This window comes from Lynx rufus, unplaced genomic scaffold (assembly GCF_022079265.1).
Source record: "Lynx rufus isolate CCGP_SWC_20201006 ecotype Redwood Valley unplaced genomic scaffold, mLynRuf1.p SCAF_28, whole genome shotgun sequence".
NCBI classification, from domain to species: Eukaryota; Metazoa; Chordata; class Mammalia; order Carnivora; family Felidae; genus Lynx; species Lynx rufus.
Window position 1 is genome coordinate 8045635 of NW_025814843.1, and position 65717 is coordinate 8111351.

The 65717-nt window shown below is 47.3% G+C and overlaps 1 protein-coding gene across 1 annotated transcript; it reads left to right on the plus strand.

Moving 5' to 3' along the window:
• The first annotated feature begins 349 nt into the window (after positions 1-349).
• On the plus strand, positions 350-21578 carry LOC124519533 (myosin-3). Its single transcript, XM_047089845.1, has 39 exons — positions 350-553; positions 1621-1764; positions 2199-2355; positions 2793-2820; positions 3399-3507; positions 4638-4730; positions 5504-5567; positions 5646-5744; positions 6550-6653; positions 6740-6878; positions 7525-7643; positions 7727-7876; positions 8621-8791; positions 8894-9200; positions 9316-9386; positions 9989-10076; positions 10161-10278; positions 10679-10802; positions 10892-11028; positions 11122-11377; positions 11569-11811; positions 11903-12079; positions 12189-12334; positions 12415-12505; positions 12933-13322; positions 13425-13551; positions 14915-15033; positions 15192-15388; positions 16016-16199; positions 16856-17021; positions 17294-17418; positions 18403-18711; positions 18832-19035; positions 19118-19243; positions 20134-20304; positions 20391-20495; positions 20664-20759; positions 20870-21007; positions 21552-21578. The coding sequence occupies exons 1-39, from the start codon at positions 350-352 to the stop codon at positions 21576-21578; spliced, it is 5823 nt and encodes a 1940-aa protein (XP_046945801.1).
• The last annotated feature ends 44139 nt before the right edge of the window (positions 21579-65717 follow it).

The window sequence follows — 65717 nt, forward strand, 5'->3', positions numbered from 1 at the left end:
CACTTAGCACCCTGCCTTTGAAGAATGGCGTTTATTTGTCAAGTTTCCCTCGGCACCACCTGGGCTTCGCAGAAGAGGAAAGTGAGGTGCAGAGAGCTGCACTCGGCCCTGGGGCCCCTTCCCATCCAAGCCTCAACTAGTCAGAGCCTGGATTTCCTGTGCTCTGTGCATTTTGTGCAGAGAACCCACCGGGCAAATATGTGCACATTTGATTTTCGCAGCCCTGGGGTCCCGTGGGTGGAGTCCCGGGGAGTGAAGGGCGGCTCAGGTAGAGCCGCAGGGACTCGGGCCTGGAACAGGGTGGGGTCCCCTCCAGGGCTCACCTGCTGGTCCGCCTTCCAGTGACACCATGAGCAGTGACACTGAGATGGAAGTGTTCGGCATCGCCGCTCCTTTCCTCCGGAAGTCGGAAAAGGAGAGGATCGAGGCTCAGAACCAGCCCTTTGATGCCAAAACCTACTGCTTTGTGGTCGACTCAAAGGAGGAATACGCCAAGGGGAGAATTAAGAGTACTCAGGATGGGAAGGTCACGGTGGAAACCGAAGACAACCGGGTAAGCCTTGCGCACGCCCCCTGCAGGCCGCTGGGCCCTCTGTCCGTCCCTGGGGTCCCAGCGTCTGTGCCCCTGCCCGCGCCCACAAGGCTTCCCTGGTGTCCTCGGAGAAAGCCTAGTAACGCTGGCCTCAGGCTGCAGGATGGGCAAAGATCCCGGTTGTGGCTGGTTAAAGCGATTCGTGTTCAGGAGCTTTTGCTGACGTTCACAGCACTCTAGGGGCAGCGCAGGGGTGTGGGGTTGGGAATCCAACTGCGAGAAGATCTCCTTTAGTAAAACACTCTCGCTTGGTAGCCTGGGTTTCCCTATTTCCTTCTAGTGGTAGCCACCTGAGGAAGCATGGAAAGTATGAAGTATGGGAAACGGGTAGGGGTCCTAGTGGACCACACAGGTGCCATGTGAAAAGGCAGCCTCCCTCTATGTGGCCTATTACATTCCGGCCCAGAACATTGTTGGGGGTGCTTGGAGAAATTCTGGACTTCACTACTTTCTGGAATCGAGACCAGAAGAATCTGGAAATGTTCCGAGAAAAGTTTCAAAGAAAATTAAAAGAAGAACAAGAAAATCTGAAAGAGAAGAGGAAATAGTGTCAGTGGGTCGGGGTGAAGAAAACAAGCAGTGAGAATTGTCCTTCGATGCCACCATGCACTGGGGCTCCGGGAGGGTGGCTCTTGGGATGTGTCAGGTGGCGAAGCTGAGAGTGGGTCTGCGAGGCAGCAGGGAAGGTGAAAGCCAGACATAACAAAGATGGTCTGGACCCGTCACAAGGAGGGCTAGTTGCATGGGGTGGTTTAAGTAGATCCCTGCTTGAGGCCAGGAGAAGGCAGGTTGCCCGCCCGCCAGCCTTGCCCAGAGATGGGACCATTGCAGAGAGCAAAAGGCACAATCCCCGAGTGACAGAAACAATCACGTGCTGTCACTGCCCCATCTTCTCCCGCTGTCAGAGGGGCCTTTTCCCCAGGGCTTGCCCCTTGGGATCCAGGCTCTTTGTGGGATCCAGACAGATACCTGCAGGGGGAGAAACACACAGCGGACCCCAGGTAGTCCTTGTGCCTCTTCCCACGCAGACCCTAGTGGTCAAACCCGAGGACGTGTATGCAATGAACCCCCCCAAGTTCGACCGGATCGAGGACATGGCCATGCTGACGCACCTGAACGAGCCAGCCGTGCTGTACAACCTCAAGGACCGGTACACCTCCTGGATGATCTATGTGAGTGCCCACACTTCCTGGGGCATCTGATGGTGCTGGGGGGTGGGGGCAGGTGGGGACATTTGTGTGGGTAACGGCATCAGAAAGCCTAGTGTTTGACTCAGCTGTCCAACAAAAGAGGGGAAATGGGAGGAGAGGATGAGGGAAGGGGTTAGAGACAGACAGCAGGTGACAGAGGAAGAGGGGACTGGGAAGAGAGGCTGGAAGCAGGGAGGGAAGGCAGGGGCAGGAAAGCCAGGCTGAGCTCCAGGTCTGGGCAGGGTCATTTGCCGGAGGGCCAGCCGCTCCCCTCTCTCAGTCATCTGCCCCATCGCTGAAGAGAAATCAATCTCTCCTTTACAAGTTTAGCATAAGGAAAGTGAGATAATAATAAAAGCAAAGGCTTTCACACACACACACACACACACACACACCCCGTTTTTACACTCCCACAGACCTACTCAGGCCTCTTCTGCGTCACCGTCAACCCCTACAAGTGGCTGCCGGTGTATAACCCTGAGGTGGTGGAGGGCTACCGAGGCAAGAAGCGCCAGGAGGCCCCGCCCCACATCTTCTCCATCTCTGATAACGCCTATCAGTTCATGTTGACAGGTGCGTCTCTGGAGGGGGGGATGGGGGGGCGCTGGAATGGAGGGCCAGCCTGTACCCTCCAGCACGAAGAGAGGAGGGTAGAGGGATTTAGGTTGAAAGGGTCCAGATCTTTTAGGGCCTTACAGGGGCCCTGCTAGAGAGTTTGGGTTGAATGCAAGCGTTGCGTAAAGCCTATGAAACCGACAGGTTTACGGGGTGAAAATAAAGATTGCCAATGTCATGTGGTCCAGCCTGGTTAGATGAGAAGCCACTGGCTGGTTTGAAGCAGAGCCTTACCCTCTGAGTCTTACTGTCAAAGAGGAGGCTCTTGGAGCCACCCCCGGGACCACACAGAATGCTACAGGCAAGAGGACCGGCGTAGTGAACCTGGACCGCCTGACAAAATGGGGAAGTTCTTTCTGCCGCCATCAACTCTATTTTATTTTCTCCTCCTGCAGACCGTGAAAACCAGTCCATTCTGATCACGTAAGTGTCATAGCTGTGGCTCTTTGTCTCCAATGCAGGAGGCAAAGGTGCTGTTTGCTCTGTGGATTAGAAAGGGGGCACCTGGATGGCTCAGTCGGTTAAGTGTCTGACTCTTGATTTCAGCTCAGGTCATGATCTCACGGTTCATGGGTTCGAGCCCTGCATCGGGCTCTGCACTGACAGTGCGGAGCCTGCTTGGGATTCTCTCTCTCCCTCTCCCTATGTCCCTTCCCTGCACATTCTGTCTCTCTCAAAATAAGTAAAGAAGCCTAAACAAATTCTTTTTAAACAGAAAGTACCTAAAGCAGAGTCTGTGATAAAAAGATGGAGATGGTGATGGGCAAGAGGGTATGTGCAAGGTCTCAGGAAACTGGGATTGCCCGCCGCTGGGGCAGCTCAGAAGTGATGAGGCTTCCCTGGGGCCTCTGCCTCTCTGAGTAGTTTCTCACATTGGTCTAGTAGGTGTGTGTCCGCTGTGGCTCAGGGGTATGTCCAGGCCTCTGTGTGACATCTTGGGGAGGCAGTTGACACCTACAGGACGTGTTTCTTTCTCTCTCTCTTTGGGTCACAACAAATAGCGGAGAATCCGGGGCAGGGAAGACTGTGAACACCAAGAGGGTCATCCAGTACTTTGCAACAATTGCGGCTACTGGAGACCTGGCCAAGAAGAAGGACTCCAAGATGAAGGTATAGGGAAGGGAGGGGTTTGCCATGCTTCTGCTTGTGACCGTGGTCTCAGCCTCACAGCGAGGGGTGTGAGGAGGCCACATTCCCCTCTCTTCAAGGCAAGGAGGGCAGGCTCAGACTTGAAGTCCTCAGAGAGCCCGTGACTGCAGACAACCCAGTGTGGGGTCGAGCTTACACGACCAGATCCTGTGATTTCCTCCGAAACAGGGATGTAAGGCTTAACTAAGGAAGGTCATTTGGGGAGCAGCTCAGAGAGCTTTTTCTTTTTTTTCTTTTTTGATCTTTTAAATGTTTATTTCTTTTTGAGAGAGAGAGAGAGAGAGAGAGAGAGAGAGAGAACAAGCGGGGGAGGACAGAGAGAGAGGGAGACACAGAATCCAAAGCAGCCTCCAGGCTCTGAGCTGTCAGCACAGAGCCCAACACGGGGCTCGAACTCACAGACCGTGAACTCACAGACCACAAGATCATGACCTGAGCCAAAGTAGGTTTAACTGACTGAGCCACCCAGGTGCCCGGAGAGCTTTTTCTTTTTATGGCAGAATCACAGGCACCAGTTTAGGAAAACTGTAGCCACACGTGCTTTTCCAAACAAACAGATGACAACAGTACAAAATGAATGCAGATGACCCAACTAACTGAAGAACCGAGGGACTGAATGAAGCATTATGGGAATTTTACATCAAGACACCCAAGTGTACCCAAGGACGGTAAAACCTTGGTTTGCGAGCAGAGTTCGTTGGAGAAACAGGCTTGTAATCCAAAGCACTCATGTTATCAAAGTGAGTTTCGAGAACCATTGGCTCAGTTGGGATCATGTGACATTGAGCATCATGTACTACTTGTATTGCAAGACACTGTTCATTTATCAAGTTAAAATTTATTAGAAGTGTTTGCTTGTCTTTCGGAACACTCACAAAACAAGTTACTCGCAATCCAAGGTTTCACTGTATTACAAAACAGCAAGAGGGTGTGAAGTGGGCCATGTTGAGGATTTGTCGGTACTTGAACTGGAAAAGTCAAGGAGGGATGGGCTCTGCCCTGGACAGCAAGGGTGGGTGGGAGTGACAGGGCCAGGGAGTGGTTCCCCCTGTCCCTTGCGGCTTCTTCCTCCCCACGATTCCTTGCATTAGGGGACGCTGGAAGACCAAATCATCAGCGCCAACCCATTGCTGGAGGCTTTTGGAAATGCCAAAACCGTGAGGAATGACAACTCATCTCGCTTTGTGAGTCTGAGTTCAGTTCAGCTGGGGTTTTCTCTGGGGCCCTCAGGACAGGCAATCTTCCTGTCCTCTCGGAGGCAACAGGCTGTGTGTGTAGGGGGGTGGGGTGGGGGGGAGACAGGCAATGATGGAATAGAACACAGCAACCAGACCATTTCAGATAATGATGCCTTCATGAAAAGCTCCACAAATGGGGCGTGTGATGGAGTGACTGGGGGCAGGATCTCCTTAAGACAGGAATGGTAGAAAAGGGATCTGGGGGGGGGTACTGGCCCATGAACCCCAAGATCTGCAGGATGAGGAGGGACAAAGGGAAAAGCAAGCACACTCTGGGGTGGGGGGAGACCTTATGTAGTCAAGGGACCCGAGAGAGTTCTCATGGTGGCAGCAAGGTGGGCAGGAGGTAGGTCCCAAGAGGTGGGGGAAGAGGAAGACAGAGGTCTGGTCATGTGGAGGCCACAAGAAGGGGGTTGGATTTTATTCAGGAAGCTACTGAGGGATTCTGTAAGCAGGGAAGTGACATGGTTTGATTTGCATCTTGAAAAAAAATCACTCTGTTACCTTATGACTGGATGGGGTGGGGGCCGTTTGGAGGAAATGTGGAGCAAAGGGCATGGAAGAAAGGGGGGCCCTCAAAATGGACAGAGAAGGGAGAAGGAGACATACTCAATTTTAGGTAGGGAAATAAAGCTCCTGTTCACACTGCCCAAGAGACTAGCGGGAACACTTGGAACCGCTTAGACATTGGTGTCTCTTCCTCGCCCCACCTCCCATAGGGCAAGTTCATCCGAATCCATTTTGGAACCACCGGGAAGCTGGCCTCCGCAGATATTGAAACGTGTAAGTAGATAACGGACAGGATGGCGGCTCGGGGTGGTGGGGCCAGTTTGGAAAACAGTGCCATGTTTGTGTTCATAGATCTGCTGGAAAAATCAAGAGTGACCTTCCAGCTGAAGGCTGAGAGAAGCTACCACATCTTCTACCAGATTCTTTCAAACAAGAAGCCTGAGCTCATAGGTGAGGCGTTGGGGCTCTGGCGTCACCGGACCAAGGAAAGTTGCACCTGTATATAGGGGACTAGGTAGCCAACGGAAGAAGTCTGTTTTAGGAATAGATGTGGCTATTTTGACAGTGATGTGTCAATTTGGAAAAAAACAAAAAACAAAAAACCAGAATCCAGTGGACAGGAACAAGATGAAACCATGACTGGATTTAGCACTGGTTCCAAAATCACCTTCTCAACAACTAGGCATTTAATTGTCCTTCTGCGCCCCCTAGTGTTCTGACGTAGGACCCAACCTCTCCCCAAATACCGAGAGGCACCAGGACAGGATATTCACCTGGCCCCTTGTTCCACACCCAACAGAGGCTTAGGTGAGCAGGCTCTTTGCTCATTGGCTGTACTTGGCCGGCCTTCTGGTCCCAAGCCTGGAAACACGCTGCAGCCTTTCAAGGGGTTTGGAAAACCACCTGTGCTTCCCCTCCATGGGGGCTCCTCTCCTGACCCCACTAAGCCAGTTTTCTGTATTAAATTTTCCCAACCTACACTGATATGCACCATTCATGTGCAAGGCAAGAGAACTCTAATGCTCTCTCGGGCTCCTAATCTACGTTGCCTGGGCAGGCTGCAAAGTCTTCCCTGGACTTTAAATGGTCAGCCACAGCCTGAGTAGTGGGAAGCTGTTGAAGAGATTTCTAACTCCAAGCTCAGTTTGGGCTCCAGCAGTGAGAACCTCAGCCCAGAATCCAGGAGCTCAAATCCACTGGGTGGATGTTTTCTTTGCACCTGGGGGACCTCTTGATTTTGAATCTGTCATTTCAGAGCTGCTCCTCATTACAACCAACCCTTACGACTACCCGTTCATCAGCCAGGGTGAAATCCTGGTGGCCAGCATTGATGACGCGGAGGAGCTGTTGGCTACCGACGTAAGTAGAACAGAGGCAATACGTGTCGGGTGCCCCTCCTCCATCACGAGGGTCCGTGGACTAACATGCTGTTCTTTGAATGCCAGAGCGCCATCGACATCCTGGGCTTCACCCCAGAAGAGAAGTCTGGCCTCTACAAGCTGACAGGCGCCGTGATGCACTATGGGAACATGAAGTTCAAGCAGAAGCAGCGGGAAGAGCAGGCAGAGCCTGACGGCACCGAAGGTACAAAATCACCACAACAGGACATAAGCCCGAGCTGGGGGGGGGGGGGGGGTGGTCCGTGGAGATCATTTGGTGCCTCGTTTGAAAGCAATTAATCCTTCTTCCACCTGCAGAGGTGGACCTCTCTGGGGCTCTGATGCCCAGTGTTACCATCCCCATTTGCTGAATCACTGGAATGGGCTTGTTTCCGAGGCAATGAGACACGACCAGGGCTTTCCGGAACCCAGTCCTACCTTTTCATAAAAGCTATCATATCCTCTGAGTGACTTGGCTCCCGTTGGCCACATACCAGCAGTTTAAAGATATGGAACATGGGTGCCTGGGTGGCTCAGTTGTTTGAGCATCCGACTTTGGCTCAGGTCATGATCTCATAGTATGTGGGTTCGAGCCCCATATCGGGCTCTGTGCTGACAGCTCAGAGCCTGGAGGCTGCTCGGATTCTGTGTGTGTGTCTTTCTCTCTCTGCCCCTCCCCCACTCATGCTCTGTCTCTCAAAAACAAATAAACGTTTTTTAAAAATACACAGATATGGAACGTAAAACAAGACAACCTTCACCAAGCTTTGAAACATCTGGATGATTTTCAGAGTGGTTCCTCTACTTTGCCAAGCCTGACGGGTGTCCCTCTGTCTTTCTTTTCCTGGCAGTGGCCGACAAAACAGCCTATCTGATGGGCCTGAACTCTTCGGACCTCCTGAAGGCTTTGTGCTTCCCCAGAGTGAAAGTTGGGAATGAGTACGTTACCAAAGGTCAAACCGTGGATCAGGTAAGTGGCTGCTTAGAGGCTGGGAGAGACACAGGCACCTGACGGCCATCACCTTCCAACCCCAGTGACCTTTCCTCTAACAGGTCCACCATGCTGTGAATGCCCTTTCCAAATCAGTTTATGAAAAGCTGTTCTTGTGGATGGTCACTCGCATCAACCAACAACTGGACACAAAGCTGCCAAGACAACACTTCATTGGTGTTTTGGACATTGCGGGCTTTGAGATCTTTGAGGTTTGTGTTCCCAGTGCTCATGTCTTCACATGGCTGTGTGTGAAGGGACTGGTCATGATGATCCTAGAGGGAACAGGTTGAGGTGAGCAACCCGTCAGAGCAGCACACCCTGTAGGGCACCGTAGGGTGGATCAGGTAGAAGAGAAGTACTTTGTGGGGTGGGGGGGCTGTATAATTTCAAGAGAGGAGGAGATGCGTGGTAAGTGGAATTTTATAAAAGACATTGTGAAGTGGATAAAAGAAAGAACTCAAATGCAATTATTGGCATAGGAAGAGCCAGCCACATAGAGAAGTTGATAAGCCAGTCACGGGATTTTCACATAAATACCCTGCTGTTCTAGGTTCTCATATAGCCATCCGTGAGAGCATATATTTTGTGTCTACAAGAGACACAAGACATGCTGGCGAATGAAAGATGAGCTTGTAGTTTGTAGAGGAAAACAGAAGGTATGTACTGTGCACCTAAGAGTAACTACAAAATAAGCAGACCGTGCTTGGTGCACAGGAGAGATCCCGACCATGGGGACTCGGGGGACAGAGAAACACCTTCTAGCTAGAAGTTAAGAGAAGTCTCCAAGGAGGAGATGTGATCTGGGCTAGACCCTGAAGAACATGCCTGTGTCGGGGGCGGGGGTGGGGGGGAATGGATGAGTTGGCAGAGCCTGAGGCAGTGAAGAGGGAGGCTGATGGGTCTTTGGTTTTCGAAGTCTAACTTTGCATGTGAACTCTGTATTTTGGCATCAGTACAACAGCCTGGAGCAGCTGTGCATCAACTTCACCAACGAGAAGCTGCAACAGTTCTTCAACCACCACATGTTCGTGCTGGAGCAGGAGGAGTACAAGAAGGAGGGCATCGAGTGGACGTTCATCGACTTTGGGATGGACCTGGCTGCCTGCATCGAGCTCATCGAGAAGGTGTCCTGATCTGTCCACTCAGTAACCTCGTCTTGTCTACTCTGCGGCTCACTGCTGCAGCTCACGTGTACCTTACACGCGTTTTGCTTTGCTTTAATCCAGCCTATGGGCATCTTCTCCATCCTGGAGGAGGAGTGCATGTTCCCCAAGGCCACAGACACCTCTTTCAAGAACAAGCTGTACGACCAGCACCTGGGCAAGTCCAGCAACTTCCAGAAGCCCAAGGTGGTCAAGGGCAGGGCTGAGGCCCACTTCTCGCTGATCCACTATGCGGGCACTGTGGACTACAGTGTCTCGGGCTGGCTGGAGAAGAACAAGGACCCGCTGAACGAGACCGTGGTCGGCTTATACCAGAAGTCCTCCAACAGGCTCCTGGCACACCTCTACGCCACCTTTGCTACGGCAGATGGTAACAGACTCCACAGAGCGCCTTGTGTCTGTGCTATCTCCTGTGCCTCAGTTCACAGGCCCAAAAGATCCCTGTAGATCTGATAAGAATGTGCGCCATATTTTATGTCTTTCAGCTGACAGTGGAAAGAAGAAAGTTGCCAAGAAGAAGGGTTCTTCTTTCCAAACTGTGTCTGCCCTCTTCAGGGTAAGAAAAATACAAGTTTATTTGCTTGCAGTTGGTTTAAGCGATTGCAAAATGAGCAATGGAGACAACCTTGGTTTATTCAAGAATAGTAATGTGGTCTCAATCTGATTGCTGTTACTCGGGGAGCTGAGTGGCAGTTTGATAAAATATGAACCTATAATAATATAATAATTATATAAATATACAAATATGTAAATGAGGTGTAACAAATGTGGGTCCAGAATTTCATTATCACTCTGTACAGCAAGGAGTTGGGCTAGATGGCCTAGGGAGTGAGTCCTCAGCACAAACCTTCCAAGTTGCCAAAAGGACACAGGCAATAGCATCCCAAGCTCCCTGTGGAGCCAGACGCATTTCTGGAATTGATTTCAGAGAGCATTTTGTACATGGTTAGTCTCCAGCTCACTGAGAAGCAAAAGGCTATTGTTATCGGTTACTTGCCTGCACCTCTAGCAATTGGGGTATTCAAAGAAAGAGTTAAAAGATTTCGTCCTTTACAATTCATGGTAAGTTCAAAATAGATGCCTCATTTTTCATTACGATATATCTCTGTCTCTGTAAAAACCTATAGCAGCCTGTCAAATGTAGTCTTTTTCTTTTAGGAAAACCTCAACAAGTTGATGTCAAATTTAAGAACGACTCATCCTCACTTTGTGCGCTGTATAATCCCCAATGAAACCAAAACTCCAGGTAAGACACCTGCTGGCGCTGTACATGGTGCCCAGTTTCCAGGAGATCCTGCATGAATCTGATGTTTCTCACCTCTCTTCTCAGGGGCCATGGAACACAGTCTTGTCCTGCACCAGTTGCGATGTAATGGTGTCCTGGAGGGCATCCGCATTTGCAGGAAGGGATTCCCAAATAGGATTCTGTATGGAGATTTTAAGCAAAGGTATGTGATAAAAATGTCATATACGCTTCTTGCTGAGGTGTGTAGATGCTGGGATTTGAGAGGGAGAAATACTGGTGTGAAAAGGCCCGTTTCAACAGAGCAGGTACAGAGTTTCAGGTAAAATGATTGACGTACCTCCTGGCCAAGCATGTATGCACTTCTTTCTTCCATGTTTTCTCAAGAGATTGTCTGATATCCAATATGGCAGAAAAAGACCTTCCCTGAGAATCAGGAGGCTTGGATTAAAGGCCATCACCCAGCAGTGTGACTGTGTGCGAGTTTCTTTCCCTCTCTGGACCTTAGCCTTCTTGCCTATTAGGAGAGAGGCCCAAACTAGTTGGTCTCCAAGGTTTACGTCTTTGCTGATGGTCTATGATTATCCCTGTATCTACAATGGCAGATACCGAGTGCTGAATGCCAGCGCAATCCCTGAGGGACAATTCATCGACAGCAAGAAGGCTTGTGAGAAGCTGCTGGCGTCCATCGATATTGACCACACTCAGTACAAATTTGGGCATACCAAGGTAATGCCTCGGTTTTGACAGATGCTGGCCCATAGTCCCTTTTGGACTTCTCCAGCACACAGACTCATATCATCCTTCTCCCCCGGAAGGTGTTCTTCAAGGCTGGCTTGCTGGGAACGCTGGAAGAAATGCGGGATGACCGCCTGGCCAAACTGATCACCCGGACACAAGCGGTGTGCAGGGGGTTTCTCATGCGTGTGGAATTCCAGAAGATGGTGCAGAGAAGGTCGAGGAGGGTCTCTGTTCAAGCATGAGCTCTTTGGGGAAGGCGGCGGTGGGGGGGGGTCTCTCCTGGAAATAATCAATGTTTTCTTTTCAGGGAGTCCATCTTCTGTATCCAGTACAACGTCCGCGCCTTCATGAACGTCAAGCACTGGCCCTGGATGAAACTCTTCTTCAAGATCAAGCCCCTCCTCAAGAGCGCAGAGACTGAGAAGGAGATGGCCACCATGAAGGAGGAGTTTCAGAAAACCAAAGACGAACTCGCCAAATCAGAGGCGAAGAGGAAGGAACTGGAGGAAAAATTGGTGACTCTAGTACAAGAGAAGAATGACCTACAGCTCCAAGTGCAAGCTGTGCGTGTCTAGAATTTTTTTTTTAACTTTTCTTGTAGATTTGATTATTTAGAAAAACTGGACTTGGGGTGGGATTTTTGATTTTTAGTTGGGGTGCTTCATAAAGGACTTCATGTATACCAAGGTGCTGGAAATGTCACAAACCTTATCTCATCAAAGGAAGTCATGATTCTTTTTTTTTTTTTTTTAAGGAAAGTGAAAACTTGCTGGATGCAGAGGAAAGGTGTGACCAGCTGATCAAAGCCAAATTCCAGCTGGAGGCCAAGATCAAGGAGGTGACTGAGAGAGCTGAGGATGAGGAGGAGATCAACGCCGAGCTGACGGCCAAGAAGAGGAAACTGGAGGACGAGTGTTCAGAGCTCAAGAAAGACATCGATGACCTTGAGCTGACCCTGGCCAAGGTTGAAAAGGAGAAGCATGCCACAGAGAACAAGGTACTCTCTCTCCGTGGGTCTTTCCAGCTTCGTGTAGTCCTTGCGAACCAGACTTTATTTCTTCTTCTAATTGCTTGTGGCCTTTTCTTAGGTTAAAAACCTTACTGAAGAACTTGCTGGGTTGGATGAAACCATTGCAAAGCTGACCAGGGAGAAGAAGGCCCTCCAAGAGGCCCACCAGCAGACCCTGGATGACCTCCAAGCCGAAGAGGACAAAGTCAACTCTCTGAGCAAAATCAAGAGCAAATTGGAGCAGCAAGTTGATGATGTAAGGAAATAGTACTAATTGGGAGTCCCAGAACTTCAGGGTTGGAAGAACCCCCCAAATCCTCTGGTGCAGAGCATTTGTTCTCAAAAGGATATGGTGTCCTTTTCAGCTGGAAAGCTCCCTAGAACAAGAAAAGAAGCTCCGTGTAGATCTGGAAAGGAACAAAAGGAAGCTGGAGGGAGACTTGAAGCTTGCCCAAGAGTCCATATTAGATCTGGAGAGCGATAAGCAGCAGCTGGATGAAAGGCTCAAGAAGTAGGTCCTAAAACCACTGCTTTCCGTCTTCCAAGTCTCTGGCTGTCCTGTCTTCACGCATTCTACATTTCCCTCCACAGGAAGGATTTCGAATACAGTCAGCTGCAGAGCAAAATGGAAGATGAGCAGACTCTGGGCCTCCAGTTTCAGAAGAAGATCAAAGAGCTACAGGTAGGAGGAATCCTGGACTTTTCTTTCACATGAAGGTCGCCCACCGTAGGCTGGGTGCCGCCTGCTGTAAGCCATTGCGAGCAGGTGGGCGGGACCATGGGAATGCCCGCCTCATCGGTTGCCTTTCTGCTAGGCTGACCCAGCAGCGATGAGCAATTTTTCCATAGTTTAAAATAAAATACATAACAAAGGTGTCTGGGGTCAACATGTAGTTGAAGGGAGAACATCCTGGGTTGGTCATTGCAGAGGTAATGACCACGCTGGGGCAGGAAAAACTTGTATTACAGGAAATGAGCACCATTTCCTCCTATAGGAGAAGCTTAAACTTTGGTTTATCTAATGAGAATGGAAACTAGCCCATGCTTGACATGCAGGGTGAGTCACTCTAGGGACCGACTGCCCATGGGCGAATGGCTGCCCTCCACAGGCTCGGATTGAGGAACTGGAAGAAGAGATTGAGGCAGAGCGGGCAACCCGTGCAAAGACAGAGAAGCAGCGCAGCGACTACGCCCGGGAACTGGAGGAGCTGAGCGAGAGGCTGGAGGAGGCGGGAGGCGTCACCTCCACCCAGATCGAGCTGAACAAGAAGCGGGAGGCTGAGTTCCAGAAGATGCGCAGGGACCTGGAGGAGGCCACCCTGCAGCACGAAGCCACGGCGGCCACCCTGAGGAAGAAGCACGCGGACAGCGTGGCCGAGCTGGGGGAGCAGATAGACAACCTACAGAGGGTCAAGCAGAAGCTGGAGAAGGAGAAGAGCGAGTTGAAGATGGAGATCGACGACCTGGCCAGCAATGTGGAGAGCGTGTCTAAATCGAAGGTGCTCTGGCAGGACGGGGCCCAGTGCTTTTGCGGAGAGCCGCCTCTGGGTCTTTGCGGTCTGAATACGGACTTGGTTCTCTCCCCCTTCTCAATCCTTTAGGCCAATCTAGATAAAATATGCCGAACTCTGGAGGATCAGTTAAGCGAGGCCAGGGGCAAGAACGAGGAAATTCAAAGGAGCATGAGCGAGCTGGCCACACAGAAGTCCCGTCTGCAGACGGAGGCTGGTGAGCGATGGGATGGGAGGGGCCGCGCCTTCTGGTCGCCTATGGTGGGGGGCGACTGGTCGACAGGAAAGGGCAGCACTGTGTGGGGAGAACCTCTAGGAAAGCATATTATCAGAGAAAAGCCATTAGAATAACAAAAAAGGGATCATTCAAAATATCATGAAGGGGGGGCACCATTGAGAGTTCAGTAAAAACAGGGGTGAAGAGAAGCAGACCGGAACGAGAAGGGATCCAGAACATCATCTGGTTCAAGCTCTTTCAACACCAATAATACCTTGCATCAAGAAGGATCTAAATGTCAGAAACAGGACTAGAAATAAGGCTCTTGGCTCTTCCATATCTTGCCACGCACGAATTCAGATATGTGGTATGCAGTCAAGTGTTTCAGACAATAGATCAAGAAACACGGCCGGTTTGGATAGGCTCCTGCTGCGTAGTAGTGGAAATACAGGGAAACGTTATCTGGGGCTTTCACCTAGGAAATGTGCCCTGCCCCCAGCCCTGCTCCTCCAGCCCATCATCCCAGTGAATCAGTCAATCCTTTGCTAGCAGCCACGACCAACACAGGGAAGAAGAGAGGCTTAGTTGCCACTTTCTATAATAACCTTGGGAATTTCTGGGAATTCACCTCTGGAGGCATAAGGCCTCTCCCCCCACCTCTCCCCTCTTCCCTCCGCAGAAGCATATAAACCTCAACCTACCACCTTTACCCAAGAGTCTAACCTCAAATTACTAGCTGTAAAGTCCTAAGAAAGCATTAGTTCTCTTTCATGGCAAACCAACAAACAGCTGGAAACACCAGCCACTGGAAGGTCTGATGGGTGTTTTTAGGTGGTAATGGTTGTTGTTTTTTTAATGTTTTATTTATCTTTGAGAGAGAGAGAGGGAGAGAGTGCAAGTTGGGGGGGGGGGGGTGGCGGGCAGAGAGAGAGGGAGACACAGAATCCCAAGCAGGACCCAGGCTCTGAGCTGTCAGCACAGAGCCCGATGTGGGGCTTGAACCCACGAACTGTGAGATCATGACCGGAGCCGAAGTTGGATGCTTAACCGACTGAGCCACACAGGTGTCCCTAGGTGGTAATGTTTAAATTTACAATCGTTCTCAATGGGTTTTATTGGCAAAAGTCACCCCAAGCTTCTAGGAGTTTATGACAATATCTTATCAGTTGTGTCTTTGGTTTCCTTTTCATGGACACCTCTCTTCTCCCCCAAGAAAGGACCACACCTGCTCATTTAGTCTCTCCCCAGATCTTAGCACAGTGCCTAACACATAGCAGGAACTTGATGAATGAATGAATGAATGAATGAATGAATGAATGAATGAAAAAGTGAATAAAATGAAAATATCTCCTTCTGGACACAGGTGAGCTGAGTCGTCAACTGGAAGAAAAGGAAAGCATAGTGTCCCAACTTTCCAGGAGCAAGCAAGCATTTACCCAGCAAATAGAGGAGCTCAAGAGGCAGTTAGAGGAAGAAAGTAAGGTAGGAAATCCAAGGGAGTGCTTCCTTGATCTCCTCTTCCATTACCACCTGTGGGAAAACACGGCAACTTGACTCAGGAGGCGATGGTAGCAGGGTCACGGTGCAAGACACCAAAATGCTAATCCACTGGGGGCCCTCCTCTTCCTTGACTCTTGCAGGCCAAGAACGCGCTGGCCCACGCCCTGCAGTCCTCCCGCCACGACTGTGACCTGCTGCGGGAACAGTACGAGGAGGAGCAGGAGGGCAAGGCCGAGCTGCAGAGGGCGCTGTCCAAGGCCAACAGTGAAGTGGCCCAGTGGAGGACCAAATACGAGACGGACGCCATCCAGCGCACAGAGGAGCTGGAGGAGGCCAAGTACGCAACTCCATTTGCCTTTAGAGGAATGAGAACTCTCAAATGATACTGACAGAGGGCACTGACTTTAGAACTATGTACTTGGGAATGGTTTTGTTACATTACCAGGTGTTCCCTCACCTCTTTTTTCTTTTGTATGTTTATTTATTTTTGAGAGAGAGAGAAACAGAATGCAAGCAGGGGAGGGGCAGAGAGAGAGAGAGAGAGAGAGGGAGACACAGAATCCGAAGCAGGCTCCAGGCTCTGAGCTGTCAGCACGGAGCCCGTCGCGGGGCTCGAACTCCCAGACCCCGAGATCATGAGCTGAGCCGAAGTCAGACGCTCAACCGACTGAGCTACCCAGGCGCCCCTTCCCCCACCTCTCTTAATATCTTTTAATGTGGCGCTGTGTGTGCCATTGGAGGGACCTGGCAGCAGCACATTTCATGAAGACAAACAACCTTGATCTTGGTTAGAGACAAGGCAGGTTACTGATCACTGCGCTTTAGCAGACAGGAAATTCTCCTGGGCTTATGAAAACAGGCGGCTGTTTGAGTCACACAGATGAGTGCTTCCAACTTGATGAATAGTGCTGTTCAGGAGGATTGAGATTTAAATAGCATCTGCTTCTCTTTCATATTCTTTAAGGAAAAAACTTGCTCAGCGCCTTCAAGACTCTGAGGAACAGGTTGAGGCAGTGAATGCTAAGTGCGCCTCCTTGGAGAAGACCAAGCAGAGGCTGCAGGGAGAAGTCGAGGACCTGATGGTCGACGTTGAAAGGGCCAACTCCATGGCCGCCGCTCTGGACAAGAAGCAGAGGAACTTTGACAAGGTGTGGGGTCAGCGCCATGCAAGCTGCACGCTTGGTGTTGGGGACTCCCTTGTAGTCCTGGGAGGAGGAGGCTGGGTCCCAGTCCTGATCGGCCCTACCGGCAGCGTGACCTTGGGCAAGTCCTGAACTTCACCGGGCTGGCTTTTCCTCCTGTGTAAAATGAAACGGGCATGGGTTGGGGGTGGAGGCCCCTCTCAAGCATTGTCGGGGGAGACAAACCAGTTGCTACAGTGTTGTTCCGTTCCATACATTTCCGTTCCCCACACTGCTGGTGTGTCTGGGGGGGGGGGCTGACACGAGGGACTCTAACTCGGGTCCCTTCGGGAGGCTCTCTGGAAGCCTCTCTTTTAGTAGGACACTAAGGTTGACTTGAACCGAAGTTTTAAGGAAATCTTTAGAAGTTCAGGGCAGAGAATTCCTTCTCGAAGGATCCATGGGCTTTTTAGAGATGGCAACCGTTGCGGATATGTTACTGATCTCGGGTATATTTGTGGGAGGAAATCTCCATCAGTCAGATAATCAGGAACAAGGATCTAAGGCAACAGATGCTATCGAGTGAAGCCGCACTTCTAGGCTTAGCTACCTGCACGCTTCTGTTTGGTTCGGGGCTTGGAGAAGAGCTGAGGAAGGGGACCCCTTCCATGCCTGTGTTCCAGGTGCTAGCCGAATGGAAAACCAAGTGCGAGGAGAGCCAGACAGAGCTGGAGGCATCTCTGAAGGAGTCCCGGTCCTTGAGCACCGAGCTCTTCAAACTGAAAAATGCCTACGAGGAAGCCTTGGATCAACTGGAAACCGTGAGACGAGAGAACAAGAATTTGGAGCGTAAGCAGCTCTAGACAGCCTGCCGTCTGCCTTGGTGCTGTCACCGGGGCGGGCATGGCTTCGGGACGCAAATCCCTGCTCGCGCGTCCTTCTGAGCATGTCCAGAAAGCGCTCGTCACCCGCTGGGGTGACTGAGGAGCTCTTGTCTGTCTGTCCGGTGTCTTGTCTCTGGGAAACAGCCACCTTAGAACCAGGACGGGCTGGTTACAGGGCCTCCCGCAGGTGCTTGTGGGGAGGCGCTCACGTGCAAACCCAAACTGATTTCTTTGCAGAGGAGATAGCAGATCTCACGGAGCAAATTGCTGAAAATGGGAAGACCATCCACGAACTGGAGAAATCAAGGAAGCAGATCGAACTGGAAAAGGCAGACATCCAGCTGGCTCTTGAGGAAGCGGAGGTGAGCAGACACCGGGCAGGCAGCCGTGGGGACAGCTCCCACCAGGGATGCCCGCTGGCCTCGCCCCGTGTCACCCTTCCCATCTCTGCCAAGCCACCGTCCTGATGCCGCCTCCTTTCCTATCTGCCGGCGTGAAACAACCCCTGTGGACTATCTTGGATTTATTGGGGAAAAATCATTACATTAAGATAGGTCTAAAAGTGAGATCTTGCAGAATCTTAGATGAATTTAAAGCATCCATAAGGCGCTTTATGCTCCTAAGGGATAGGATGATTTAAATGCTATTACTGTTTGATCAGATAATAAAAAACAAACGGCAGTGAAACAGACATGATTTCTGCACTGAAGTTAAAAAGGAAATTTTTAATTTATTTTTAAATTTATTTTTAATATAATTTATGGTCAAATTGGCTAACATACCATGTGTAAAGTGTGCTTTTGGTTTTGAGGGTAGATTCCTGTGGTTCATCACTTACATACAACACCCAGTGTTCATCCCAATGAGTGCCCTCCTCAATGCCCATCACCCACTTTCCCCTCTCCTCCACCCTCCCATCAACGCCCAGTTTGTTCTCTGTATTTAAGAGTCTCTTAGGGTTTGCCTCCCTCCCTCTCTGTCTGTAACTATTTTCCCCCTCCCTTCCCCCATGGACTTCTGTTAAGTTTCTCAAGATCCACATATGCATGAAAACATTCGATATCTGTCCTTGTCTGACTGACTTACTTCACTCAGCATAATACCCTCCAGTTCCATCCACGTTGTTGCAAACGGCAAGGTTTCATTCTTTCTCATTGCCAAGTAGTATTACATTGTATATAGAAACCACATCTTTTTCATCCATTCACCAGCTCTTTAAAAAGGGAATTTTTTAAAAGATAGTTTTGAATGCTGTTGAGTTACGGTTATGAAATGCCCCCCCAAAGGGTGAGGTAGCAGGCTCTGTTCCTTCACGGGCACTGTTCCTGTGTTTTTCTTCTCCCAAGGCCGCCCTTGAGCATGAAGAGGCCAAAATCCTCCGAATCCAGCTTGAACTGACACAGGTGAAATCAGAAATCGACAGGAAGATCGCCGAGAAAGACGAAGAGATTGAGCAGCTGAAGAGAAACTACCAGAGGACGGTGGAGACCATGCAGAGCGCCCTGGACGCCGAAGTGCGCAGCAGGAACGAGGCCATCAGGATCAAGAAGAAGATGGAGGGGGACCTGAATGAAATCGAGGTCCAGCTGAGCCACGCCAACCGCCAGGCTGCGGAGACCCTCAAGCACCTCCGGAGCGTCCAGGGGCAGCTGAAGGTTTGGGACGGCTCGTTGGCGGGAAAGCCTCTCCCGTCCGCAAGCGCTCAAAGACGTCGACTAGACTCGTGGCCCTCATGCCTCGACGCCAACTAGACCTTTCCTTTACTCTCCGCCTAGGACACCCAGCTGCACCTGGACGACGCGCTCCGGGGCCAGGAGGACCTGAAGGAGCAGCTGGCCATGGTGGAGCGCAGGGCCAACCTGCTGCAGGCTGAGGTCGAGGAGCTGCGGGCGACCCTGGAGCAGACGGAGAGGGCTCGGAAGCTGGCTGAGCAGGAGCTCCTGGACGCCAACGAGAGGGTGCAGCTGCTTCACACCCAGGTGAGGGGCGGGCGGGCCGGCGGAGGGGGAGAGACCCGGGCCTGACCCACGCCGGGTGACACGGCCCTCCTCCCCGCCCTAGAACACCAGCCTCATCCACACCAAGAAGAAGCTGGAGACGGACCTCACGCAGCTCCAGGGCGAGGTTGAAGATGCCAGCAGGGACGCCAGGAATGCGGAAGAGAAGGCCAAGAAGGCCATCACAGACGTAAGGCTCTCCCGTGCTGTCCCTGTGTGGCAGCCAAATCTGCGTTTCAGTAAAGCCCCTCCTTCTCCCAAGCCTGAGATAGTTCCCACCAGACAGCTGGGGGCCTCTCCGGGGGGAACACGTGGGATGCATTCTGCTCCCAAATTGCAATCTGCCTCCCCTGCATCCGACTCAGCACATCCCCTCCGCACATTTAAAAGGCCAATGTGATAAATAATGGGGCAGAGGAAAAAAAAAAAGAAAAAGACTGGAAAGGATTACAGTCTATTTCTAAGGCCCACAGACAGGTATGCTGTTCTCTCCTTCAACATCTCACTTGTTGCAGACATGAAAATGAAACTCTGAGATGTCACTATCTCACCAAATGTCACCTGGCCTGGCCTGAAGCCGCCTGGGCCTGAGCGGGCTTGTCCCCACCAGACACGGCTCCCACAGTGCCACCTGATGCTTGTGGGGACCACCGCAGCCCTTCTGCTCGCCCACGCCTCCATTCCCTACCCACCTTCCCTTCGGCTCACTATCCCCAAACCTGCACTGCAGGTACCGACTCCGTCTTCTGCAGGTCTCAGATTCCTTTGAAGACACACGCTGGTGATAATGAAGCAAAGAATTTCCTGGGGCGGTGAGGAAGGTCCCAGGGAGGCCAGTGTCAGAAAGGGAAGAGCCCATTTTCCATCCAGTCCCCGGAGGTTGTGTTAGTCAGGTTACTTTCTGTACTTGGTGTAGCTCTTCTCATGCTCCATTGTGGAAGAGTGGACTCAGGGACCGCCTTGTCCCTCGTCCTTTTTCTCTAGCACGACTCTGGTCCTTGGGTACCCAGGTTCCGGTAGCTCCAGGGCACCTGACCTTTGTATGCATCTTGGGGGGTTTGTGGTGTGATGCAATTGCAGGCGGCCATGATGGCCGAGGAGCTGAAGAAGGAGCAGGACACCAGCGCCCACCTGGAGCGGATGAAGAAGAACCTGGAGCAGACGGTGAAGGACCTTCAGCACCGTCTGGACGAGGCTGAGCAGCTGGCCCTGAAGGGCGGGAAGAAGCAGATCCAGAAACTGGAGACGCGGGTACCTGTGGGAGGAAGCCCTGGTTGAGCCTCTGGCCTCAACCGCTCGTTCTCCAGCCCAGACTAACTTCCCACCCGTTTCTGCAGATCCGGGAGCTGGAGTTTGAGCTCGAAGGGGAGCAGAAGAAGAACACAGAGTCCGTCAAGGGCCTGAGGAAATATGAGCGGCGGGTCAAAGAGTTAACCTACCAGGTAAGTGAAAGAAAGCATTTCTGCAAAGCGTTTTCTCTGCAAAGCGCAAACACCGCCCTGGGTTCCCGCTCCAGAATACAGGAAGCAACCCAGTGCCCCAGAGAAAGTGGCCAGACCTCGTGCAACTCTGCCCCCTCCTCTAGCCGCACGCTGTGTCCTTGCTTTTAGAGTGAAGAGGACAGGAAGAACGTGCTGAGGTTGCAGGATCTGGTGGATAAACTTCAAGTGAAAGTCAAATCCTACAAGAGGCAGGCCGAGGAGGCTGTAAGTCAGACACACACTGTGATTTTCCAACAGCAGCCTGGCCTGTCCCTCACAGGGAGCTCTGAGACAGGTGCGCGCTCACCTTCCTTGCCTGGGCTCTTTGGTTTTAGGATGAACAAGCCAATGCGCATCTCACCAAATTCCGCAAAGCTCAGCATGAGCTCGAGGAGGCGGAGGAACGTGCTGATATTGCAGAATCTCAAGTCAACAAGCTTCGCGCCAAGACCCGCGACTTCACCTCCAGCAGGGTGAGTGGTCCCCATGGACACTAGACGGAGAGCGGCAGGTGTAGGCGAGGGTTGTGGCTCCAGGGCACCTGGGAAGAACCCACAGTGATGCAGACACTTTGGAGCAGGAAGGAACCTTGGAGGAGCCTTTACTTTAGAACTGGTCAGTCTCAGGCACAGGAAAGCAAGGGGTCTGCTTGAAGTCATTTAGCTAAGATGAGTCTCACTGGAACACAAGTTTGCACTAAAATACCATCCTGAAAAGGAAGGAGCGTTTTCCTGCTGAGATCTTTCAGACGCCCTCTGCTGGCGCTGGTCTTCATTCACTGCACCTATAGGCAAATAACCACGGGTACCAGGTCCCTGAGGATGGGGCTTGTTCCCTGGGGGCCAGTTTCTCAGGCCTCCATGGATGCAGTCGTGTATTCTCCTGAGGTCCAAAAAATATCCTGTGTCCTCCTGAAAAACCCAAGCAAGCAACTCCCTGATGCTTGTGGGGAGAGGGGTCAGGAGGAAATGTGTCTCTGCTGTCTGACGCAACTCAAAATGCCCACTCTCTTTCCAGATGGTGGTCCATGAGAGTGAAGAGTGAGCAGCTCTCTTCTGGAACAGGGCAGAAAATATGCAAAATGTGTATTTTCATGGTTCCTGGCCATTACAGTTAATTCCCATGTGGCTGCTTCTTCTCATGCATTAAACTTTGCTTCCTTTTCAACTTAAGGCTGTAGCATTGTGTTTGTTTTCTCTTCCCTGTGTGGAAATGGTTCATTGCTTGGGGATTTCTATGCCTAATTTTGAAATCTCCGTAGGCAGATGGCTTGACAAACTCCTCTGGTGTGTGTATTTGGGAACAGAGGAAGATTGCTTTTTTTAAAAAATTAATTAATTAATTAATTAACTAATTAATTAATTAATCTATCTATTAAAAAAATTTTTTAATGTTTATTTTTGAGGGAGAGAGAGAAAGAGAGAGAGAGCACATGCAGGGGAGAGGCAGAGGGGGCGGGGAGACCCAGAATCGGAAGCAGGCTCCAGGCTCCGAGCTGTCAGCACAGAGCCCCACGTGGGGCTCGAACCCACAAATCGCGACATCGTGACCTGAGCAGAAGTCGGCCGCTTAACCAACTGAGCCACCCAGGTGCCCCAAGACTGCTTTTAAATATGAGATTGGATCATAAGGAAAAGATACTCCTAGATTAACCACTGCTTTGGCAGGGGGAGCAAAATGGGGGAGTTTGTTAAAAGAGTTGCCCCTCAATATGACATGAGGGAAACACAAAGGTTCAGGTCGGGGAAAATCCTGTCTCCTGCTGAATAGGGTTACAGGGCAACGGGCAGAGTCCCCTGTCTACAGCCTACCAGGAAGGCCCCCTGGAGTCTAGCAAAGCACTGTGCAAACTGTCAGGGACACACAAATGAAGGAGCTGGTGTTGGGCCTGTCCAAGAGCTCAGTCTGAATCTACCACTGAGTCCCTGGCTCCGTCTGCACTATTTCAAAGCCTCACAACGGAAAATCTTACCCTTTACCCAGGGTGAACCTGCCTTTGCCTTAAGAGAGAGGAAAATGGCAGGAAGTCACTATAACTCTCTGGCTGAGCTGCTGCTGGCAATAGCTCCTTCCAACCCGGAATCATCTGTTTCTTGTCATAATGAAACTTATCAGAAAGAGTTGCCAAGTTCCCTTCTCTGTCCAATTCTAGAAGAGGAGAGACTCCGTGGGCATCAAAGGCCCAGCGGGGAGTTCCCTTCAGCACCCAGCATGGAGTTTAGCACCTCCTCGATCCATCACTAGAAAGAAGGCCGATATCAATGTCAGACTTCACGTGTCAGTGGTTTCAGAGAATTTTGTCTCAAAGACCGTGTCTCTTTGACTTGCTTTCAATACTTTCTGGGAACACTGAGACTACAAAGTGACATGGCTCTCTGGGGCGGCGGCTGCTGGGAGGAAGTCACAGTGGGAACAAGTCCCATGGGGACCCAGGCCCGAGGCTGGACCAAAAGGCTGGCGGTGGCTCAGAGCCACTCAGAAGTGATAAGGACTGCTTACAGGTGGCCTTCCATGGGAGGTGGGTGCCCCGGGAAGCAGACAGTCTCTCGTTGTCAAACGGGTAAATACAGAAGTCGCAAAAACTGGAACGTCACAATTGTGATATGGATCATGAGCCCCTGATGGACTGTGGCTACCGGTGTCGCAAAAACACAGACAACCGGACATTACATTATGCACCTCCTGATGGAAGCGCACAGTAGGCGACAGGGACCCGAGATCCAATAAACTCCGGGATGTGGGGAACTCAACTGAAAAAAAAAATCCAGTTTTCTCAGTCAATAAATTACAAGGAAAAATACATAAAAGAAACGGAGGGAAAACTATAGATTAAAAGATATTTAACAGACCTGTCCACCAAGTGCTCAGCACGGCCTTGTGAGGGACATACACACACACACACACACACACACACACATACACACACACGCCTCCCCGTTGGTGAAATTTGAATATTGACTGGATATTTGATAGTGCCACGGGGTTCTTGTTCATTTTCAAGGTATAATGTGATGTTATGATTATGTTTTCTGAAATAGTCTTTGAAAAAATACATACTAAAATACAAGAAAGGAAGAGAGAAGGAAGGAATGAAGGAAGGGAGGAAGGAGGGAAGGAAAAGAGGGAGGGAGGAAGGGAAGGAATGAAGGAAGGGCCATCTTTGAAGTAAACTTATTCTGTAGAACTTCAGACTTCACAAATTGATAGACAAGGCCCCGATGCATTCTACACAGAACTGGGGCCACAAATTTCAAAACCTCTGGGGCTGTAGGACCCGATATGTCCTCTTATCAGCAAAGCACCGTATTTCCCACAAAGGAGAAGGTGATGAACAGTTGGTTCTGGAAGCGATCCATGACTATCTATAGTAGGCTTTAATTTTGTGAAGGGTAAAACGGAAAAGCAAATTTCCTAAGAGTTCCTGTTACGAACAACTTTGCCAGTGCATGTGCTCCGTAAAACAAGGGAACGTAAGTCATAATGTCATGATTGCAGAAAATACAGGCCTTGTTATTGCAGAGGGGAAATGAAAGCACGATCTCCTTCCAAATAAGGACTCAGCAGGCCACACAGCAGGAGAGAGAAAGACTTGCCTGGGAGCGGAGGGGAGAATGATGATCTCAGGCACTATTTATTGAACCCTTACTGTGGGCTCCCAGCACACACTGCCTCACGTCTTCCGTGGAACACTGAAATAGAATAACTTGCTCAAGGTCAAAATGGCAGAGCTGGGAATCTCTCTAGACCCCAAAACTCAAAGAGCAGCAGGCAAAACCGACTTGAGAAACACTGGGGAGATGGGGGCATGGGCACAGGTGTGTTAGGACGGGGCTGACAAGACCCAGAGTGTGAATTTTTTTTCTAACTACTGACTATCTGTGTTAATTTCCTCCAGGGATTCCACCTCAACCCTCTCTTGCCCACCCACTCAGCCCACCCCTTCTTCAGACAGTCTTCCCTCCTTTGGGCCATATGACCGTTTGGTAGGAACGTGGGTGATCTTTCGCCCATTTGCAGTACCCACTGGTTCTGCTGCACATGAGCCCCAAAACAGGATGACAGAAGAGGGTGCAGGGTCCCTCTGCTTCTGGCTAACTTCTTTAGGTAGAACCCCACTACCTCCAAATTAAGGGCCACTTCAAATTACTTTTCCTTTTTCTAAACAGCCTCCCTTTTCTCTTTTATTTTTTTTCCCCTGAGGTTTGAGCATGGAAGTTATTTATTTCCTCCCCCTGTGATTCTTATACTGTCCAGAAACCTCTGACTTTCTGGATTCTTTATGGAGCCTCAAGTCTCTTAGCAGATTTCTATTTTTTATTACCTTTTATGATTTTTAATTACACAAGAAATACATGCTGGAGCACACGATTAAAAAAAAATTCGTCAGCTATAAAGGGATTGCCGACTAAGATGCTCGACTTCTTCTGTATTTGGAATAGACGAGATCTTGATTTATGATTGGCAGATGGCCCCCTTCTTAAGGACATAAGAGGGACACAGCTTCTAATAAGAGTAACATGTCCTTATGGGGGCAAACTGGCTGGTCTGCAGCCCGCCAACAGCTGTTGAGGGCTGTCTCTCCTTTCTCCACGCTTGGATCACGGTGACAGCTGAGAGCTTTAATAAAGCAAAGTGTGCCTAGGAATGTGGGGTGAGGAAGCCACCAGGACACGGAGCTCTATTTCTGCCCCTACCAATAATCCCACTGTGAAAAACAGCTGAGGTTCAGAGGTTCTGAGGCCGCCTGCTGGGGCTGAGCAGTGATCTGGTTTACCCTGAGCAATGCCGAGACATTCCCGAGGCTCTCATGCGTCCGGAGGCAGGCCATTAAGGCACTGATTATTTTTAGCTAAGATGTTTCAGGCTTTCCATGGCAGTGAGGAGCTGGGAGCCCCCACCACCCGGGCATTTGTGGGCCTTCTCAGCATTTTATCAAAGTAGACATGACCCTCGCTCAGGAGCCCTGAAGAGATTTAGGGGAGCGGGTGATAACACACTCTTAGACCACCTTCATCAAGAAACCTGACACTAGCTTGCTGAGAGAAAGGGCAGCTTAGATTGGAAGGAAAAAAAAAAAGAGGGACAGTTATCATCAACACAGGGGTACCCAGTGACTCAAGCATAAAAAATCAAAGTAAGCCAGAACCTCGGACCTCCAGGACAGTAAGGGAAACACAAGCACTCAAGTAATAATGATGAAAAACAAAACACAGAGGTAATGGGAAACGGAGGAAGGTGACAGGGTGACACGCTTTTTTAAGAGCATAAGAAAGTCAATCCCTTTAGCGGTGATCGAGGTGCTCTGTGAACAGCAGGGGCTCAGTGCTTTAGGCCAAACGGAATTCCTGGCAAGAAAAGTACAGTGGTGGAGATTGTGTGCCCTTGGGGAAAACCCTGTGGTCTTCTTTGTTCTTTCTGTACTGACTGCCTCCTAGGATCGGGAGCAAAGACACAATAATACCCCAGCAGGGGCCTCTGTACAAATCTGTGAGCCATCTAACCCCCAACTTGATTTTCTTGGCTTTCTGAAACAATGGGTGTTTGCAATTCACACCGGCTCAGGAGCCTGAAGGGAGAATCAAGTGTCGGAGAGGAGGCCCGTCGGGGTGAGGTGTCAAGGCTGGAGGCTGGCAGCTCATGAGCCCCAGGGCCAGAGCCTCCCCCAAGCTTGGCTGCTAGAAGATTCAGGCCTGTGTTTCTTTCGATGCTCCTTCATTCATCTGTCATTTACCCGCTGCTTACTAGGGGCCCAGGCACAGGGAATGGGAGAAGAGGTCCCCAAGAAAGCTAGAGCAGACAGGGACGGAGAACCCAGGTCTTGAGGCCTCAAAGCTCAGAGTGGGGAGGGCGGGGAAGGACGGGGGTGGGGGGACATACGTTTCCAAATACGGCTCAGCCTCAGCTCTGGGTGAGATGAGCCTCCGTAGCAGCTGCACCTATTTTGGGCCTGGGGTCTGTCCCATGGGCAAGGGTGTGAAGGCCTGAAGAACGAGGCATACCCCGCGAGCGCCCGTTTTGAGGGCATCTCGGCACCACTGCAGGGGCAAACGCCAGCTTTTCTGAGAAGTCTCCTCAAGCTAGAAACTTAAGATCTCCTCCTGTTTTGTGTCCCCGGTTGCGCCCACCAGCTTATGGCCGTCTGAGCCGGTCACATCTCCACCTGCACCAGGGAAAGGCCTGCAGGTCTCTGGGAGGAGGGCGGGTTTGGGATGTGTGCCCCTCCCTGGGCTGCAGAGGGTGGAGTACATGCTCTCCTCACACGCACAGCCCGTCCAGTCAGGAGGCAGAGAGAAGTCAGCGCCCCTCTGCCTACCAGCACCCCCCTCCCCCCCCCCATCCCCCCCCACCCTGCCAGGCCGAGGCCTGGCCGTGCTGATGAAGGAATGACAAGGGCAGCCTTACAGGAGACCTTGACCTCGGCTGCCAGATACAGCGTTAGGCACTCTCCCAACATCCTCTACCAGGCTCATTCCTGCCACCGCCTGGGGACGCAGCACAGACAGTGACCCTTCAGACACGGTGACCACTCGTCCGAAAGTTAAAAGGACACGACTTTTTACCTTGTAAGTGACTTGCTTTCAGTCTTTACAGTAAATCCGGACCCTCACAGGGTCTTTAGTGTCAGGAGTGATCAATAAGTAAAGGTACCTGATAAAATCTGCAGCCAAAAATAATCTCCCCGCGGCCAAAAGGGCGCAGCCCCGTGGGTCACGTTGTCACCTTCTGAGAGGCTCCGTGGGACAGGGCACAAGAAGGCCATTTCCCGTGGGAAGCGCAGCTCAGCTGTGACCTTAGCAGGTTGTTGGCGCTCAGAGGGAGCCTTAAATAGAGAGTCTCCTGCCGCCTGTCTCTTCCCCCTTCGTCTGAGCCTCCTTGGGGAGAGCTCAGAGTGGTGACACCAGCTGGGTTGCCCTCAAGCGGGAGTCAGTCCTGTCAGCCATGAGGGGCCCCAGACAGCCCCCCAGGCGGGGATTCAAATTCCGCGCTGTGATCTCTGGGCCACTTCTGAGGCCTGAGGGGCCTGTTGCTGGGCACACGGTTCAGCGCCCACCGGGTCCGGGTCGCGCCCACCTTTCTCCCTCGAAGCTCTGAGCAATCCACTGCCTCTGATCCACTGCTTGAAATTCGGGGCTGAAGACACACACAGGCTTTTTTTTTTTTTTTTTTTTGTGGCTCTAGCCATTTCTGTAAGGAACTACTAATAGTTCTGCGTTTTAAATCACTCTGAGCTCCGGAGATAAAGATGGTTTGACTATCAATCATTGCTCCACAGCAAAAGGAAGAAGCAAATTTGACAGTCTCCTCCTGCCTTCCACGGGTTGACTGAGACCACTTTTTGGACTTCAGCAGTTAGTGATTTGAAGACGTGGGGATCTGAGCTACACGTGGGTCACAAGCCATTTGACCAAAAAGTGATTAGGGTTCGAGGCGACCAATGTCACAGACCAGTCCATTCACACTGGCTCAGACGGCATGGTCCTCCTTAGTCAAGCCTGTTGGAAACACAGCTCTGAGCTGTCACTGCTCTGCCCAGACATCATCAAGGGCCCCCTCTGCCTATGAGCTGAGCACACAGCTCCCAGACTGACACCCACCCGACATTCCGCACGCCTGCGGGTACGGCCGCCCTTCCTCCTCCCGCCCGGTCACCTCCATCTGTTGAAATCCTAACACATCTGGAGTTCTCTCCGTCCCCCACATCCACCGATGGTCACCCCCTGATCCTTCATACACATTTCTGGGGACATGTTTTTATTCCCTGGATCCTAAGTGGGATCTGTGACTTACTGCTTCACTTACCTTTGTACTACAGTTCCTGCCCCAACACCCTGCGTTTTCAAATTTACACACACACACGTATGCACACACGCACATGTATGCACACGCATGTACACACACGCATGTGTGCACACATGCATGCACACAGGTATGCACGTGTGCTCACATGCGCACACATACAATGCACACACATGTATGCGCGTATGCACATGCACACACAATGCACACACATGCACATATGCACGTACACATACTCATGCATGCATGCATGCACATACACACATGCAGAGTTTAGTCACTCCAGACACCGACCCAGCGGTGAGCAAATCTGAGTTCTAGTCTGAACTTTGCTTCCAGTTCCTTCATGGTCATGTTCCATGTCCTTAGCTAAACAGTGAGGGTAAGTGACTGCTTCGAGGTTACCCCACTGGTTCTGGCCCTGCTGACTGTGTCACGGGAACTTTCTGCCCTGGGCGGGCGTACCCAGCCTGCAGGAACTACCGGAGTCCCAGCGACACTACCCCACGCTTCCCTATCTCCTGGCCCACCTGTGCACACAGGCCCTGCTGCCCTGCCTCAGCCCTCCCCCCCCCCCCAACAAGGCCCCAGGTAGTGTCTACCAGGTGAGGTGCCGGACACGCTGCCCCTGGATGGCTGCTCGGCATCTCCTTTCACACCTAGAGGCTCCACTAGGTGGCAGCACTGCTCTGCCAGCCGCCCCTGTCCCCACCACGTTCTGTGGATGCCACTCAGCAGAGGGGTGGCTCTGGCGAAGTGCGGGCAACAGAGAGGAGAAGACCCCCTCTGTCCTTTGCCTGGATTTTTCTGGAGATGTCCAGAGCAGCGCTGTGCTGCATATCAAAGCCGAGGCAAAAGGAGGACACACAAATACCTGTCCAGCCTTAATTTAAACTGTCCATATTTTGGGCGCGCCTCAGTGGCGCAGTCGGTTGAGCGTCAGACTTGGCTTAGGTCATGATTTCACAGCTCCTGAGTTCAAGCCCGGCGTCGGGCTCTGTGCCGACAGCTCAGAGCCTGGAGCCTGCTTCAGATTCTGTGTCTCCCTCTCTCTCTGCCCCTCCCCTGCTCCTGCTGTGTCTCCCTCTGTTTCAAAAATAAACAAACATTGAAAAAAATTAATAAAAAATAAAATGTTCATCATGGGTTCTTTTGCATTGATTTTGATTGAAAAAAAAAAATCACATTGAAACATCATTAGTTCTCATAATTACCAAGTGCTTCACTTGGCCTCACCCGGGTCCCAGCCGGCCACAGCAACGTGGTTTGTGCCCCAGTGTCATAGGCCTGTGGAAACACCTGTTTCTGCTGTTATGAACAGCATCCCAGTGTATCACCCTGCCTTCTAGAATTTCCTCTGCCGCCCTGCATGGCTTCGTTTAATTTGTTTCCCGAGGGAATCGACTGCCTACCACTGCTTCAAGTGCCCCGGTTAGGCTCTTGTTTCTTCTTTCCCTCTTGTTTTGGGAGGGCCCTTTTTCTTTCCTCTCCCCAAGTGAGCCGGTGATCTTTACAGCGCTGGGGGTGGGGGTGGGGGACGGAGGTGGGAGGGGCATCCCCCGGGTTCCCCCTGCAGGGTTCCGTGAAAGAAAAGAAAGCGAAACAGGCTGTCCACTAAGCCAACAGAAATGCCAGCGTCAGCCACTCCCTCTACAAGCACTTGGGAGCTCTAAAAATCCCAAGGCCCGGGCCACACCCAAGACCAGAGAAGTCAGGATCTCTGGGGGTGCACCCCTTCCCCCTCCCCTCGGCCATCGGCAGTCTGTTAAGTCCCCTCAGGTGAATAGAGAACTGAGACCCCAGGTCAACCGTGGGATCCCAGGCACGAAACTGAGCCGTGGCTGCCACCTGCAGGCGAGAGCGGGCACTGCCGTCCGCTGGTAGCGTCACAGACTGGGGAGCAGAGGACTTGGAACACATCTTCCACCCAGCAATGGTTCTCCTGTACAGACTTCCCAGCGACCTCCAGTCTAAGCTCTTCCAAAGATGCCGCACGTCCACGTGCCACCATTTTCCATTTTCCCCGGTGGGGCAGCCCCTAGTGGCTAGCAAAAAGCTTCGACCTGGGGCGGAAATCGGCCTTGAGAAATCCGCTCTGCTGGCCCTGGGTCTGCGCGCACAGAGGAGCAGACAGAATAAAGCTGCTCTCCTGACTCTTCAGGGGGTCAAAACAAGAGCGACCCTATTCCTATAAAACCACGTCTACCAATACGCATCATTAAAATATATTTGTAAAACAGAAGATAAAATACAAGCGCCCCTGCCCCCTCCATTCCCGTCATTCCCACTGTCCGGGGTGGGGGCGGGGGCAGGATACCGCGGTTAACAGGTAGAGTGCACCGGAGGCAAACGTCCCAGTCTTGCAGCAGGAGTGAAACTTGCTCTCTGAGCCTGATGTTTCCTCTGTAACGTGAGTAATCAAGCACCTCTCCTGGAGATTAGTTCTAGGACGCGAGTAAAGGGCCGAGCACAATGCCGGTCCCATGCGGTGTTACTAATGGTAGTTTTTAAAGGCTAACTGGATTGTCTGGAACCAGAGGCGCGGAGTACATTTCTTCTCCCTGCTTATTGTACTCATATCACAGCAGGAGTGGGTTCATGTAGATTAGTTAAATTCGCCCCAAAGCCCAAATGCTGAGGGCATCTGCTAGGAAGCTGTAAACAAACGAGGCTCCCCCGGGAATCCTTCTAAGCCAGGGAGCAGCTCATGGGCTTGGCCACCAGAGGGCAGTGCTGGGCCACGTATGGAGAGTTGCTTCCTGGTGGGGCCAATGCGGGCCCAGGGCACAGCGGCTGTGCAGGCCGCCTCGATTCTGGCTACCTCCCCTGGGGCGAGCGTATCCTGTCTGCTAGTCTGCCAGGATCTGAGCTCAGCGAGCCCCCTGGTACCAGGTCACCCAGAGCTGGATGTACCCAAACTCTTCTCTGGTGCCCAACTCCAAGTTAGGGCCACCTCCACGTCTTCAAGCTCAGACTCTGTTCTCACCTCCCACGGTGAGTCGCGGGTACATTCTGCTTCTCTCCAGTCACTCCCCTGCACCTGCGGCAGATCCAGCCTAAGTCACGGCATCTCCCGCCAAGCCTACAGTGTGAAGATCTTCCTCAGCATCTGGTGTCAGTTCCTACCAACTGCTCAGACTCAACACGTGAGATCCGGTCACTTGGTAGGGAGTTACTAGAGTCCGCTGTGCGCCAGGCACTTTGCTACTCACCACCCTTCTCTGCCCAAGGCAGGCCAACAAGGGGTGGTTTCCCCGACACAGACTGAACTTTCTCGGGTCTCCAGATTCACGTCTCAGAGCCGCTCTCGGCAATGGGTGCCCCAAACTTCTGGGCTTATCCTGATACTGAGCATGAGAGAAGCCCTGAAATCTCAAATTCCCATGACACACTCCCGGTTAGACCCTGCCATGCTCCTCCAGCTAAATTCAGAATGGCGACAATCCCCTCCCTGCCAGATGGACTCAAACCGCAAACAGCCCCTGTGAGAGTCGGACCCAGACCCGCGGCTCTTGCCCACTTTGCTCCATTCCTACCAAAAGGTAAAGGGAGTACTTGCAGAGACTCTTGCTTTTTAGGATAGTTCAGATGTCAAATAGCCTCTCTCTGAGCCAAACATTCAAATGCTCTTAGACTTGGAAAACACTTGCCCTACCGATTTAGGGGCTGCCCGGCCCCACCCTGCCTGGAGGTTTGCATTCGAGAATGTTTTGATTATGCATGCTCTTCGAGGGAAGTAAGGGAACCTGTTCTTTCACAATTATACAATTCTAGAGAAAGGGAAGTCAATGAAATCCTTGACACAAACTACAGACTATTTTAAGAAAGGGGAGAGGAAGGATATAAGGAATCAAAGGGTTTAGCGCTGCTTAAACCAGAGAGATCATAAAATACTTGTGCGGGATTTATCTCCAAGATGGAATTTAGCTGACTGAATGATACGAGATGCTCAAGATAGCAACAAGAGAAGGGAAGGTTTCAGCTTTTTTAATCACTCCAGGAGGAGAAATGCATCAAAGAGGTTTACAGTTGAGTTACATTATGAGCCTAGGTCAAGACAAGACATGTGGACCTCGGGTCGGATCCAGTTTATGCACTAATGGAAAACTAATTTGCAAAAGTGGGACAATCAGAAAGGAAATGATTGTTAAAATGAGAGTCCAAGGTCACAAGACAAGGTATTCCAGAGGTCGCCTGACGGCCTGGGCAGCAGAGAGCTGACCGAGTCCCCTGCATGGTAATGGGCCATGGAATCAAGAGGCCAACAGCCTCCCTGCCTCCGTAGTCTCATTGAGGTTCTCGTGAGCACCGTGTCAATGATAAGAAGCTTATACTATCAAGAAATGGTAAAATACTATTTACTCTGTTTAAGAGGATAGAAACCAAAGACCACATGTGAGATGATTCCATCTGTGTGAAATATCCAGAATAGGCAAATCCATAAGGACATAAATAGTTTAGTGGGAGTGACAGATTAATGGGATGGAGTTTCTTTTGGGGGTGTTGAAATGTTCTAATATTAGAGCATGGTGATGTTTGTACATCCCTGTGGATATACTAAATGCCTCTGAACTTTGGATGGGTGAATGTTGTGATATGTGAACTATATGTACCTCAGTATAGCTGCAGAGAAACAGGGAAGATGGGAAGGTATGTCATACGATTTACAGATATTCCATCAGAAGTTATTCCAAAGTTCAGCAGTGTAAAGGGATTAGACTCATTTACCTAGAGAATTCACAGCATGGAAAATTTCATTCTCCGGCAATGGTGGGAAAAGGAGGTGTTTCTAAAATAATCAGCAGAGTTGAATTCCATTAAAAAGGTTAGAGAAAGCAATACAAAATGAACCCCTCCATTCAAGAGAATTATAGACTCTCAGAAAAGGGGCTCAGAAGACCATCTGATCCTTCAGATATAATCTCTTATTTAATGGACGAGGAAGTGGTCTAAAACAGCACAGAAGGTTCTTAAATTAAAAAAAGTAAGGCCTCTTTCCTACCCCAGTTCATCAAGTCACGTTCCCTAAAATAATCACTGCTTCCAGTTTCTTGTATGTCCTTCCATCAATGTTGTATCGATGTGCAAGGACATACATATACCTCCCCTGGTGCAATTAGGCGAAATGGAGGGAAAATGTACATTAACTTTAAGGAAGAATTTCCTTATATAAGAGCAAGTCCTCAGCGTTCCTCTAACGTTTCTATACGGAAGAAGGACCTCCCTTGATTCGAGCACACTGGAAAGCAGGGCGGCAAGTGCTGGAGCCTAGCAGATGTACGCGTGGATTCGGACTGTTGGCAGCTGAGTGACGCTGGGCGGCACTCACACAGCTCACTGGCATTGAAGGCGGGCAGAGGTGGAACCACAGCGGCACACTCCATGCTTTTCCAGCACACACACGACACCAGCACGCCTCTGTTCCTCTGGTCTTAGGTCTCCGTGGGAGCGCTCCGATTAGACCACCGAACCCGGAGATGGTGGTGGCACGTAGGGGATTATGGCTGCCACAGAAGGATGGAAGTTCACACGGGCCGGAGAAAAGTGAAGCGTTGGCATGATGCACGGGGAAGGTGGCTAATTCTGTATGCTGAGGCTAAGTGGTCATAGTGCCATCAGGAAAATCACAGGCAACGTGGCTGTTGGGTGCGTTCGCAGGGAAAAGGCAACATAATCACAAGGCTCAGCATAAAGATCTGCTTCTAATCGACCATGACACAAAACACTGGTCTAGCAGGTAACCTGCAGCTCAGTACAATAAAAAGGCTACCGCCTTGAAACATGGTAGCAAAACACAAGGAATACAGTCCTGGCTGCAAAGTCCCCTTGAAGTTTCTTCACCCTCCCAAGTATTTTTAGTTGTGGTAACTGTAGACGGTGGACAAAGCGCTACTGCCCTCAAAATAAGGTGGCTCCCAAAAAGAAAGGTCAGCAGATGCCGTCTCTGTAAGTCAAGCCCGCAAGAAGGATGGGATTAGCTGTCTACAGGACAGCTTTCCAGAAGTAACCCATCTTGCAGAGTGCTTTGGAGTGACCTTACCGAGATTAAAGTGCCTGCCTTGAGTATGTCATTAACAAGCAGCCAAACTCCACGTGAACCTGTCCAGCACTTAAGAAACTGTTGTGGTAACGAGTGTGCGCGGCAGGGTGGTGGTCTGCATGAATATTCGAGAAGGGAAAGTGGGACGATGAGCATCTGTCATTCATCATCTGGCTCTGCATGGTTGATCCTGACCCTGTACGTTAAAACAGCCTTGAAGAAACGGAGACCGGGCCGTCCGATCACCAGAACTTGGTAACAATAGCACATAAGAAAATCCAACTTCTGCTCTGTGCTCTCCAAGTAACTTTGGATCCCCTTCGCCAGGAAGAGACTGCATTGGGACAAAGACTGGTTCCGCTTCTTGAACGCTGAGAGCTCCTTTTAGGAACAAATAAGCTGGAAATTAGGCATAAAAACCAGTCTCTTGTGAGTTTGGTTACAAATTTCTGATGATTAATCCTACATATCCTAATAAAACATGTTCATCCAACATCTATTAAGCACCTACTCTATACCATGCACCATGGTACCAACAGGTAAGATCCACATAAAGGGCATAGTCCCTGCCCTCAGGGGGATTAAAGACCTGTGCTGACCGGGCTTGCCCAGTGGTTAAATATCACACTGGTTATGGCCGAGCCTGAAGAGGGTGATGACCCTCCCCCACTGTTACTGAAACAGTATTTTATAGTCTACCCAAGGGACCAGAAAATTAGTTTATCCTAGGAAGTTCAGATATCATTATATCCACTGGTTCTCAATCCTGCCCGTATGTAATCACCTGAAGAAGCTTTTAAAAACTACTGATGTCTGGGGGAGTCTGGGTGGCTCAGTCGACTGGGTGTCTGACCCTTGATTTCGGCTCAGGTTGTGATCTCATGGTTCGTGAGATTAAGGCCCACATTGGGCTCTGCACTGGCAGCGTAAAGACTGCTTGGAATTCTCTCTCCCTCTCTCTCTGCCCCTCCCCTGCTCACATGTGCACATGTTCTCTCTCTCTCTCAAAAAATAAATAAATAAACAAATAAACAAACAAACATTAAAAAAAAATACTGATGTTTGGCCGAACCCCAGAGATGATCATGGAGTTGGTCTGCAGAGAATGACAGGCATCAGTATTTTAAAATTTTTCCCAGGTGATTCAAAGGTGAGGGCAGGGCCGAGAACCAGTGACCTACTCCAACCCTTGTATTTTCCAGGTGGGTAAGCTCAGACTCAACTGAACTGAAGAGATGTACCCAAAGCAACACTCACTAGGTGTAATGCTCAGATGAGCTGTGACTTCTCGCACACTGAGCCAGACTACATTTTGGCTCAGGCAATGTCTCCTCAATGTAGTCATTTGCACGATACCTTCATAATGTCTGCCATAGACACATGCATCTTCATGTTTTTAATATTTTTCTTTAAAACCAATGACTTAATGATTGAACTTCAATGCAATAAAGTTTGTGAAATACGCCTAAAAATTAACAACCGTTAAAATGCAACAGATTTAGCGGCAGGCCATCTTAGTTCACAATGCGTATTGTGCCTGGTGCATGTGGCACACTTTGGAACCCAAAGGGCTGGGGGTCCTCCTGACGGCAGCGGGAAGCTTGGGAAGGTCTGGGGCACGTGTTGCACACCTTTGGAGCAGGTGCTCACATGTGGGGCTGAGGAAGCTTCAGGTGACCACAGGTACCACGCAGCACAGGCATCATCTGATCCTCACAGGGTCTGTCAGTCCTGAGAAGCACTCAGGTTGGGAGGACTGATTTATGACAAGGCTGGCATGAGGCAGGAGGGGGCAACATCAGGAGGATTTATTTTACCTCTCCTGGAAAGGCCACAGGTCACCACTGTGACCAACAGACTCTTAAAATGAAGCTGCCTATCCATCACCTGGGAATTTGCTGATGGGAACACGCTGAAATTGATCTAGAAGGAGGGGAAAAATACCATTCCAGCATTCTGTCAAGTAACAGCCCAGGGACATCCTTCAGTCCAGCTCATAGCCATTCAGGGTCTTGAATTTACCATCCCAGTTAGCAAGACATTTTCTTTCTTGAATAAGCTCATTGGCCTTGATATTTTATTTAACATGTTCTGAATCACCATGCAATAGAAACAGAAAAGAAAGGAAAAATTAACACTTTCATGAGTTCTGCTTCAGGATGAGGTAGTTCTTTGAGTTCAGACCAACAAATTCTCTGCAACCTGGATTCTAAGGAGGAAGGCTCCCAGGTTTCCAATTTGAGAGAAAAGTAATGAAAAGAAGTGGGGAATTCACCCTTGGGGGCAATGAAATGACCCAGAGTCCTTATTAAACCTGCTTCCTGAAGAAGACCGAGACTTTGGGTGTGTGTCTCCCTCTCTCTTAAATGTTAGAAGATGTTTCAGTGACCCAGTGGTTTCCCTGCGAGGACCATCCCTAGGATGGGCTCCGGTTCAAGTGCACAAGACCACAGAGACAAAGATGTTCAATGCAGCCGTTATTATAATGGGGAAAACCCAGAAATGTCTTGCGTGTCTATGAGTAAGAGAATGGATAAAAAAAATTGCAGATGAGCTATACAACGAGATGTATACAGACGAACTGGGGCTACGTGTATCAATTTGGATAAACCTCAAGAAAAAAAAGTTGATGAAAATAGCAAAAATTAATTACACAGACAGCACCATACTACTTTGGTTTAGTATGGTAAAATATAAAATAATGGTGCATATCGTTTATGGATGCACACATAAAATGAAAGCATAAAACACTGGACAGTAAGATGCATACCAGCTTCAGGGACACATTTACTACTGGAATGAAGGCAGGAGATAAACAACTAGTATGTTTATTATTATTATTATTATTATTATTATTATTATTATTAAATTGCAATGGTTTTTAAAGATCTAAAGCAAGTATGGGAAAATGACATTCGTTAAACCAAGACGGTGAGTCATGGATATTTGTTAAATGATTTCCCAGACTTTTTTTGTCAGCTCAAACAAAACTTCATAGTTGAAAAAATGTCATTTGAGCTACCAAAGCTCTGAATTAAAGGCGCACGTTGAATCCATTTGGTGGAAACAGTTGCTTGTGACAGAAAGGCCCGTGTGGTCCATATTGAGGGACAAATGCAAAACTTTTGCCAGGTGGGCTGAAACATGTAAAGTTGGCAGAAAGGATCTGCTAAAGAGTGAAGAAAATAACATTCAATTCACAACATCTTGTACAATTTCAAAAAGTGAATTAAAAGTTTCACTTAATGAAACAGATTTGCTTTTGAAAAACACATGGCAAAAAAAATTTTTTTAAATTTTCCTTTCTTTCCTGAATTTCCTTAAAAAATGGCAAAAGGAACATACACTCATTTGAATGATGTAAGCAATACAGAGACAGTTTAAGGCTGACAAGCCCCTACACCCACCTCTTGTTCCAGTCCCACCTCCATCCCACAAGTTAAACAAGTCCAACAATATGTATCCCTTTATCCTATCCTCTGTAAAACTAAAAAAAAAAAAAATTGTTTTGTAATTTTTTTTCAAACTGATTCAATTTTTACAGCTGGAAATAATTTATCTTTATCATCGCCAGCACAACTCATCCGTATTTTAGAAAAATACAGGACATGCAAATGAACAAAAACAAGGTAAAATGGAAACATTTAAATGGGTGTGCATTTTAATTTTCTGTTTGAAAAAAAACTTAACACACATGCAAATCCTGAATCGAAGGTTTAGGACAGACTCCATTTGCCAGCTTGCAGGCAGCTAACTTCGTTTGCCACAGTCACTCGCCACGAGAGGACATTCACGACCCCGGGAGTCACCCAGAATGGTTTCCACCTCAGGCAGGGTGTATTCGGGGTTGGTAAATCACTGATCACATCCTGAGGTTCAAGGTGGGAGGCATCCCTGTCCCCCAAAGTATGGCAAGGGGTATGGTCAGCGACAGGACTCTGCTCCCTCCCCCAGGCTGCTTGACTGTGGCCCACTGCGTCCTGCTTCACTCCCCCCACAAACTTGTCCTTCCTTTCTCCTCTGTCCTTCCCTCCAGCACCTCCCTCGCCCCACTCCTTTCCTGTCTGCAACTGGCAAAGTGTCCACGTCACTCACCTCTTGGGTAACTGGAGCCCTTCAGCTGTTTGGGTCCCTGTTTGGAAGGACGTCTCAGCACTGCCCAGGGCTCCCGGAGCAGCCAACTTCACACAAGCATATTCACCTGTCAGAGCAAGATGCTGACTTAGATTTCCTTACAGGAACTTTGCCAGAGCAGTTAAAGTAAGTTGTCTTAGGGGCTGAAAGAAATCTCTCCAAATTGCCCCCGTCCCTTTCTGAGACATCTAGTTCAAAATACTTTCCCCTATCACAGTTTGGGGGGGCCCATCATGTAGCCCTGGAAAATATGTGTGTGGGGGGGAAAGGCTGCAAGGAAAAGCCTCAAAGGCAGGAGTTATCTCCCCAGGAAGAGGAAGGCCCAGAGACAGGTGCAGGACAGTAGAAGCAGAGTCCAGAAACAGGAGAAGAATATGGACATTTTAGGCAAGAACTATCACTAACCTTTACTAAGAGCTTCAGAGATTGGGGATGAGACTTGTCTGGGTGAGCAGATGGCCCTTTGTCTCCTCTCCTTCCTTTCTTCATGCCTTTCTTACTTTTTTGTTTGTTTGTTTGTTTGTTTTTGTAGTTCAACGCAATCTTAAACATTGCTGGCATAAAAAGTTAACAACTCCCACAGAAGGTACACCACCAAGACTGAACGCTCATGTAAATTATGGAATTGGGGTTAAGATGACGTGTCCACATAGGTTTATTGAATGTAATAGATGTGCCATTTCTCTGGGGGTGCTGATGTTTGGGGAGGGTGTGGGTGGCTGGGCAGGGAGGCAGGGAATGCGGAAGCTCTATTACTTTCTGTTCAGTGTTGCTGTGAACCTAATACTGCTCTTAAAAAATCAAGTCTAGGGGGCGCCTGGGTGGCTCAGTCGGTTAAGCGGCCGACTTCAGCTCAGGTCATGATCTCACGGTCCGTGAGTTCGAGCCCCGCGTCGGGCTCTGTGCTGACAGCTCAGAGCCTGGAGCCTGTTTCGGATTCTGTGTCTCCCTCTCTCTCTGACCCTACCCCGTTCATGCTCTGTCTCTCTCTGTCTCAAAAATAAATAAACGTTAAAAAAAAAAAATCAAGTCTAGTAAAAAAAATCTCTTTTCAAGGCAACAACCACTCCCAGGAAGTAGAAACACACTCTGTATCCACCTGTACAAGGCAGCTGTTAAACACACAAAAGACAAAAGGGGAAAGAAACAAGGACTTTACAGATAGTCCCTAGGGTCTAATATCAGCAGGCACCTAGTAATCATGTGGGGACAAGGAGCCTTGGATGGGGGACATATTCCCGTGCTTGGGGCCAGGAACCTTTGGCATTATCATTTTACACAGGGAGCTGCAAGAATGTCTTCATAATCCAAGGCTTGGGCTCCCTCTCCTTGATCTCTGGCAGGGGGGATGGGGGTAAGAAATCTGAGGACAGATGAGCCTGCTGGGCATGTCCTCCCCACACTATAAATCTGGCTGAGACATGGGGCCCAAGCTGTAAATCCCACCAGGGCTGTTCTCAGAAACCGAGTGATGGGGTTATCTGACCTCACTTGATCTACCTGACCCTGGGCTTCTCTACTGACCCTGACCAAGGAAACATCATTATCAATCATATGTTATTCGCCGGATATTATGAATCGTGTTATTATGAACTCAAAATTTGTTGAGCACCTCCTGGATATGAGCCAACATTTGTTGAGCACCTCCTGTGTATACCGGCCAACATTTGTTGAGCACCTCCTGTGTACCGGCCAGTCATGTACATTCTCTCACTTGTTCCTCATGTTCATAGTTAAGAAGGATGCACTACTCCTAGTCCTATTTTACTGGTAATATGGCTGAGGTTTAGGAGGAGCTAATAATTTTCCAAACCCACAATTACAGCAAGATCTGTGGCCAAGAAACATACTCAAGTCTGTTGCACAACAGAGCACACGCTCTTGCCTCCTAAGTCCTGCTCCCTGGGCCTCAGTAATATCACAGCATGAACAAAGGAGCCCTTTGGGTTTTGTTAGTGGTTGCAGCTGATTCATGGTGCCCGGACCTGAACTGACTGAAACCCCGTTGTGTTTCACCGCTACAGGGCTCTCCAGGTTCTTCTGTGTTCGTGTGTGCCCTGCCACACCTCGGACAGTAGCTGCCTGGACAGTTACTTTTCTCAGACGTATCAGGCTCCCCTACGTCTCCATGTGGGGTGTGCTGCTAACGTGGTTCCACCCGCTGGGAATGCGCTTCCTCTATTCTCTGTCTGGAAAAGCCTCCTTTCAACAGCGAATGCCAGTGGTGTCCCCTCCTCAGCGAAAACAAATTCCTGGTCTTGCAAGAATTCCTTGTCCTCTCCCCACTGTGCTCTCCACGTTGTGTCACCCTCAAATCCAGCTTCCCACAGATGGCTCTTCACCATCGGTGTGCGTCACTGTCTTTTCCACTAGACTCTGTGCAAAAGGCAAAAGCTGTTCATCTCCTGCCTTGTCTTCCTCATCTTTATAGTGACTTAGTACTAGTAATGGGCCAAAGGCATGCTGGGTGCCTCTTAGAGTGAGTCAGCTGGGTGCCTGAAATACCTGTAGTGTAAGTGAATGCATCAAGTGAGTTAAACTGGGTGGAGAAAGCTAGTTTAGTTGGAAAGCACAATTAGGACTTTGGAAACCGCTGTTTTGCATTTGCATGCCGAGGCTCACAGTTATTGAGTCGAAGTCATATTACCCAGATCACCAAAGAATTGAAGGCAGAAGCTAAATCAGAACCACTGAGTGTCAGTGTCAGTCCACTGAGCAGACCCTCAGTCTTGGCTGATAGCCTCCTAGTTGTAAATTCGGGGTTTTGGTTTTTTTCTTTTGTAAATTTTCTTTTTATGAAAAGTGGTCCAAGATGGAAAGTATGTTCTGAAAACTGGGCTTATTTGATGACACATAAGGATCTAATGGGAAGATTTTTCCTGAGAACGATTCAAGATTTTCCTCATCTATTGAGTTCTAAGAGTCAAGCATCCTTCTTGAGAACTCCCCAGAAAGAAGGGAAATTGCTTCTTCTGGAAATAAGTAGACACCAGTTAGAAAACAAGTTTTATTGTAACTGTGTGGCAAATAATAAGCCTTCATGATGTGCCCCCATGCTGTTCAGAAGGACTTTCCAGTTCATTCCAACCTGGGTTCAACATCAGTCAGGGAGACCACGGAGTGTGCTTACACCAGGCCATATTGGTTGCCTTCTAGTGAGGCCCTCTAATGTTGCAGGCTGGACAATGCTTTGGAGATATAACGGTGCAGCAGGAAATACTTAGGGAGTACAGCTGCCGAACTGGTCCCCAACTTAATTCAATCAATCAATTAATCAGCCAGTCAAACGATTAGCACCAGCACTAACATTTGTCGGTGTCTAAGCTCAAACTGCATCACAGGCAGTGCTCTTTCAGAGAGTAACTGTGAAGTGGTCAAAAGGGGGCTAAACCAGGAGTATGGACACTACCATTTCATCCTCTGTCTCTTCTTCCCACCCTCATCAGCTACACGTTATTATTACATACACGATAGTAAACTCGGGCCACTACACCAGGTCACTGTTGAACTTGACATTTTAAGTTGAGTGGTGAAAACAACTAGGTAGTGTGCTAAGAAATACTCAGCCCATTATCAAACTCAACACCCAAAATACAAATACTCCAGTGAAGAAATGGGCAAAAGACATGAATAGACGCCTCTTCAAAGAAGACATCCAGAGGGCCAACTGACACATGAAAAAATGCTCAACTTCACTCATCATCAGGGAAATACGAATCAAAACCACAATGAGATACCACCTCACACCTGTCAGAATGGCTAGCATTAACAACTCAGGCAACAACAGATGTTGGCGAGGATGCGGAGAAAGAGACTCTCTTTTGCACTGCTGGTGGGAATGCAAACTGGTGTGGCCACTCTGGAAAACAGTATGGAGTTTCCTCAAAAAATTAAAAATAGAAATACCCTACATGACCCAGCAATTGCACTACTAGGTATTTATCCAAGGGATACAGGTGTGCTCTTTCAAAGGGGCACATGCACCCCAATGTTTATAGCAGCACTGTCAACAATAGCCAAAGTATGGAAAGAGTCCAAATATCCATTGATGGATGAGTGGATAAAGAAGATGTGGTCTATATATACAATGGAGTATTACTTGTCAATCTAAAAGAAGCAAATCTTGCCATTTGCAACTACGTGGATGGAACCGGAGGGTATTATGCTAAGTGATATTAGTCAGAAAAAGACAAATATCATATGACTTCACTCATATGAGGACTTTAAGACACAGAAAAGATGAACACAAGGGAAGGGAAGCAAAAATAATATAAAAACAGGGAGAGGGGCAAAAATAAGAGACTCTTAAATATGGAGAAAAGCAGAGGGTTACTGGAGGGGTTGTGGGAGGGGGGATGGGCTAAATGGGGAAGGGGCATTAAGGAATCTACTCCTGAAATCATTGTTGCACTAACTAACTTGGATGTCAATTTAAAAAAATAAAATTTTTAAAAAAGAAGAAAAAAAAAGAAATACTCAGCCCAGGTTCTCTGTTGCTATGCAACACTAAAGCTTAGCTATGAGGTCAGCTTGGCTCATGAGTCACACGAGAGATTGTTAGCGTATGGGTGTTCCCTGCACCTGTGCTCAGGTCCGGACTGCCGTCAGCAGTGGTAATAGCAGCAGAGTGGGTTTGGAAATAGGTGTGGGCTGAGAATTCTTTCTAGGAAATATCACTGCGAAAGCACTTGCTTTTTGTTGTTGAGGGAAAAAATGGACCCCTTGATGGAGTGAACTGGGGTGTCTCTTGGCTTCACGGGAGGAAGGGCATCAAAGTGTTTCATCCACTTCCCCGTCTGAGCCAATAGCCACTGTCTCTACCATTTTGTAATCCTAAATAGGAATACTGGACAGAGGTAGAACACTGAAAGAGTAAATTATTCTTAGCCATTTCAATTTTTTTTTTTCAACGTTTATTTATTTTTGGGACAGAGAGAGACAGAGCATGAACGGGGGAGGGGCAGAGAGAGAGGGAGACACAGAATCGGAAACAGGCTCCAGGCTCCGAGCCATCAGCCCAGAGCCCGACGCGGGGCTCGAACTCCCGGACCGCGAGATCGTGACCTGGCTGAAGTCGGACGCTTAACCGACTGCGCCACCCAGGCGCCCCTATTCTTAGCCATTTCAAAGATGTTCACAGTCATTTATGCTGCTTCTACTTCCACCGAAAGCCGCAGTAAGTCTGGTTTCAACCACTGCTGTGTGAAGGTTCATTATTGAATGCAAGTTCATTATTTTAACAGAGCTCTTGATTACATTCTTTACTGGACTTGATGCTGCTGAAAACTGATCTTACTACATTATTGCTTCTACTGTGAACGGACAGGCTCCTCGATTCGCTAAAGACACCACTCCACTAGGGATCACTTTTGAATGACTGTAGCACAGCCTTCTCCATGAGAGAATGCAAGAGAAGGGCCAGACGGGTGCCCTGGGATTACTACAACAATCAGCTCAGCAGCGGGGAAGGTAAAATAGTGTCCTGCTAACATGATGGAATGCTTTATCCACATTCCGAAAGCTTAAAAGCGGTGCCAGCTTTGGAATCCTATAGCAGTAAGGGCAGGGACTGGTCACACTGCACTCCTGCTGCTTGAGTAAAATTTAATATACAGTGACTTCCGGCTTCCCACCTGCTGAGCCATGCTGTAGGAATTGCCTGAATTCATTGAGCAGCTTCCAAAAGTTCCAAACATTTCATATATGAGATCTCTCATGAGTACAGTGTTCCTCCGAAAAGGGAGTTCAGTGCCTTGTCTGACTTCATTGAGTGAATAGTAAGGGAGATTCGAAGAGAGCTGGCTAAGCAAGGACTAACATTTAGGAAAAGAAGGAGTTCTTTTGTCCATTCTGGCTCTGCTGCAAAGTTTCTATCAGACCAGACGGAAGGCATTCAGTTACTCAATGAGCATTCATCCTTCATTCATTCATCAATTTGAATGTCTAGTATGTGACAGTCACTGTGCTACTAGTCATGGGAAGTGGGATAGACATGGAATCTACCTTCATGGAGAGAACAGTCTAGGAGCTGATTGCCTTATTATGGGCTAGATGCTGCAAAGGAAATACAGTCATCTTATAAAATCTCTTTATTTCAAGGAAACCCATGGCCACCCACATGCCAAGCTCCTTCCTGCCTCAGGGCCTTTGCATGTGCCCTTTCCATCTGCCTAATGCTCTTTTTCTGACCATAGAGATTTCAACTCAAATGCTTTCTCCTCACAGAAACCTTCCCTGAGCATCTTATCTAATGTTATCTTTCTTGTTCACTTTATTATATCATTGCTTTCTTTTCTTCACTCTGAAATTAGTGCATTTATCTGTGTGCCTGTTCATTCTATTTCACACACTTGAGCATAGCTCCATGGGAACAGAATCTCATTTGTATCCCCAGAACCCGAAGAGCACCGAGTGTTCAACCACATTTGTTGAGGTAAAGGTGAGGAGTACCTTATGAGTAGAAGAGATAAAGTTTTGTAAACACTCAAAGCAAAATGAGTATGGTCAACTGTGTTGATCAGCAAATGCTATCTGAAAATTTTACACTGGAATCTAGATCACGATGAACAAAGAAAATATGAATGTGGCTGGGGCCATGGCAGGGTGGGCCGGAAGGGCATGGGCAAAGGACTTGGAAGCAGGAAGGGGTCTTTAGAGTGGCTGAAACCAAGAGTTCACGGAAGCAAGCAGTGAGCCTGAAAAAGCAGGCTGGACCAGCCCACAGACAGGCTTCAATGCCCAGGGCAGAAAATATTCTCCAAGAGGAGAAAGGACTCAGGAATACTCATTTTCATCCTTACTGAATAAAGGCCAGAGTTTGTTGTTGTTTTGAAGGTATGACCATCCACATTTCTTAGAAAATGCCATACGGTGTTTCTTTCAAGTTTTTATTTTAATTCCTGTTAGTCAACGGACAGTGTTACAGGAGTTTCAGGTGTACAACCTAGTGATTCAACACTTCCATACATCATCCTATTCTCAAATCCACAAGTGCACCCCTTCATCCCCATCCCTCCACCCCCTCCCCTCTGGTAACCATCAGTTTTGTCTTATAATTAAGAGTCTGTGTCTTGCTTTATCTATTTTTTTCCCTTTACTTCTTTATTTCTTAAATTCCACAAGAGTGAAATCATATGGTATTTGTCTTTCTCTGACTTATCTCAGCATAATACCCACTAGCTCCATCCATCCTGTTGCAAATGATAAGATTTTCTTCTTTTTTGTGGCTGAATAATATTCCATTATATTTGCAACTTCATCATCCATTCATTAGCTGATGTACACTTGGGCTGCTTCATATCTCGGCTCTTGTAGATGAAGCTGCAATAAACATTGGGGTGCATGTATCCCTTTAGAATTAGTATTCTTGTATCCTTTGGGTAAATACCCAGCAGTGCGATTGCTGGGTCATAAGGTAGTTCTATTTTTAACCTTTTTGAGGAGCCTCCATACTGTTTTCCACAGTGGCTGCACCAGTTTGATCCCATCCAGTACTCTGACCTCTCGTCTCCTACTCAGAATGTAACCAAGTCAAGGAGAAGCCAGAGGAAGGATAAATAGATCCATTCATAACCAACCTCTCCAGGGCTCTCCCAAACCTGCCATGGTGTGAAAAGCAACGAGGAACTGAGGTGGGCACAGTAAGAGGATTAAAAGTGCTTCCCCGGGAGACTGGATGGAAGGCACTGGCGCACACTGAAGATGAGACTCAGTGCTCGAGGGCCATAAATCCACCGGCAGCTCAGGAACTTAGTAAGAAGTAGGTTACGAAGGAGCTTCACTTCTATGAGGACCAACTTTGCCCTTCGAGACAGTTTAAAGTAGACTCAAAGAGGACACATAAAAGCCTTCATTTCATAAGACCATTTGGGGATAGCAAAAGGGAAATTGGTTAAAATTTTTACAAGTGAAAAGATACTGTTTTCTTGCCCCCTTTCTTCCTTGAAAACATAAAAGAAAAAAAAAATCTCTTCTTACAGCCAAAGGGTCCGGAAAGGGGTCCGTGCGCATGTGAAGGCAGAATGACACTGCAAAACTTAAAAAAAGAACCTGATGATGTCTCAAAGCAAATGCATAACACTTGGAGCTTCCTTGACACAGATCAGCTTCTGTTTGCGGCTCGGCAAACCATATGCTATATTCACTCACTCCTCAAGGATCATCCGCTCCTTTCCAAGTATTAAGATGTCAGCGAAAATCTACCTTCTGGGGAAATTTAATCTGCTGGAGAAGAGCTGCTGACGCTCATAAAAATAGCTGTCAGACATTATGACTCCTCCGGGACACATACGGTGAAGACGGGGTCATAGAACCCAAGGTGGAAAAGCAAAGCTGTTCAAGATCCTCAAAGGTCAGGCAGGCCAGCAACTCTCGACCCAGGACCCAGAAGCCCTAAGAGGCATCAGGGTATCTAGAAACTCCCTGAAATTAAGCAAAAAGTTTCATGCCTTTGTGGAATTTGGGGCTGAGGGAGGGTGTGTGTGTGTGTGTGTGTGTGTGTGTGTGTGTGTGTGGAATTTTCATCAAATTCCCAGAAGTCATGACCAAAAAAGGATTAAGAATCATCAAGTTAGTAGAACATTTCCATGGGTGTTTTTTGTGTTCTCAAAAATTGTTTTTCATTGCTCAAGAAATACTTCATTACATAAATCTTACAAGAAACTTAAAAATTATAGGTAAGTCTGAAGTCTCTTTCACACCTGCATTCTATCTGTTTCCCTTACTGTTGTCCCCTACAGAGGTGAGAGCTGGTCTATGCATTTTCATAAGTTTGCACTCACAGAGAACATTTAGAGCACTTGGGTGTGATTTTCCTAGCTTAAATGGTGCCGTATTTTATATCTATTTCTGCAACCTGCCTCTGCATGCCACATTGTCTCGGGGAGAGTTCCACACTTAGAGCCACATCTTCCTTTTTCCCCTGCTGCCTAGTATCCCATAGGAAGGCTGTGCTCTCAGGCTATCTAGCCGTCTGTCTATCATGAGTATTTAGGTTGTTTCCAGTTTCCCCTCATCGCCAATGACAGCACGATGAATATCTTCATATGCGTGTGTTTATGCGCTGGGGCAAGGGTTTCTGTAGCAGAGAGGCTAAGAAAGGAAACGGCCTGGTCATGAGATAAGCTTATTTAAAATTTTAAATTAATCTGCCAAACTCTGCTCTAGAGATGTTGCATTGGTTTCCCTGCCACTAGTCCTATCTGAGAGTATGTGTTTCCTGTATCCGACTGCCACACTAGATACTATCAATCCTTTACATTTTTACCAATCTGAAAGACTAAAAGTGTACCTCCTTGTTATTGTCATTTGTATTTTCCTGGACATTTTTCCACATGTTTACTGACTATCTGTATTCCCTTTTCAGTGAATTGCCTGCTTGAAGAGCTGGGCTTCTTACACGTTACCACACATCAGAATCATCCTAAAATGATTCTAAAACCTAAAATACGATTGCAGCCTCCCCCAACCCCCCACCCCAGAGTTTCTGATTCAGTGATTGAATGTGAAAGTGCATTTCTGACATGGTCTCAGGTGATGCAAATGCTGCTGGTCTGGGGACCAGATTTTAAAGCCGCTACGCTAGAGAAATGCCTTGGTCCTTGCACCTCTCTATTGTTCCATCCCGGTGGTTCTCAATCCTGGCTGCACAGTGGAATCCTCTGGAGAGAGCTTTATGAAATAACTGGGGCCTGAGTCCCTCCCAAAATAATTAGGTCAGAATGCCTTCCCTATCTGTACTTCATATTTTTATTTTTTTTCTTAGTTGTATTTTTTAAAGTCCCCAGGTGTGTCTAATGTAGTTCATCCAGGATTGAGAACTTTTGCTGGCTGATACCAGCACTTTGAAGGAGGGCAAAGTCCCTCATTCTATTTCCTCGCTTAGAGCACATATCATAGTTATCCAGTGCCTTGCCTGGGACCATCTCAAATGTTCTTGCCCTGTGTTTTACCCAAAGGCACAAGACTGTGAATTTACAGCCAAAATGATACTTTCACTCCTATTTGTTCAAAAATGCTTATTGTTTGTTCTGTACGGGGGCAAGCCAGTGTGGTAGACTTTCAGACCTGAGTTCTTAGCTCAGTTCTGGTTTCTCAGCTACATTATGCTTAGATTACTAGCGAAGCTTCCGTTTGTTCATCGATGAAACAGGCTTCATTATAGCTACCTGACAGGCTTTCGCAGATCAGTGAGTTACGTTAGGTGCCAGAGACACTGGTCAGCACTATAACAACTCAGCAAAACTAAGCTCAGATCCCTTCCCACTTTGTGACTTATTTGAGATAAAAACCTGGTTTCTAGATTCTCTGCTCACAGACGGAATAACCTACTTCCATCTCGTAGAATAGTTACAAGTCATTCCCAGAGCTCCAAACAAAATCCTCATGCTACTCTTAAAGCATAATCACCTAGGCTTCAGTTTTACACAACTGGATAGGAATTTACTTAGAAATAAAGGCTTCAATAAAAATGCTTTTGGTACTGAATGATAAAGGACAATCAATCAATCAATCAATATTACTGTCTGTTACATGCCAGGCACTGAAGGAGTTCAAAGGGGAGTAAGACCCCCATCTCATCCTCAAGAACTGGTAACGCGTTTGGAGAGACTTGAAACTTAAAGCCAACCGACAACATCAGGAGGGGATGTTGAGTGACAGTGAACTGTAAGTAGTTCCAACAGAGAAAGGAAAAAGTGGTCAGGAAACTCTTCCAGGACTTTGATGGAAAAGTAGACTGTAGGGATAGAGGACAGCAGTGTTTCTCATGAGGAAGGGATACCCGAATCATTCACGAAGGGGTGGGGAGAAGCAGGGCTGAGAAGGCAGAGAGAGCATGGGGGAGCTGGTATAGGACATTAAAGATCAGGGAGCAAGTCAAGTGTCACCTGATAGACCAGATGTTTAGCAGTAGTTGCTTTGTTTCCCTGACACTGAAGAGAAATAACACTAAATGGTGTTTTTTCACTTTATGATTTGCTTTTAAATGACTACATTTAATTTTTTGATGGGTATGTTTGCATGGCACAAAATACAAAAGGCAGTATCATAAAAAGTCTCCTCCCACCCTGTCGCTCAGCCACCTAGTTGCCACTGAGCAATCAGTGTCATCAGCTTTTTGTAGACCCTTCAAGGGAGCACCTGCATATGTAAACATATATAATTAATTATAAATTAGTGCATATTGAGTGATTGTTACTAGGGGAGACACAGGGTTCAGTTCCTGTGAGCCTCTGGTCACAACAATAGCACCAGGGGATCAACACATAGTCTTGTGTTATGTGTCATCCCGTTTAAAAGCACCTTATTTAATATATATTGTTGGTCCATTAGCGTTGAATGTCCCACCAACAGCACACCTCCTGCCTGAACGAAACTTACGGAACACGAGTGTCTTCTCCGTAAGGCACACCATTGGCCTTCTTGCACTTTGGAACACTGAACAATGGCTAGCACCACACTTGGGTTTGCAACAATGAAATCACCAACGAAAGGCACAAAAATGCAAAAAAAAAAAAAAAAGTGGCAGCTAATGGGAGGAAAAGGGTGTTGTTGACAGTACAAGAGCTGAAACAAAGGGCAGTTGTGTCACCTTCTTGTCCCTCAGCCAGGAACACAAGTGTTTCATCATATGCTGAGCATGTCCACGATGACCACCCAAGTTCATGAGGACTGATTTGGGGGTTACAAGTCAATTTTAGCAACTAGGCAAGTTAGCAAATACGGAACCTCTAAATAACGAGGATCGACTGTACACCCCAGACACTGGAAGATACAGTGTCCCCCTATTTCCACACAAATGATGAAAGCCATGATGGGTAAGATGCATAAGTGCTGTGGGGGTGCAGAGATTCAGTGAGGAGCAGGCCCCACCCCCACCCTTGAGGTGCAGAGCTCTGGAAAGGGGGTCAACGACATCAGTGTCCATAGCTGCACCATCAGGATGGGAGGACAGGGCAGTGGCGGTCATAGTGTCTCCTTCCACCCAGGGAGCTTGGGAAGGAGTAGCACTGAGATGGAAACAGGTGAGCAGTCTGGCAAACGAAGACCAGGACTGGCCTTGGGCAGATGGTGGGCCAGGAGCAGAAGCAGCAGCCGGGAAGTACAGTGGGGGGAGCTGTGAACTCGGAAGGACTGGAAGGGTCTATGGTGCAGCAAAGGGATTAGAGGGATGATTTTAGTGATCCAACTAGTGTCTTTAAAGAAACTTGAAGCTTAGACATTATCTCTCACGCAAAAGTCCGGGCCGGTAAGAGGACAACGGGAGAAACTGTCTCTGAGCTGATGCCCCTGAGTTCTGAGGGCCACGGGAGCCATGTTTTAAGAAGGGCAAACTTCCTAGAGGCCACTTTAGGGGCTGTTGCTATTTTCAGTCATCCCTAGCTCTGTAGAGGAGAGGACATTTGGATTGGAAGTAAACTCTTAGAGCCGGGAGCATTATAGAATAATGCCTGGATCTAATCGAACACAATCCTCTTCCTGGAGCCCCTGATAGGAAGGCTTTGCTTAAACACAGCTGGAAGGAGTTAGCTCTCTGACTCTCTCTCCCTGCTACACACAAAATGTGTACGTCTCCCGAGATTCTCATGTTGAAACCCACCCACAACATGATGGTATTTGGAGAAGGAGCCTTTGAATAGTGAGTAGGTCATGAGGGTGGAGTCCTCGCAAATGAGATCAGTGTCCTTACAGAAGAACTCCCACAGAGGTTCCTTGCCTCTTCCACCGTGAGGGCACAGCGAAAAGATGGCTGTCTATGACACAGGAGGCAGGCTCTCCCCAGACACTGAACCTGCCAATGCCTTAATCTTGGACTTCCCAGCTGCCAGAACTGTGAGAAATTTCTGTTTTCTGCCTGTCTACGGTATTTTGTTATGGCAGCCTGAACTGACGATCCTTTAAGGGTCCCCAGGAGTCCAGGGCTATGGTCAAGGAGAATAAGGAGTCACCAGGAGTGTAAAACTCTGAAAAAGTCATCTTCTTGTTCTCGAGAACTGGTTGCTCTGTGTATCCAAACAGTGCTCTGTCCTGGTTCATGACTGCATTTCACAGGATTTCCTAATTCCAAAGGCAGGAGAAGCTACCACAGGCCTTCTGCAAGAAACTGCTATATCAGCCATAACTGAATGTCAGTGGTAGAATAGAACACCCATGACTGCTGACATTAGAAGACACCAAGCTTATTAACTAAGTGACCTCATCCTCAAAATTCAACCTTCTAGATATTTCCAGCCACTGTGCAGAAGCTTCATTGTCTGATACACTGTGGCTATGATCTCAGCATATTGCCAAGGAACACACACTTTTCTGGGTGTGAATGTTGGCATAGGACAGTGGTTCTCAACCGGGGGCTATTTTGCCCCTCAGGGCAACATTTGGCAATGTCTAAGGATACTTTTTTAAAAGTTTATTTATTTATTTCGAGAGAGAGAGAGAAAGAGAGAGAGCACGGGGGGCGGGGGTGGACAGAGAAAGGGAGAGAGAGAATCCCAAGCAGGCTCCGCACAGGCAGCAGGGAGCCCCATTTGGGGCTCGAACCCCCAAACCAGGAGATCATGACCTGAGTGGAAACCAAGAGTTGGACGCTTAACCGACTCAGCCCCAGGCACCCCAGGACATTTTTGGTTATCACATCTCAGGGGAGGGAACATGCTAGTGGCCTCTACTGGGAAAAGGCCAAGGATGCTGCTAAACACCACACAATGGAGACGCTTACTTCCACCACAAGGAATCACCCTGTCAGTGCGGGACACGGAGATCAAAGCTGTTTGTTTATCCTGCTGTGGCATCTTGTTCAAAATATATTTAAAATATATTGAAATGTATTTCAATTGTTACTTCAAGTCAATCTGCTGACAGGCCATTATCCATCAAATTAGCAATTTACAGCTCAGGGTTTGACATATAACTGGCAATCAAAAACCCAGACATAGGGATTAATTTGAGACCCATACTTTGTTACACTACAGCATTTCATTTTTGAGACTTGCATTGCTGACTCAATAGATTTCCATATGTTATCACTGCGTCTCAAAACTGTCATTTAACAATGACACCGAATGAAGTTGACTTGAGCTCATTTGGGGTATCTGCAATTTCATAGGCTACTGATCCCTCCTGATCCTGCAGAGGTGAGCGACAGGACCGGATCCTGTTCTTAGGCATTTAGCTTAGGACAGCTCCCTGTGGTAAATAAAAGGGTGTTAAGGGTGTACAGACAGATATCTTGACTGTTTGCTTTCAGGGATACGTTAATTGTGTACACATGAGAAATAGTATGTTAGGAGATAAAGACAGTCTAGAAAACTCTATTTTTCCTTCCTTATGGGACTCTCGAATTTGGAAAATGATTTTCTGTGTTCTAAATGTGAGCTGTGTGAACATTTAACTGTGCATGCATCCTGGACTGTGTATGCATATGTGTACTTCCGGACTAGGAAGTACGCACATGAATGGCCTGGGAATCTCAGTAAATGCAGATTCTGATTCAGCATCTTGTGGCAGAACCAGTGATTCTGGATTTCTAACAAGCTCCTAGGTGATGTGGATGCTGCTGGCCTGTGGACCACTTTGAGTAGCACCAGGATGTAAGGGATTCTAAGTATCCCTTTGTTAGAATCTGTCCCTATTTTAAACGCCACAGGGTCATAATATCTAGTATTTAGAAATCACTGCTATTCCCTCATTTCCTTCATTATATAATGAGATAGAAATCTTTGGGCCTTTCCTCCACTGAAGGTCTAGAGAAAAATAACGTTTGTATCAATCAAAAAGTAATCGAGAATGGAGGTAACAATCATTAGGCATCTAGTTTGACTTAAAAGATGATCCTTGTTCAAAATGAATATCAAGTATTTGATTTTAAAGATATGGTAGCATTTTATAACTGAACAATGAAAAGTCCACTAGATCAAGGATCAGTAGAACCAGTTACCAGAACCAGTGACCCTGCCACTGGGTCACCTGGGACAGCCAGGAAGCCTCTGTAGCCCTAGTGTGAACTGTATGAGGTCCCTTTACATTCTGAAAGATCATGACTGTAGGATAGGAAAATTTTTACTATTTTTTTAAAACCATACATACACCTTGGATATGCCCTTTTGTAGGTATATTTCACAATACTAACATTTGTTTATTTATTTATTTATTTATTTATTTATTTATTCATTCATTCATTCATTTATTGCAAGCAGGGGAGGGGCAGAGGGAGGGGGAGAGAGACAGAATCTTAAGCAGGCTCCGTGCCCGGCACCGAGCCCCACACAGGGCTGCATCTCACAACTGTGAGATCATGACCTGAGCCAAAAATCAAGAGTCAGACACTTAACCGACTGAGGCGCCCCATTAATTATTATTTAAAAAGTTAAATGGTGTCATTGTCAGGAAGTTAGAGACTGATGTTCTGTTTTTAGGCTAATTTATTTGTAGAGAAGGGGTAGCATGAATGGGTAACGCACAGGAGATTTTGAGGCCAGTAAAACCATTCTGTATGATATTCCAATGGTTAGATAAATGACATTATGCCTTTGTAAAAATCCATAGAGCAAAGGGTGAACTTTAGTGTATGAAAATTTTAAAAAACTAAATGATTAATTTAATCCAATGATTAGATTTAAAAAATCTAAATGGAGGCCAGGGGATCCCAATAAGGAATGCAGACCATGAGAAGGGACTATAACTATATTACAAAGGTATGAAACAGTAATGATGAAGGGGGAGGGGAGGGAGAAAAGGTGGTGACCTAATAACTTTAGGGGTGAATAGAATCTGTAACATTAAAAACAAAAGGGCCTAGCATATGCTCTGTACTCTAGTTGATGAAGTTGTTTCCCATGGGGGTATAGGGTAGTAAGTCTGATGCTGCTATACATATGCACTGATATTGAACAACTAAGGGCATGGCCAATGTTGGGATCCAGGTTCCTCACTCTTGGGAGTGGCAGTTTACAGATAAGCAAAGGAAGGAGGCTAGAATGATCCGTGTGGAACAGACCAAGGTTCACCAGGATTAACTCCTGTTTAGCTTAATAGACAGATGGTTATATGTTGCTATGTACATATACACAGGTTAGGATTCACACCTATGTTTCTTTGCTCTGTCAGCTGGAAAGGCCTAAAAGTAATGACCCCATTAGCAGCAAGCACACTTCAAGCCTAGATATTGGTTTCTAATACCATTCCCCAGTAAAAGGAAGCAGAGTTCCTTGAAGAAATAGCTGAAGGAAGGATTAGAGAGGGAAGTATAGAAGATGAGCCCAGAGCATCTTATAGTGCCAGGCAGTGCTGACCCAAAACAAACAAAATCCTACCTCCCCCCACACCCTCCCCCCCAAGAAACACACATGGGAGTAGGTCAAAGGGACACAGGAGCCAATCAAAACAGCTCCCAATGGCCAAAACTGGAACAATTTGAGACACAAAGTAAATAAAGCAGTATTGGATTATAACTCAAAGTATAAAATAAATATCCATACTGACACCAATAGTTGGTTAAATGAATAAATGGGGGAGAAGAGGTGGATTACTCATGCAGAAGAATTCCAAGTAATTGATGTAGACGCTCTGCTCTCGAGGAGGGAGGACATAACTCCCCACTCCTTGTGTGTAATACCATGGTCCTGAAAGCCATATAGCTGTCCATCAGAAGCTATACTAAGTTTCTGACGGTCCGAGAGTCATACAAGTTTCAGTGGCTACAAACAGGCTGCCAAGACCGGGCTTATCTACCACAAACGTGGGTGCCGAGAGAGTGGACTTGTAAATCCAGCACCCAGCATCTCAGCAACTTTTACGATGATGTCGCGTTTCCATATTTTCAGCAGAGTTCTTTTGAAACAAATCTTTAAATAATCTTGTAAACACGAAAAGGAAAACGAGCAGCAGTTTTATTTTCTGTACCGTGTATCACTAACCAACAGGTGTGGTTATATTTATTAGGCTTTATGATCTCTTCTATAAAAGACTGGGGATGCGAAGACTAGGACGTGTTCCTTTAAGAGCACATCCCCAAGTGTTTTACTGAAATGGACAGAACGGAAAACAAACAAACAAACAAACAAACAAACAAACGGTAAAGAAATAAAATAGCTAAGGGGAACTGAAATCCCAGCCTATCAAAACGGCGGTAACCATTAGGTTAACATTAGGATTTTTGTCTCTTACATTATCATTTCAGGAAAAGAGCATTTTAAAAATTACTCTCGTCTCACTAAGTATATATCTTCAAACTCCTTCATATGAAAAAGTCTAACTCCATCACACTCATTGCAAACATACATTCTTTTGAAATATTTCGTCTCATTTAAGGAGTAAACTTCGCTGAGCTAAAGATTTTGTGGTAAAAACTAACAAGGAATCACGGAAAATGTTTTCCGATGGAGCAGCTGGCAATTTCTTTCCTATTCAGGTTTCAAGCACAGTTGGAGCTGCCTGCAGCCATGAGCTTGGTTTGTGCAGTGCTCTGACTGGGGGACAGTGCTTGTGGCGTTTTCCCCACCTCCACCCCTATAACCCAGGAATGTCACCTGGATTTGGGATAAAGCCTTATCACTTCTAAACAAACTATCTACCCTTTAAGGTCAGAGTGGTACAAAATATTCATATCTCCTGCAAATGCAACTGGGAATGGCCAAGGATCCAATTATGAAATGCCCTGGGTAATACACAGTGCTTTGGGGGCATTTATAATAGTCATCTTTAAACTCACTTTTAAGACTCATTCATCATGAATCTTTACTCACTTAAAAGATTTATTCGCACCTATTATGTTCCAGGTACTGTTTTAAGTGCTGGAGGGAAAAAAAAAAAAAGACAAATATATATGTCCTCCGGGAGATAAGAATACACATATATGAGCACATACAGCTTTATCTCATATTTTTAGATGTTGACTAGTATTTCATTGAATGAGTAATCATAATGTATTCATTTGTCTCCCACTGATGGGTATGTAGGGTTTTTTTCCTACTTTTTTTCCTTACAAACATTGCTATGATGAATTTTGTGTGTATATACATTGGTGCACCTGTGGAACTTAGCATACAAGTTAAATTTCTAGAAGTAGAACTGTTTGGCCAACAGATTTGTGACTTTTAGTTATTGATATATAATTCCCTGACTGCCCTCTGAAAGATAACTCTTCGGGTTATACTACCACTGAGATGAATTGAAAATCCCTCACCACAGGTGTATTGAAAAGGCAGCGAACAGGCCACAGAGGACTAGAGCTGTACCAGACCAGAAAGATTATCTGATCCAACCCCCTCAGCAAATAAAACTCCTATTTCTGGGGCAGCAGCCACCTTGTTTATTTCAAGGTTGCTATGTGACAAATGTGTCCCCAGCTCAAATTTACAAGCTCCAGATGAAGGTGGTTTGTCTTTCAACACAAGCCATCTTTCACCAGGTTGATTGTGAGACTTCCAAGGGCAACACTGTGCTTAACACTTCTGTGCTCAAGACGTTCCTGGGCACTGGGGAGCCCCAGAAGAAATAAACACATTTTCCTTTCATTATTAACAGATATACTTCCTTTCTTAAACCAAGGTATTTCTCCTTCATATCAATCTATTTCATTCTTTCAGGAAGGTTAACAGTGAGGACATTTCAGCTAGGATGTATGAAGTCTTTGGCTAAGACCCTTGTATTCTGGTGAATTGATTAATAGAAAAAAAAATCTCTGTACAAGACATATTATTCTATTAAGGCAACTGTCTAATATAATTATTACTAATAGTTGGCAAAATACACAATACCAATATCCTTATGTACTACTTCTGGAACACTTGACAAGTAAAAATATTCCCTTAAGCTGATCAAAAAAAATGGACTCACTTTGCTTTGGAGCAGGACCATGCCTTCAGTTCTCTGACTTAGACTTAAGTGGAGGAGATGGAATCCCTTAATTTTTCTTAGTAGAGTAAATGTTTATTCACAAGTCAGGAAATCAAGCTCTTGTCTTTCGGAGGCTCAGTAAACTGACAGATGCTCTGTATCCAATTACTTTTCTAGACGTGCTAGCTTTCCATGGGAGCTATTTCAAGGCCAGAATTCTACAGGCAGGTAGAACGCTGGTGGGTTTGCTGGGAACAGATGTCACTGCCCCCTCCCACCACCCTCCCATCTTGGCCTCAGCCCCCCTTCAGTCCCTTGCACGCTACAGGATCATGAGGTCCTCTCTCTCATATTCCACGGGCCACCTCTCAACCTATTTCACTCTGTTTTCTTCCTGCCTCCTCTTCCCCCCTTGCACTCTCCAAGCCCTGTGCTCCCACCACCGGTATCCTCACTCTTCAAATCCACTCCGGCCCCCTCCCTCTACCTTCTGGGTCTGCTGCCTTAGACTCCTCCCTCCATGTGTGACTTGCTCTCCAATCACCAGTCACCTTCACACTTTTCCATCGATGGAAACACATGTGCAACTTTCTTGATGTCTACATGTCAGTAACCTACAATTCTGAGTTTCCAAACCACTGTTACCATTTCACAGAGTGCTGACACAAGCCTGCCCTTACAGTGGGCATGAACTTTCCCCCCTGAAAGGGTGTATTTGCAACTGTTCATTTTGATAGAGAGTGGTAGGGTGTTAAAGACCATCCATCACATTTCAATTACCTTGAATGAAAATTTAAATGAAGGCACAACATAATGAATCTAAAGTCTTAAACTGAAAACCCACTGGGAAGAAAGGAAAAAGCAAAAGGCAGATTTAAACTATCTTTGACAGATAAAAGTCACTATTTTTAAAAAATATTCATTTAGAGAGAGAAAGAGAGAGAGAGCGTGCACACATGTGTGTGCATGAGTGGGGTTGGGGCAGAGAGAGAGGGAGACAGGATCCTAAGCAGGCCGCAGGCTGTCAGTGCAGAGCCCAATGTGGGGCTCAAACTCACGAACTGTGCGATTATGACCTGAGCCGAAGTCAGAGGCTCAACTGGCTGAACCAGCCAGGCACACCGCCACCCCCCCACAAAAGTCACTTTTTGAGAATCAAAGAGTAAGATCTTCCCAATATTCAAGTTCCTTTCTTATCAAAAGCTAAAAGCTTAAAATGGCACAACTACTGGTGTGGGCATTTCTCAAGAAGTAGAAATTGTACCCACGACCATATTGCAATGAGAGTATTACCTAAAAAACTTATGTAAACATATCACATACTCACAAATGGTGCGGCCACTGTGGAAAACAGTCTGGTGGTTCCTCAAAAAAATTAAAAATAGAACTACCATATGATCCAGCAATCCCACTTCTGGTGTCCAACCAAAAGAATCAAAATACCTCTCCCAAGAGGTATCTGCACTTCTATGTTCATTACACCCTTATTCACAATAGCCAAGATGTGGAAACAACCTATATGTCCACTGATGGATAAATGGATAAAGAAAACGTGGTCTACGTACAATGGAATATTATCCAGCTGTTAAAATGAAGGCAATCCTGCCATATGTGACCTGGATGAGCCTCGAAGACATCATGCTAAGTGAAATAAGCCAGTCACACAAGGACAAATAAGGCATGATTGCACTTACACAAAAAAACCTAAAATGCAGAAGCAGAGAGGAAAAGGGTGGTTGCCAGGGGCTGGGGAGAGGGGGAAACTGAGAGTTGCTATTCAATAGGTATAAAGTTTCAGTTTCGAAAATGCATAAGTTCTAGAGATCTGCTGTATGACACCATGACTCGAAGTTGAGAGAACTGACATTCACTAGACTTCTTTGGCTACTGTTGATATTCAGCCTAACAAATGTCAATGTTTGCTATTTTCGCAATAAACAGTGTGTGATACGACAAGGGTGTGCACATACAAACAGGCGCACGTATGTAAACACATGGCCTGACCCGGGAGCTGCTGCATGGAAGGAGGCAAGGAAACAGGGAAATGCTGAATCACCTGGGAGGAGGTGAGCCAACGGCAACCCCTCTCCCAGGACTCAGTGCCAACAGCACCCCGAGGTTAAGGGAGCCAGGGACACTGCAGGCATGTCCCCTCCACCGCCACTTGGCCATCTGGGCCCCTCGTTTGACAATCAACTTCAGCAGAGTAACCCCCATGACCTCTAGGCCTCTTATCTTTCCCATTCCCATCCTCAACTGCTTCCTCTACCCTACCCCAGTAGGGGGAAGAAATTACTATAAACCTGTAGCTAACCACTGATGTTTTAAAACACAGGTACGGGGTGCCTGGGTGGCTCAGTAGGTTAAGCATCTGACTTTGATCTCAAGGTCTGTGAGTTTGAGCCCCATGTTGGGCTCTGTGCTGACAGCTCAGAGCCTGGAGCCTGCTTTGGATTCTGTATCTTTCTCTCTGTCTGCCCTTCCCCCACTCATGCTCTGTCTCTCTCCCTGTCTCAAAAGTAAAAAAGAAAACATTAAGAAAAAAAATTTTATTATTATTATTTTTTTAATTATTTTTTTTTTTTCTTCAACGTTTATTTATTTTTGGGACAGAGAGAGACAGAGCATGAACGGGGGAGGGGCAGAGAGAGAGGGAGACACAGAATCGGAAACAGGCTCCAGGCTCCGAGCCATCAGCCCAGAGCCTGACGCGGGGCTTGAACTCACGGACTGCAAGATCGTGACCTGGCTGAAGTCGGACGCTTAACCGACTGCGCCACCCAGGCGCCCCGAGAAAAAAAATTTTAAATAAAAATAAAACACAGGTACAATGTCCAACACTCCATTTACATAAACACGCCTCTGTGGATTGAATGTAGATAGAGAGACAGATACCAGATCTGCATCGATATACAAATAAGAAAAGAATATGGATAATTAAAATGATTATGTTAATGCTCTATAAAAATATAAAGCAGGATACTAATTGATATTATTACTGATATAAAATGAAGTAAAAGCACAACAAGTTTTTTTCTCTAACAATAACCACCTTTACAAAGCAAAACACCTTTAACGAGCCATTAACATATTCATGACACTCATAAAGCGTGTTTATAAAGCAGTATCCTGAGTCCAATTAATAAGAGACAGTTACCACTGTTTTGCAACCTAGTATTTTGCTTCTTGGCTCATTCATCACTGCTTCATAAAGACCCCTATCTTCTCACCAATTTACCATTTCATTTGACAGATTCTGCTGATGCACCAAAAGAGAACAATTATCGCTGTGAGCAATTCAGATTTTTGCTTGAAGATGTGGTTTTTAAGAGCAAAATATTCCTGAAACCATTTTCCAGTAGTGAAATACTCATATAACCAAGTTAACAATTTACTCTAAAACTGCGATCATAGTATTTCAAAGGAAGGCTACATTTTTTCTTTTTTCTTTTTTTTTTTTTTGTAGCCTCAGGCCTAAACCGGACTAAATTTAAACGTTAGCAGATTATCCCGTAGAAGGTGGTTGCTGCTTTTGACCTGGAACCTGAAGGCCTGGTGTGTTCAGTTTGTAAAAATTCATCAAGCTGTAATCTCATGATATGTTTACTTTGTGAAAAAAAAGAAATAACAGGCCCCAAATGGAGTCACTTGTGCTCAGCCCTATGTCAGCAAATTGGGACTTAACACCTTAACCTAACCGCAGTTTCAGCCTCTCCCCAAAGTGGAAAATTAAACCAATCCATCTGGAATTTCCTGGTCAACACTAGAGAGGATAGATCCCTGCCCCCCTCCCCCACAGTAAGGTAACCCTGCCTGAAATAATGCTTTCTTTTGTTTATGATGTCCTGTCCCTGTCCCTTTCTGACTATGAAAGCCTTCTACTTTGTACAGCTCCTCAGAGCTCCTTCCTATTTGTTCAATGGGATGCTGTCCTATTCATGATCCCAGCACCGCCCCCCCCTCCCCCCACCCCTGGCCCTTTTTTTTTTTTCTTTTGAGAGAGAGAGAGAAAATGTGAGTGCAAGTGGTGGAGAGGGGCAAAGGGAGAGAAATAATCTGAAGCAGACTCCATGCTTAGCATGGACCCTGACACAGAGCTCAATCCCATGAACCATGAGATCATGACCTGAGCCAAAATCAAGAGTTGGGCATTCAACTGACTGAACCACCTGGGCGCCCCTATTAATGAGTCTTTGAATAAACCAATTAAATCCTCAGATTTACTTCAAATGTATGTGTTCATACAAGGTGAATTGTTTTTTTTAACAGATTTGGTGGCAGAGGTGGGATCCAAAGCAAAATGCTAACGGTATCTGGGAACAATGAAAAACACAGGCAGGGAAGCTATGAACTCCTCTTGAGTTCTTCTCCTCACTTTCTGTGGACTGTGGACAAATTCCTCTCTGCTGTGAGCTCTGATCTCTGCGTTGAGCTCCTGATCTACTCGGCTTTCCAACACAGGGTGGGTCAGCTGGAGATGGCAGAAGGTTCTCTTCAGAGCCCAACCTGAGCTTGCAGACAGTTTTGCCTGGACCCACGTGTCTTTCAGACCGCAGTTCCCAGGTTTCTTTCTTTTTTTTTTTTTTAATTTTTTTTTTCAACGTTTTTATTTTTTTATTTTTGGGACAGAGAGAGACAGAGCATGAACGGGGGAGGGGCAGAGAGAGAGGGAGACACAGAATCGGAAACAGGCTCCAGGCTCTGAGCCATCAGCCCAGACCCTGACGCGGGGCTCGAACTCACAGACCGCGAGATTGTGACCTGGCTGAAGTCGGACGCTTAACCGACTGCGCCACCCAGGCGCCCCATTGTTCCCAGGTTTCTGAGTGGAAAATCCCCAGCCCATAATTGTGTCCCAAGACCCATGTGGGATCTGTCGGTGGCAGTGTGCAGTTCCCCATCTGTGTGGAGCCTCCAGTTGTCACCTGCTGGTTCAGTCCTCTCCCCCGTCCAAGGCTCCCGGGGAATTTGTGGTGGTGCACAGCCCACTCTCTTGGCCAGGACACGGTGATATCTCTTGATGACTGCTGGTATATTACACTGCATATGTTTATCCTTGGTGTAGCTAAAGGCCCATTGCTTGTGGGAATCTCAGAAATAAGAAAAGCCACAGAAATTTGTGGGCATGGATCAAGCATTTAAAAGCTATGTTAGGGTGCTCCCCGCCTGACCCAAAGACTCCCAAGTTCCGGGTAAATTGGTCCTAGAACAGGTTAGATTGACACTAGGTCATGTAGAGGCCGCTTATAGACAACAGGCCTAAGCAATGGAAACCTGAGTAAGCTAAAAGGGCCCACAGTGACCACTGCGCTGAGTGCAAACAGGCTCATTAAGTGACCCAGCTCAAAGTAACCATAGGCTAGAACTGACCAGTTGTAGCCAGGCACAGTTCCTACGATTGCCAGAAAAGGGAAAATTCCACCTGTTCCCATACTCCCTCACTTTGCCCTGTAACTGTGACCTCTCACCACTGCCTCATGACAGACATTCTCTCCTCTGCTATCTTACCCATCACTCCTTACAGTGTATTCAGTAAATTTCTATCTCTTCTGTTCTGCCTCCAGTGAATCCTTCCACTGCCTGGGCCACTGGCTCCTATCTGATCAGGTCACCCACATTTTGGAGCTCCCATCCAACAGGGAGAGACTACATTTGGTGGCCCTATATGTGGAGACTTTGTGTCTAATGTAGTGTCTCTCCCAATCAGATGGGGGCACCCAAATGCGGAGACCTGACTGGGTGGAAGCTGGTGGTGTGGGCTGTGAAAGAATTTACCCAAGGCAGAACAGAGGAGCTAGAAGTTTACGGACTATATACCACAAGGGAGTGGCAGGCAGGACCGCCAAGGAGAGACTGCAAGGAGGCAGTGGGTGGGGGTTGTATTTAAAGGGGGAAGGTGAGGAGGCGTGGGGATGTATGGAATTTAACTGTGCCTGGTTGTAAGTAGCCCATTGGTTAGTTAGGGCCTAAGGATATTCTGAGGTGGGTCACCTGATGGGCCTGTCTGTATTCAGCCAGGTGGCCGCTGTGGGCCCTTTCTACCTTTCGTTGCTCAAGCCTGTTGCCTAACAGCAGCCTTTACACTTACTTTCCAAATCCAGGCCATGGGTCAGGATACTTGGGAGTTAACCTAGATCTTGTGAAGATAATGCCTTCTGCACCCTCCTGCGGACACCTCTTGGATCCATGGGGGTGGTTTAAGATGTTAGAAGTATTTGCTATTTGTTCCATCTGAAAACTGACATGATATTTATAAGAATTTTTTAAGTAGCTCTATGGTGGAGGTGGCCAGGATGGAGGCCAATATTCAGAGCCTGGTAAGAACTTTGTTTTCGGCCTTCTCCCCTGAGTTAAATGTACCCGGGGAGAAAGAAAAGCATTCCAACATTGGTGAATGGATGTATCAGTCCTCTGATATCTTTTAGCAACAACCCAGTTCTTTGAGGAATTAAAAAAAGCTATTTCTGTTGTACAAATTTAGTCTTCACAGGACCCAAGGTATGGGCTCCAGAGAGAATTCAAAGCCCACCAATCCTTTTCACCAATCCTAAAACCTCCCCAGGTGCCCCTAGGTCATCTCTTTAAAATATCAACTTAAGGGAGGTAATTCTTATCAGGAGAAAAACAAAAGAGGGGAAAGGTCATTAGAAACTTAAGTGGGAAAAAACCCTTGAGTGCCTTCTCCACCAAAACCCATGTCATGACTAAAATTTTATTTATTTATTTTTTAAGTTTATTTTGAGAGAGACAGAGACAGTGCCAGTGGGTGAGGGGCAGAGAAAGAGAGAGAGAGAGAGAGAGAGAGAGAGAGAATCCCAAGCAGGCTCTGCTTTGTCAGCACAGAGCCTGATGCAGGGCTCAAACCCACAAACCGTGAGATCATGACTTGAGCTGAAACCAAGAGTCAAGGGCTTAACCACCCGGGCACGCCTCATGGCTAAAATTTTAGAATGGAACCCAGGAAGCCCATGTGTATGTTCAAATGTGTCTATATACAGGGGTCATAAATGTGTGATATTTGCCACCTGGGATGATATTGCAAAAATTAATTTGTAAAACAGCTCTAATTGGTAAAAGAAAATTGCATGCTTATATAAATTCAATTCTCAGAAATAAAACAGATATTTAATCCAAAGAAATTACAGGTTCGTGTGATCTGGAAAAATATTTGGTATTAAAGCTAGTTTATCAGTTTAATTAAAAACAGGCATGACTTAGAGTTATAAGCATAAAATGTAATGTCTTCATTCTACCTGGATTTCCTAAAGGTCAAATAAGTTCATGTTTCCTCTTATAAAATCTGTCAGCAACGAAACAGCTGAAACAGTGGCCCACTCTGTCTAATGTCTAGATGTATTCATAAATTTGCTAGAATAGCAGTTCACAAAGGTTTGCTTCTTTATTTTCCCTAGAATTAAGATTGTTAAGGTCCACAACTTCAATCTACATGTAAGCTACTAGAAACAATAAGGGAAATACCTCTGTGTGCAAAGAAAGTAGGATGCTCGTTTTCAGCAAGAGAAGGGATGAGGAGGAATGGAGATGTGTTTTTGATTGAGAAAAAAAAAAGAAGACAACTTTGTCCTAAAGTGAGGCTGGTTGCTTCAAAAGGAAAAACATAAGACAAAACCTAAAAAAAAAAAAAAAACCCCAAAAAACAAAAAAAAACCCACTAAATATAAAAGAGAAGGTTGTAGAAGTTTCATGGGAAGGTATCTTGGGAAAGGAATTTTACATATGGTCAAGCTATATGAATTAAAAATTTTTTTAATAAGCTTTAATATCTATTAAATATATGTAACTAAACATTCACTGTCTTTCATCTACTGAAAGAACAAGTTTCCTTGAGTTGATTGGTCCACTCCTCAGAAGAAATTAGGTTTTCTCTACCTTTTTCTTTTTTTAATATGAAATTTATTGTCAAATTGGTTTCCATACAACACCAAGTGCTCATCCCAAAAGATGCCCTCCTCAATACCCATCACCCACCCTCCTCTCCCTCCCACCCCCCATCAACCCTCAGTTTGTTCTCAGTTTTTAAGAGTCTCTTATGTTTTGGCTCCCTCCCTCTCTAATGTTTTTTTTATTTTCTTCCCCTCCCCCATGGACTTCTGTTAAGTTTCTCAGGATCCACATAAGAGTGAAAACATATGGTATCTGTCTTTCTCTGTATGACTTATTTCACTTAGCATAACACTCTCCAGTTCTATCCACGTTGCTACAAAAGGCCATACTTCATTCTTTCTCATTGCCAAGTAGTATACCATTGTGTATACAAGCCACAATTTCTTTATCCATTCGTCAGTTGATGGACATTTAGGCTCTTTCCATAATTTGGCTATTGTTGAGAGAGCTGCTATAAACATTGGGGTACAAGTGCC

What these genes read in the sequence shown, in the direction of transcription:
- LOC124519533 (XM_047089845.1), top strand. Translation starts at nt 350, where the DNA reads ATGAGCAGTGACACTGAGATGGAAGTGTTCGGCATCGCCGCTCCTTTC. An exon ending in CAGAAGATGGTGCAGAGAAG is followed by an intron (nt 11,029 to 11,121) that starts GTCGAGGAGGGT and finishes TTTTCTTTTCAG; the next exon opens with GGAGTCCATCTTCTGTATCC. An exon ending in TGCAGCTGCTTCACACCCAG is followed by an intron (nt 19,036 to 19,117) that starts GTGAGGGGCGGG and finishes TCCCCGCCCTAG; the next exon opens with AACACCAGCCTCATCCACAC.